General features: G+C 41.4%; 2 protein-coding genes and 1 pseudogene across 2 annotated transcripts; 1 reads left to right on the top strand and 2 right to left on the bottom strand.

The window, feature by feature from the left end:
- Positions 1 to 42,130: 42,130 nt before the first annotated feature.
- Positions 42,131 to 43,084, bottom strand: LOC147624056 (uncharacterized). The gene has a single exon (XM_086820935.1). The coding sequence runs from the start codon at positions 42,948 to 42,950 to the stop codon at positions 42,432 to 42,434; it is 519 nt and encodes a 172-aa protein (XP_086677061.1). The 5' UTR covers positions 42,951 to 43,084; the 3' UTR covers positions 42,131 to 42,431.
- Positions 43,085 to 58,707: 15,623 nt separating this feature from the next.
- On the top strand, positions 58,708 to 59,620 carry LOC147624055 (uncharacterized). Its single transcript, XM_086820934.1, has one exon. It carries the CDS (start codon positions 58,842 to 58,844, stop codon positions 59,358 to 59,360), a length of 519 nt encoding a protein of 172 aa, XP_086677060.1. The 5' UTR covers positions 58,708 to 58,841; the 3' UTR covers positions 59,361 to 59,620.
- Positions 59,621 to 60,851: 1,231 nt separating this feature from the next.
- On the bottom strand, positions 60,852 to 62,495 carry LOC147624054 (uncharacterized; annotated as a pseudogene).
- Between the last annotated feature and the right edge of the window lie 9,594 nt (positions 62,496 to 72,089).

Below are 72,089 nucleotides of genomic sequence, written 5' to 3'. Positions count from 1 at the left end.
GCAATATTAAAATGATTCCATTATGACACATATGTAAGGAAGGGGAGTTCTTTAAAGGAGGTGCATATTTCACATAAGATGAAGAGTTGAAAATGTACAAGGTTTATTAGTAAAAAACTATGAGCAATATTAAAATGATTCCATTATGACACATATGTAAGGAAGGGGAGTTCTTTAAAGGAGGTGCATATTTCACATAAGATGAAGAGTTGAAAATGTACAAGGTTTATTAGTAAAAAAACTATGAGCAATATTAAAATGATTTCATTATGACACATATATAAGGAAGGGGAGTTCTTTAAAGGAGGTGCATATTTCACATGCTTGAATGAGTTTTAAACTCATAAAAATTGAGATATTTCATCTCTCCTCTCTCCTCATTCAAGTCTAGTTCCAAAAAGTTAGCTTAACTGACCTAAAAATGGTCAAATATTGACCAAACTGATTTAGAAAATTCTAGAATCAGTTTGTTTGGTTAGGAGCTCAATTTTTCCTATAAATAGAAGCCTCCCCCTTGTTGAAAAATATATAGTGTTTATGCATCGTTACTCTACTCCACCTAAGCCAAGAACTGTGAATTCATTTAATAATTCACTAGTTTTTGGAGCTTCCCTCTTTCTTCAATCCCAATTAGTGGCTCCATCAACATACTTAACCAATTGATTGGTTGGGGGCCTCTACCGTGAACAAAGAATCAAGCAATTTGTAAGGTAATTAGTGAATATTGATCTTTTCTATAATTTCTCAATGTTTCTCTCTTCTCAACCCCTCTCAAGCTTGAGAAGCTTAATTGGTATGGTTTTTTAAATGCTATTGAAGTTAATTGGTGAATAGTAGTGAAGAGTTACATAATTTAATAAATGCTATTGAAGTTAATTTCCATTTATGTTTAAATTCTAATGGTTTTTATGTAATTTCTCTCTCTCATTCAAGAAATGGTCATACTCATGACCCATTCTCAATCCAAATCAAGCTTTTCATAAAGCTTTTCCTTAACCCCAGTTTAAGCTATGCTTGAGGCCAAATTAATGGCTTTTTTCTATACCTTTAGTTTATGTATATTGATGATTCAATCCATTATGGATTAATGATCCAATTAGAGATCATTTTAATTATTTCCTTAATGATAAGCTTTATCCCTTAGAAAATTTGAGATTTATCAGTCATAGCAGCGGAGCTATGGCAAAATTTTTATAAAAATTATGCATAAAATAATTTCATTCAAAGCATAAAAAGAGGACTTCCTACCATATTCTAGGAATTATCATCCTAGATTAATTGAAAGATATTCATTGTAATCATAGAGAAATTGATTTTTATATTATGCATCATTGATTTTCATGCATAGAGCTATGCATAAAAGATTATTATTTTAACATAAAAGTGTTACTTTTATCATATTTGGATTTCATGCATAGAGGTATGCATAAAAGATTATTATTTTAACATAAAAGTGTTACTTTTATCAAATTTTAATTTTCATGCATAGAAGTATGCATAAAGGATAATTTTTTTATATTAAAAGTGTTACTTTTATTATTTTTAATTTTCATGCATAGAAGTATGCATAAAGGAAAATTTTTTTATATCAAAAGTGTTACTTTTATCATTTTTAATTTTCATGCATAGAAGTATGCATAAAGGAAAATTTTTTTATATCAAAAGTGTTACTTTTATCATTTTTAATTTTCATGCATAGAAGTATGCATAAAGGAAAATTTTTATATCAAAAGTGTTACTTTTATTATTTTTAATTTTCATGCATAGAAGTATGCATAAAGGAAAAAAATTTTATATCAAAAGTGTTACTTTTATCATTTTTAATTTTCATGTATAGAAGTATGCATAAAGGAAAATTTTTTATATCAAAAGTGTTACTTTTATTATTTTTAATTTTCATGCATAGAAGTATGCATAAAGGAAAATTTTTTATATCAAAAGTGTTACTTTTATCATATTGGATTTCATGCATATAGGTATGCATAAAAGATATTCTTTTTATACTAAAAGTGTGATTTTCCTCATAAATGGATTTTATGCATAACTTAGATGCATAAGAGAAATTCTTTTATTCTAAAAGTGTAATTCCTATCAAATGGAATTTATGCATAGGAAGATGCATAAAAGATTGATTCAAAAGTGTCATTCTCATCTAAATTGAATTCATGCATAGGAAAATGCATGAAAGATTGAATTTTAATTCAAAAGTGTCATTTTCATTTAAAATGAATTTATGCATAGGAAGATGCATAAAAGATTGATTTTTACTTCGAAAGTATTAATCTCCTTAAATGGACTTTATGCATAAATAAATGTGTAAAGAAATGTTATATCAAATATAAGAATTCTCTTGTATTCTATAAATAGAAATGAGAGGTGATAGGATGTGATAAGAAGTGTATAAGATGTGATAAGAGGTGATAAGATGCTTATGAAATAAGTTAGGAGGTGATAAGATGAATTAAGATGTGTATGGGATGAGGTAAGAAGTGTATGTGATAGGATAAGGGTTGTGATAGGGCGAGAATGGATGTGGATGTATAGATGTGAATGTGAATGTGGATGTATGCATGAGGATGTATATGCATAGATGTGAATGTGGATGTATAGATGTGAATGGGAATGTGGATGTGGATGTATGTGAATGTGGATGTAGATGTGGATGTATAGATGTGAATGCGGAATGTGGATGTGGATGTATGTATGTATGTGGATGTAGATGTGGATGTATAGATGTGAATGGGAATGTGGATGTGGATGTGGATGTATGTATGTATGTGGATGTAGATGTGGATGTATAGATGTGAATGGGAATGTGGATGTGGATGTATAGATGTGAATGGGAATATGGATGTGGATGTATGTGAATGTGGATGTAGATGTATGGAAATGTGGATGTGGATGTGGATGTAGATGTGGATGTATAGATGTGAATATATGATATGTGATGTAAAGGAATCTGAAGTGAAGAGATGGAAAATGATGTGATTAGATGAGTACATATATAAATGAATGTGGATATGGATACGGATGTGGATGTGGATATGGATGTGAATATATAATATGTGATGTGAAGGAATCTGAAGTGAAGAGATGGAAAATGATGTGATTGGATGAGTACATATATAAATGGAATGTGGAATAAGTAATGTGGATTAATGAGGGATAATGTGAAAAAATGAGAGTTAATATAGAAACTGTATTTGTAAACTGTTGTAAATGCTGTTTGTAAATGGCTATTTTATGTCAAGAATGTTGGGAAAGCATTTTGACCGTCTTGTGATTAAGGTCGTGGAGCCTAACTGATAAAGTTGCAACTGCTGACGGAGAGTCAATGGAGGACGTCTCGCGTAGCAAGGTCGACCGAGGTCTTGACCAGCCTCGGTTCGATTAAAATGGTGAGCTTCCGGTACGGTGGATGAGGGACCAAGGAAGCGGCCTATGAGTGAAGCGCTAGGTCACCTGCGAAGGATCCTAGAGGGTGCTGACCATACGGTGCTCAGGCTCTGGGTCGCCCAGGATACCCACGCGTGCGTCGAGGAAGATATTGGAACAAGGAGTAAGAGTTGTTTTCTGAAACCGGGCATGGATCTGGTTGATTGACCTTGCTGGTCTTCAATGGATGAGTCCATGGCTCTTTTTTATGGATCTGTTGGTTGATCTTGCTGATCTTCAACGAGAGTCCATCTTGATTTTTATAAGTGATTATATTGCCGAGTATTATGGGCTAGGAACTATTGAAAAGGCCCCTGTGTGGACAAGTGGTGAGCGTTCTAGTTGCCAATGATGCCATAGATACTCTGATGAAGGAATGATGGGAAATTATGAATCAACCGAATAAATTGGAAGATTGTGATCAGTGGTACTATGGTTTCATTAAAGGATTGTTTTAAAGTTAGCCGATGCTAAGAAAAAGGCAATTTCATATTGGGTGTGTAAGTGGTGTGGCTAGTTTTATGTGTGCATGAACTTCCGGCTAGGGGGCCTTGGAACTCTTTTCTTTGGTACCCGGGACAAAACCTAACCAAATTCCAAATTGGATCCCATCACTACAGTGGTTGGGCGGTTGGCTAACCCATGGGATCGGATGGGGTTAGGCTGGACTGATGGATCCGTAAATCGAGACTCAAACTTTTGTTTTTACGATAGAAAAAATAAATCCTGGATAGTAACTGTTCTATGGATAGGAATTAACGGCTGTGCCTCTTGAATGGGGAAAAAAGCGTTGATCCCAATGATCCAAGTGCAAGTTTCTTCCTTGATTTGACCAAGTACCGTTAAAGGTGCAGTCAGATCAGTTGATCCGTAATGATCTTGACTACGTTAGAGTAAAGAGTTATCCTGGTGGAATCACCCATGCTTTCCGGGTAAAGGAAGTTTTTCCGATTTCGGTTTTGGACAAACCGACGGATTAGTCTCTTGTCCGGATATCCGTGGGCGAGGCCCCGACGAGTGTGAGACCCCTACCCCGCGCATGAAGTGCTACTTCCGCTGCTAGTACTCCGAATCCGTCGCATGGTGGGGACAGGGGGATCTCACAATATTGCCTTTGCCTCTTCCACCTGTGTGTTGTTGATGTTGTTGTTGTGTATTCTGGGACTGTTGTTGCTGCTGCTGCTGCTGGCCATAATTCTGATTACCTGTTCGGCCACCCCTTGACCGCATCCACGGCCTCCTCTACCTCGTCCTCTACCTGAACTTGTGTAGAAGGCCTATTGCTCTGAACTGTTTTTGTTTTGTGAAGACTGTTAGTCTTCACCCAAGCTCTTCTCTTCTATAATCAGCATAGACACCAAATCTATAAAGTTGGGAATGTTTTCCCGAGTCTGAATAGACATCTTGAACGCCTTGTATTGTGGCCCGAGACCACGTAGACAGACTTCCACCTTATCATCATCATCTAATGACACACCACCAATAGATGCAAGGGATTCCACAATACCCTTTATCTTCAATGCATAGTCATTCATAGACATGCTCTTTTTCTCCATAGTATGAAGTTCATTCTTCAACTGTATCTTACGTGCCTTGGTATTTGTTTCATAGAGTTTTACCAAGGTATCCCACGCCTCCTTGGGGGACTTGGCATCCTGAATGTGCCCAATCATGGTGTCCTGTATACTAATGGAGAGCCAATACATAACTTTCCTGGCTCCTTGGTTCCAGTCTTTAAACTCTTTCACATCTGCAGTAGTCGGATTTATGTCTGGTATCTCTGGTGCCTCTTCATGCTCACCTTCTATGTAGTCCCAATAGCCCTTTCCAATCAGGAAATTCGTCAACCTCAACCTCCAAGCATGGAAGTTATTCTTATCAAGCTTCTCAGCCACAATCTATGTTATGCCATCATTTGACATCTTGCCAGACACACACTGTTACCAGAAACAGCACTCTATTTTGTCCTGCACAAACTGCTGTATTTTCTACAGTGGTACTGTAGTACTCTCAAATGTCACAGCCAGTGACTTCAATATGCATACATACACCCAATGGCAACTGTTGACCTCTTTGCAGCACACACTGTGTCTGCACAGCCAATCTGTCTTCCTGCAGTTCTTAAAGCAGAGTTCTGCAGAGAATCGATGACTTACCCGCAGTGCTCAAAATCGCCTGCTTTTTGAAAACGGAGGTCAGACGCGCCCAAAACGCATTTTTGGCCCAAAAAATGTGGTCCAATAGGACAGTATAGTTGCCCTATAGCTTTACTCCCACGAAGAAAGCTCATCAATCAGAGATCGTTTGTCGGTGCCTCCCCTAGAGCTCCCGACAAGGGTGTAGTCACCAACACAAATAGGGAAGAGTAGTTGAAGCTCTTACCCTCGTACCACTTCCTGTGGTTCTCTTGCTTGTGCAGCTCAGCCCACCCTTGAGATTTTGCGATTTAACAGAAAAGATATAAAAGCACCACAAAACCAAGGGACTTCCACCCAATTATCCCCAACAAAAATCCTGTATTCTCAACTCCATAAAGAACCAAAAACAACCTGAGCTACATATACACTATGTAGAATTCTACCAACAAATATGATAGAGAACCATTGAATAAGACTTTGAGTTGGTCCAAGTTCCAACAGAATTGCAGCCTTAGAGGTCCTAGGGAACCAACCACCTACAAGACCCTTTCACCTTTGCAACCTCTCCTCTACGCAGACTCAAGTCTACTCAAATAGAACTTGTGTCATCTCCTTCTCAAACAAAAAGTCACAACAAACTTCCACAGAATGCCCTCACCCAACGTCTCTCGGTTTCTTCACGACTCACACCTCTCTTCCCCCACCCTTCAAAACTCCCCCCTCCCCGGATTCAACTTCTTCAACTCGTGCCGCCTTTGATTCTTTCAGCAAAAAGATTCGCCCCTCACCTTACTTGTTGACTCGTTTTCCCATGTGCTTTACTTTTTCATTCTCACACCTGTGCACAACTCCACTTGACCACACAACAATCATCTTTTTGCTAAGGTTTCTAACCATACTCAATGCGTTTTTTCTTATTCTTGGGTTTGGGGTGGACATATCAATTGGGCATGTTCTTTGAGCACAAAAAACCTATGAGCGTACGTGACACACTATTTAATTTTTAATGCACCATCATTACAGGATGCCCATATAGCAGGTGTTGTTTATGCCATGCTACAGGTGGCTCTTAAATGATGCCAAAACATAGTTTATGAGATGCATGATCGTTGTTATGGGTGTCACACACGCGATGCCTAGTAGTGACACATGTAGAGATGAAAACAGTGTTTTCTCTATGGGGGGTTTGTGTTGTAGTGATGGGTACTTCATTAAAAACAACACCCATAAATCTAGGTAATAGTGAATGGAATCTCTAGTTTAATAAACTATGAGTAAATTGTCACCTCCCAGTACTAAGCTAGATATTCCATTCACTATACTACCTAGATTTATGGCTATTCCTATAAATGGATCACCCATAAAGGCCTAGATTTTTGGGTAGAACCATGCTAATCCAAATCTCAAAGTTTCTAGTCATCACTCATCTAACTACCAGTCTTTATTTCTTGGATTCTTGTTTAAGATGTTGGATATGGAAAAATCTAGTCTATTTCCCATGACCCTCACCTGCTCATTGATGTGCCTTTCATTAGATTTTGATCCAGGCTTGATCATATTTGGTGTTAAATTCCTTAAGGTTCCTTTATAACATTTAGCTCAAATCCAACATACTTGTTTCCCATCCTCCATAGGCTCCTATGATCTCCATGTGCAATGCTTCTTGCCACATAAGCTAATACCTTTAGAATATTTGTTTGTCACCACATCCATATTCCAACAATGGTAGGTAGCATGATCACTAGCTTTTTTGCCATGGAAAAGGATCAACTTGGATCACGGGATTTATATAGGTTCATTAATAGGCTCGATTAGCTTGATCATTTAATCAAAACACCTAACATTTTTGTATCTCAATAATAGAATGCAAGTGAGACACTTGAGGAATTTAGCATGATTAAATGCAAGATACTTGGTACCTTGCATTTTTGTCTCTTAATAAAAGTATGCAAGTGAGGCATTTAGCATGATTAAATGAAAGAAAGACTAGGTTTTTCCATGTCCAACTTCTTGAACACCAATCCAAGAAATAAAGACTGCTAATGAGACGAGTGATGGGGAGGATCTTCATTAGCTTGTCCACCTCTAGTGCATAGGCGAGTAGAAAACCCTCAATGCTCCTGGATGATAGGAGGGCAGAAGTGAATGGAAAATCTTGAGAGAGAATATGTAGTAGAGAACAGAATGACTTCTTTAAAAAAATGTTGGAATGTCAACTAAGGCATAAATCACCACTCACATGTCCTCTGACCTTCCCCTGACTCTCAAGATGCTCCAATCTCAAAGAGATACCACACCAAAGACTCTCTATTAATTCCAAATGACTGTACTCTGATTGTTCTAACCATACTCACGTAGCCGACCCAACAGGATCAGATTATTCCTCTCCTCTGTGTCCACTGACCCTCTTAAGCTCTCAAAACACTCAAAACCCCACCAAGACTCACCTCACTACACTCGCAGCGCAGTAGCCCTACTATTTTCCTGATGGTTTCTAACTCAAGAATACTTTCCATCCATTCAATACTACCTCTGACTGGTACACCTGACTCAAGACTTTCCTCTTCAACACAGAGACCAAAACTACTCCTGAACACCCACGACTAACTCCTATTGGGCTTTAGCTGATCCTAGCCGACTCCCTTCTCACCAGACACCGTCTTAAGTTATTGACACTTAGAGCATTAGCAGTGCTAGATCTATCCTACTGAGTCCTGACTAGTTCGGATTATCAGCCCAAACCTCACAAATGTTAAACAAGACTAGGACAATACTTTAACAACCTCAGCTAATCTATCGTGACACACATCTGACCAAGCTGCCTCTGTCATAACTTGTTGACTCAAACACAAAATAACTGACACAGTTTTGATTCAACACAAGTCAGCTCTTCACTCATAGTTTTTCCTTTTCAAAAACCGCCATTAAAACATCACTGCTAAAACTAAAGAAAAATATTTCATCAATCCAACACAATCAGACTTCCATATGTATATATAAAACTAAGCCAATCTCAACACCCTTGAGATTTGGAGATTTAACACAAAAGAGATAAAAGCACCACAAAACCTAAAAAGATGCAGGGGGGAAGAGAGCTTGAGCTCTTTCAAGCACTCACACACTCACAAAACCCTAATAGAGAACACACAAGGTGAGAGGCTGAAAATCTTCTTCTTCTTCACTCACAACACTCAAGACACCATATACAAGATAAGAGTACACATAATATGAAAGGTACTCAACCAATACATACACGGGTTCTCTATAGTGTGAACCCAACTAAATGAGCTGGCGCTATAACTATGCCAGTCTCTAGAATGGCTGTCACACAGCCTGTCATCCCACTGGCCACATATCACCCATGATCTCACCAACCATGCCAGTGGTGTAAGTGTGGGGCCTATCCCCCAGGCGGGTCATCAGTGTGCACCGCCTCACTGGATGAGCTCGATATCTCAACACTCCCCCTCGAGCTCAACTCCATCTCATGTACACCAAGCAAAGCCCTAAATCTGCGGAGCTTCTCTGTACCCAATGCTTTGGTAAAGATGTCAGCTACCTGATCCTCTGTGCTAACATAAACAAGGTCAAGGTCTCCTGCCAAGACCTTCTCTCTGACGAAATGGTAGTGGACCTCTATATGCTTCGTATGAGCATGAAATACTAGGTTCCTGGCCAACTGTATACTACTAATGTTGTCACAAAAAATGACAACTTGTCTATCCACTGATAGACCCAAATCTGCAAGTAGCTTTCTCAACCAAGCTACCTCACATGCTATCATAGCAGCTCCTCTATACTCGGCCTCTCTGTACTGGATAGAGCAACTGTAGGCTGCTTCTTGCTGCTCCAAGTCACATCAGCACTCCCCAAAAAAAACATGAATCCACTAGTAGATCTCCTATCTGAGATACTACCAGCCCAATCAGCATCTGTGTACCCATGTACACATATCTCTGTCCCAGTCTCATAGAATAGTCCACAATGCAAAGTAGACCTCACATACCTCAGTATGCGTCTCAATGCATCCAAATGCGGTTTCCGTGGAACCTACATAAACTGACTCACCAACCCAACAGCATAGCTCAAATCTGGTCTGGTGATCATCATATAGATCAAGCTTCCCACTATGCGCCTATACATAGTAGGATCCTCCAAAATCTCTCCTGAATCTGCACTCAACTTGCCATTCTGATCCAATGGCACTGAGATAGACTTACAGCCTGTCATACCATAGGCTTAGACAACATGTCCAAGCCATACTGTCTATACAGTAATCCAATACCATGTGGTGACCTAACCACCTCAATGCCCAAGAAATATCTGAGCTCCCCCAGATCCTTCATCTCAAACTTCTATATAAGCAAGATCTTTACATCAAAGATCTCTGCATCATGGTCCCCTGTAATGATCACGTCATCTACATAGATGACAACAAGCACAACCCCTCTATCACCATGTCTCACATACAGCGAGAAATTTGCATTCGCTACATGAAAGCCAATAGTGATAAGATATTCAGAAATCTTGTCAAACCATGCTCTTGGTGCTTGCTTTAAGCCATACAAGGCTTTCTTCAACTTGCAAACATCCTCGGGGTGACTCACATCCTCATAACCAGGTGGCTGCAACATATACACCTCTTCTTGCAAATCTCCATGCAAGAATGCATTCTTTACATCCATCTGATGTAAAGACCATTGCTTTGACGCAGCCACTGCTATCACAACTCTCACTGTTGCCATCTTGGCAACTGGGCTGAAAGTTTCCTCATAATCAATGCCATATGTCTGCGCATATCCTTTGGCTACCAATCTAGCCTTGTACCTGTTTATGCTTCCATCACTGTTATGTTTTACTTTGTACACCCACTTGCATCCAATGGCTTTCTTGCCTTCAGGCAATTATACTAAATCCCAAGTCTCATTTCCATATAGTGCATTTATCTCTTCATCCATAGCTTTCTTCCAACACACATTTCCAACAGCCTCATCAATGCATGTGGGCTCTACAGCCTGCACAACCTTTGCCATATATGCATAGTGATGTGTCACATAACCATCATATGTAAACCTCTGCACAGGGTTTTTCACTCTCCCAGATCTTTGCAACTTTTCATTCATGGCTTCCATAGCCTTCTTTACACAAGTGTTCTCATAGCTGAGATCCCAAGCTCCTCATCAAGGCTCATATCTGAGCCACTAGACTCTCCATCAACATGAGAATGCCCTGCAGAAATGTCAGGCATACCAAGAGGTTCAAACACTTTCTCTTTTCCTTTACATGATGTACTAATCACATTTGCAAGACTGGTATTATGACGCAGCCTGCCACTCCATGGTCTATCAATAGACCCACTAGATGAGGACTCTCCTGGTCCACTCAAAGACTGTGATTGCTGCCCTGCATTCTATGCAACCACACTTCCACTCACATCAGCCCCAACAGCTTCTTTTTCAGCAGCATACCAGCTGCTCATCTCATCAAAGACAACATTCCTGCTTACCCTCAACTCACGTGTAGCAGGGTTATAACACCTGTATCCCTTTTGCTCAAGAGAATATCCAATAAACACAAATTTTTCAGCTTTCGGATCCAGCTTAGTTCTTAGCTCATCTGGCACATGCACATATGCAATGCATCCAAAGACTTTCAAATGAACTGACTTCTAACTACTTCTGATTGTCAGGCGGCCAGACCTCACGTGATAAACAAGACTAGGCAAATACCTTAACAGCCTCAATTGATCTATCCTCACACATAGCTAACCAAGCTGTCTCTGTTAGAACTTACTGACTCAAACATAAGCTAACTGACATAGTTGTGATTCAACACAAGTTAGCTCCACTCACAATTGTTCCTTTTCGACAAACTCCGTCAAAATAGTACAAAAAAAATTAAAGCATAAGATTTCATCAATCCAACACAATTAGACTTCCGTATGTATATATAAAATTGAGCCAATCTCAACACCCTTGAGATCAGGGGACTGAACGGGGAAAAGAGAGAAGCACCACAAAAGCAATGGACTTCCATACATTTATCCCCAACAAAAATCCTATATTCTCAATTCCACAAAGAATCCGAAACAACCTAAGCTGCAGCTACACTCTCCAAACTTCTACCAACAAATATCATGGAGAATCATTGAATAATACTTTGAGTTGGTCCAAGTTTCAATAGAATTGCAACCTTAGAGATCCTAGGGAACCAACCTCTTACAAGACCCTCTCGCCTTTGCAGCCTCTTCTTTGGGCAAACTCAAGTATAGTCCAACATACTTGTTTCCCATCCTCCATGGGCTCCTATGATCTCCATGTGCAATACTTCTTGCCACATAAGATGATACCTTTGGAACACTACAAGGAAAAGCGACCATAGGCACGTTTTTAGATGCATTTTGACAACGAGCTTTAAAATGTTACGGGCACGTTTATAATCACATCTAAAATCGCATCTATAGACACGCGTCTATGTGGCGTCTATTTTAGCATCTATATATGCATCTATATGCGCGTCTATAATAATATAAACGTGCATATAGATGCGTATATAGACTCCAAAATAGATGCATTTATAGCCTCTATTATAAATGCATATATAGACACAGATATAGACGCGCTTATAGATGCATAAATTGACTCGCTTATTATAGACGCGCTCTGGAATTTAAAAAAAATTCTAGAAAGCTGCCTGTGCAAATGTACAGCTGCATTTTCTACACATGCACCTGCATTTTTTACGCAGGCAGCTCTCTGGTTTAAGTTTTTGCTTACTTGTACATAGATAAATCAAGATCAGCAAAGATATCAACATAAAAACTTAAATTAAAGATAGATATGCATAAAAAGATTTGTGAACACACTTGATTAAATAAGACGAGAAATTACATTTTATATCCAAAACTTTCTCCATACATGATCGTAACCACGTAAGGCTTGAATAAAAACATAGATACATAAAGAAGATGAAAATTTTCATTTTATATCCAAGAAATTATCCATACATGATGGTATCCACATGAGGCTTGAAAAAGAAACATAGTTGCATAAACCAAAACTATACATGAAGAAAAACTACAAGGAAAACTACTCGGACGAGTCATCACTCTCCGGGTCATCTTGTCCTCCTTCTTGTCCACCTTGTGCCTACACAAAGTGAAGATATATATAAATAAAAATAGAAAGTATTATAAAGGTTGAAACATGTTTTGTAAATAAAAATAAAAAGTATTACGTGCATTGGTGTTCTCCTTGCTCGAATGTATTGTTCGTCGAGAAGATGATCCCTTCTTCGTGAAGGTAATCCCATGTATCTCTACTACTGACGACGATGGTAGCCAGTCTCTGCTGCTGGGGTAGGATCTCTACCCACCACAATGTCATGCTACATCACAAGACAAGCATTATAACACAACTCAAAAAGAGAGAATACAAAGAAAAGACATGAAGTTGCACTATACATACAAACTCGGCCTCCCATGATGCACGACCTCCAGATCCAAAGTGCGACGATCCATATGGCTCCATTTGTATTCGACGCGCTTCTCTTTGTTTCTGGTTCACTACTCCTTCTAGGACCTCCTTCTTGGCTTTCTTCCACTCGCCCTTATGAGCAGTAGATGGCTTGCCGTGTCCATTTTGACCGGCATCTATTCGGGCTTTCTCCTCCTTTGCATGTCTCCTTACTAGAGACCTCCTATTCTTAAATATGTCTTTAATTTTGTGTTGCGCCCATCTACTGTTAAAGCTTTGGTTTGTGAGGATTAGGATACTTCTTGTGGATAGCTTTAATGCAATCATCCACTAGGCTCTTCCTTTGCTGCTTAAAATGTATAAAGCAGTTTTGCCAATGAGCATAGTCAAAATGAAAAAGCCATGGAAAATGATCACGTTTATAACGCAGCTTCGACCCCACTTTTTAAGGGATGCACATATTCCATTCTACGCACTGCTCTCGAGTTTCTCAACTTGCAAACAATCTATGGATGGAGCAATGCAAGTTTGAATACACTTCTCAAGTGAGTTTTCTACTTTCATAAATTGTCTACTTCCATTATAGATATATAATAAGAAGCAATTATTTTTTATATTAATGTATTTGATTGTTTTGTTGATAGGCTTTTGTCGAAGATGCTTCCAAAGGAGAATAAATTGCCAACCTCAAGAGACCAAGCAAGGCGCTTTGTGACATCTCTTGGAGGCTTGGATTATACTCGCATTCATGCATGTGTCAATGATTGTGTTCTCTTCCGTGGGATACATGTTCTATTTGTGGGCAAGTCAAGATATCGAGAGGACCTTAAAGGTCTACATGTGCCCCGTAAGGTGTTGCGACATTTTTTCATCATTCCTCGCATCCAACACGTATTCAAGTGCAAATCTATTGCGGAGCTCATGTCATGGCATTTCTCTCATCGATCCAATGATGGAAAGATGAGAATTCCTGCAGACACTCCTGCATGGAAGCACATCGAGGAAATGTGGCCAAGCTTCAAGGAAGAGCCTAGACATTTGAGACTTGGATTGGGTATGCATGGTGTTAATCCTTTTGGAATCAAGAGCACCTCATATAGTATATGGCCAGTGGTATGGTGAACTACAACGTTCCTCCATCCATGGCAATAAAGAAAGGACATGTCATGTTATTCCTTCTCATTCCTGGGAAACATAAGGTAAAGAATATGGATATATATCTTGAGCCCTTGATTAATGAGCTTGAGATACTTTGGAGAGGTATCCATGTGCATGACATATATCGGCCTCCATCTTCATGAGACTTTCTCTTGAAGGCCATCTTGATGTGGATGATGCACGACTTTCCTGGTTATGGGCGAGTGTTTAGGTGAGTCAAATGGGTTTCTATTCATGATGATTCTTTTTTATCATTGTATTGTTTTTTGACATGCTTGAATGTCTATGTTGTTTAGGTCTCTCCACATCTGGATATGCATGCCCTATTTGTGGGCCATCATTGGTGGCATCTAGGCCAAGAGCTTGAAGAAAGTGATATATGAGAATCATCATCGATTTCTCCCTCATCATCATCCCAAATTTTTTCATTCTTGGATGGGAGTCTCTCCACATCCACTAAGCATGGGAGATTGGAAAGCATTATGGAATGGAGTGGAAAGTCCTCCTCCCCTCGGCATGAATAGGTAATATATCTTTGACATAGAATTCCAATACAAGCTTTGGATGAAAAGATAATCCTCTTAATATTTGTTGTTATTTGAGAAGGTACTCTATCTTCTTTCGCCTACCATATTGGACAAGCCTCAAAATCAACCATCTTCTTGATCCAATACACATCTTCAAGAATGTCGCCTCTAACATTTGGGAGCACTTCAGAGGAACACGGTGTGAGGTGAAAAAAAGAAAGAAAACCCTGCCTCTATAGCCCTTCACCTCGCAAACTTGGAATACACACACACCAACGGGGGCACCACCAGCCACCGACTGGAACACTCTCTCACCATGCACCACCCACCCACACCATACAGACAGCTCAAAACCCCAATCAACAGATGATTATACAGACAGCTCAAAACCCCAATCAACAGATGATTATCCAGAAAAAAACATACAAAGCACCAACCATGTACAACTCGGCAAATATACCAAAAACCAGGACTCTGGCCAGGATTTACTGCCAAGGGAATGCACCCTTGCGTCTGACGACCAAGCCTGTAAGATCCCTGTTCCCACCGAGCAACGAATTCAGGGTACTGGCAGCGGAAGTAGCGCTTCTCGCGCGGGACAGGGGTCCCACACTCGGGGCCTCGCCCACGGATATCCGGATAAGAGACTCATCCGTCGGTTATTCCAAAACCGAACCCGGAAAAACTTCCTTTACCGGAAAGCACGGGCGATTCCACCAGGATAACTTTTTACTCTAACGTAGTCAAGATCATTTCTGATCGAGATGATCCAATTACATCTATAAGATACTTAGTCAGTTCAAGGAAGAAACTTGCACTTGGATCATTGGGATCAACGCTTTTTTCCCCATTCAAGAGGCACAGCCGTTGATTCCTATCCATAGAACAGTTACTGTCCGAGATTTTTTTTTTTTTTTTCCTATCGTAAAAACAAAAGTTTGAGTCTCGATTTACAGATCCATCAGTCCAGCCTAACCCCATCCAATCCCATGGGTTAGCCAACCGCCCAACCACTGTAGTGATGGGATCCAATTAAAAATTTGGTTAGGTTTTGTCCCGGGTACCAAGGAAAAGAGTTCCAAGGCCCCCTAGCCGGATGTTCATGCAAAATAAAACTAGTCACACCACTCACACACCCAATATGAAATTGCCTTTTTCAACCAGATTCAACCAGTTTAAAACAATCCTTTAATAAAACCATAGTATCATTGATCACCATCTTCCAATTTATCCAATTGATTCTTAATTTCCCATCATTCCTTCATCAGAGTATCTATGGCATCATTGGCAACTAGAACGCTCAGGAGCTGTTTCGATAGTTCCTAGCCCATAATACTTGGCAATATAATCACTTAACATGATGGACTCTCGTTGAAGATCAGCAAGATCAACCAACAGATCCATATAAGGAGCCATGGACTCATCCATTGAAGACCAGCAAGGTCAATCAACCAGATCCATGCTCGATTTCAGAAAACAACTCCAACTCTGTTCCAATATCTTCCTCGACGCACGCATGGGTATCCTAGGCGACCCAGAGCCCGAGCACCGTATGGTCAGCACCCTCTAGGATCCTTCGCAGGTAACCTAGCGCTTCACGCATAGGCCGCTTCCTTGGCCCCTCATCCACCGTACCGGAAGCTCACTATTTTAATCGCACCGAGGCTGGTCAAGACCTCGGCCGACCTTGCTACGCGAGACGTCCTTCATTGACTCCCCGTCATCAGCAGTTGCAACTTTCTCATCACGACCTTAATCACAAGACGGTCAAAATGCTCCCCCCAGCATTCTTGACATAAAACAATCATTTACAGACAGCATTTACAAACAGCATTTACAAACAGTTTACAATACAATTTCTATTTTAACTTTCATTTTTCCACATATCCCTCCTCAATCTACATTACTTATTCCATATTCCATTTATATGTATACTCATCCCATCACATCATTTCCATCTCATCACTTCAGATTCCCTCACATCACAATCGTATTTTCACATCCATACATCCACAACTATATGCGTACATTCACATCTACATGCATACATCTACATCCCTATGCATACATCCACATCCACATTCACATTCACCTCCATACATCTACATCTACATGCATACATCCACTCCACATTCACATCCACATCTATACATCTACATCTACATGCATACATCCACCTCTACATCCACATCTACGTCTATACACCTACATCTACATGCATACATCTACATCCCTATGTATACATCCACATCCACATTCACATTCACCTCCATACATCTACATCTACATGCATACATCCACTCCACATTCACATCCACATCTATACATCTACATCTACATGCATACATCCACCTCTACATCCACATCTACGTCTATACACCTACATCTACATGCATACATCCCCATCCACATCCACATCTACATCTATACATCTACATCTACATGTATACATATACATCTCCATTCACAACTACATCTACATGCATACATCCATATCTCCATTCCCATCTACATCTATACATCTACATCTACATGCATCCATCCACCTCCACATCCACATCTACATCTATACATCTACATCTACATGTATACATCCACATCTCCATTCACATCTACATCTATACCTCTACATCTACATGCATCCATCCACATCTCCATTTACATCCTCATCTATACATCTATTTCTACATGCATACATCCACGTCCCATGCATACATCCACCTCCACATTCACACTCACATCCATACATCTACATCTACATGCAACATCCACATCTCCATGCATAATAAAATTCTTTTAATTAATCTAGGATGATAGTTCCTAGAATATGGTAGGAATTCCTCTTTTTATACTTTGAATGAATTTATTTTATGCGTAATTTCTATAAAAATTTTGCCATAGCTCCGCTACTATGACTGATAAATCTCAATTTTTTTTCTAAGGGATAAAGCTCATTATTAAAGAAATAATTAGAATGGTCTCTAATTGGATCATCAATCCATAATGGTCTCTAATTGGATCATTAAGAACAATTAGAATGGTCTCTAATTGGGTCATCAATCCATAATGGATTGAATCATCAATGTGCATAAACTAAAAGCATAGCAAAAAGCCATTAATTTGGCCTCAAGCATAGCTTAATCTTGGATTAAGAAAAGGCTTTATGAAAAGCTTCATTTGGATTGAGAATGGTTCATGAGTATGACCATTTCTTGAGTGAGAGAGAGAAATTACATAAAAACCATTAGAATTTAAACATAAATGGAAATTAACTTCTATAGCATTTATTAAATTATGTAACTCTTCACTACTATTCACCAATTAACTTCAATAGCATTTAAAAAAAACCATACCAATTAAACTTCTCAAGCTTGAGAGGGGTTGAGAAGAGAGAATCATTGAGAAATTATAGAAAGATCAAAATTCAATATACTTACCTTATAATTTGCTTGATTCTTTATTCACGGTAGAGGCCCCCAACCAATCAATTGGTTTAGTATGTTGATGGAGCCACCAACGGGGATTGAAGAAAGAGAGAAGTATCAAAAACTAGTGAATTATTAAAGAATTCACAACTCTTGGCTTAGGTAGAGTAGAGTAACAATGCATAAGACACTCTATATTTTGGCTTAGGTGGAGTAGAGTAACAAGCATAAGACTCTATCTAAGTTGGCTTAGGTGGAGTAGAGTAACAAAGCATAAGACTCTATCTAATTTGGCTTAGGTGGAGTAGAGTAACAAAGCATAAGACTCTATCTAATTTGGCTTAGGTGGAGTAGAGTAACAAAGCATATGACACTATATTTTTTTCAACAAGAGGAGGCTTCTATTTATAGGAAAATTTGAGCTCCTAACCAAACAAACTGATTCTAGAATTTTCCAAGTCAGTTTGGTTGAATTTGGACTAGATTTGGACCTAGTTTGGTTACTTTTTGATTCGGTTTGGTTCCATTTTGATTTGGTTTGGTTCAAGAGAGATGAGAGATAAAAATATCACATTATTTTTGAGTTTAAAACTCATTCAAGCATGTGAAATATGCACCTCCTTTAAAGAATTCCCCTTCCTTACATATGTGTCAAAATTTTATTGCTCATAGTTTTTTACTAATAAACCTTGTACATTTTCAACTCTTCATCTTATGTGAAATATGCACCTCCTTTAAAGAACTCCTCTTCCTTACATATGTGTCATAGTTTTTTTACTAATAAACCTTGTACATTTTCAACTCTTCATCTTATGTGAAATATGCACCTCCTTTAAAGAACTCCCCTTCCTTACATATGTGTTTATTTACTAATAAACCTTGTACATTTTCAACTCTTCATCTTATGTGAAATATGCACCTCCTTTAAAGAACTCCCCTTCCTTACATATGTGTTTATTTACTAATAAACCTTGTACATTTTCAACTCTTCATCTTATGTGAGCATTTACTCATTTTTGGATATCTTCTTTTACAAATTGGATTTATCTCCTCCCTACACATGGATTGATGCTATTGGCCCATAGGAACCTTAATTGGACCATAATCTAAAAATTTCTGAAAATCTAGACCCTTAGACTAAGGTTCTTTATACTTATTTCCAATTAATTCCAATTGCACATTGGAAAATTCTTTTTGAATTTCTATTTCAGGGGAACTTATTTTAATAAGATGAGTTAATTTTCTATCCAAAAATATTCATAATCTGAATATTCTCTCTCTAGCATATTTTTCTCTCTCTAGGCTAAAACAGTTAGAACAAGGCCTTTATATTTCTGAAGAGGGATTGATTACAGGGGAAGATACTAGACATCAAAAAGGGGTTGGGGGAGGAATCTTACATTCTACCCCACTTAAAAAATGCGAGATGTCCTCATCTCGCAAACTGGGATAATTTTACAAGATGCACGAATATGAGATTTAGAGAAAAATTTTAATCAAGATTAACCACCAAGAAAAGTCTTAAAGAGAGCAAGATTCAAAATAAGAACAAGATTTAAAATTTATTCATTCACGGAACTTATACAGCAAAGATAGAAGAACTCTTTACACTTCCATAAGCCCGTCCATCATATGGTCACAAAAGCAGTCCTCACAAGCTGCACAAGTATAGGGTAACTCATCTATGGGAATGATTCTGCTGGTTATTGCCGCACCTATCTCAGTGGTATGAGGTGATCTAACAAAAGGACCTCTGAGAGGCAAGCCAAAAACGGGATAAAGGCATATCTTCTCATGAGGAAGAAAACACGCCAGTAAGAAGACCCGCTCAGAAAACCGAAGATGCCTTGATCTCATGACGCAGTAGTATCGGGGACCCAAACCCAAAGCTTCAATAACCATGGCCAAGCGGACATTGTTACGAAAGTGCTGCTGACCCCAGGGTGTTACCCTAGTTATGTTTTGATAGGTCCGCCATTTGGTCTGCGCTACAGAAGTTCCTAGGTGAGGAAAAAGTGAGCGCTCATACTGTTCTATAAAGTCTTTCTTCACAGACTCTCTTGCATCTTGAAGGTGAGAAATCATCAGGGATAAAACTAATTCCTGTTGCCAAGCCATGAAGGAGATTAAGATAGAAAGGAGATTGATGGGAGTAAGATTACTGTGAGCGGCAAGTAAAAATTACGACTTATATAAAGGAAGGAGCTAGCGTAACCTAGAAGCCAACGGTAACTTGCCACTGAAGTTTTACCGTCTTTCCATGATTTGAGTTTGACACATTTTTCTATAGAAGGCATTAAGAATTTTGAGATGAGGGAATAAAAGAAACTTGTAGGCTAAGTCACCTACTTTCATTGAATTCAGATATAAGGGTCACAATATCTGGGGGATAACTTCTTATACTCCCCAAGAGATAAAGAACTTCTTTTGGGCCGTACTCGAATGAAAACCAAAACCTTGGTATCCAAAACACCGATTCTCACTTCTGGACTCATTGTTCTAAAGCCTTAAAACAGGTGGGACTCCTGAGAAGTATTCTAGGGAAAGGGTCTTCCTTTTTTAAACAGAAACTTTCTTTTATTTTAGAGAGGGAATAATTATAAGATCAGAAAGGAAGATTCTTACCCCTGTATGCTTCGAAGGTTGGGGAGGAATCTTACATTCTACCCCACTTAAAAAGTGCGAGATGTCCTCATCTCGCAAGGTAGAGGACAACTCTTTTTCTTAAGATCCAATTTTATTCTGGGGTTCCTTATATTCTAGTCAACCCAACAGAACACTGGGATAAATATCCCTTATATAGAACTCATCATTAAATAACAATTCATTCAGATTATATCATTCATATCTTTAACATGATAATGGTCCATTAGACCGAAAAGTTTCCTTCGGAACATTCCTCCACGGAAATTTCAGTCAAGTAAGTTCTCAATTTGACATCCCTTAACTCGATCTACCGGTCAAGTATTAACAGTAGCAATCTGACAGCACAACCCACTAATCTCATAGTGATTTGCTGAATTCGTTATCATCTTTCTAGTTATGAATATCATCACAGGGACTCGTCCCATTCCCCCTCATTGTGGTTTCATTATATTTCAACTAATTTTTAAAATCAACATTTTTCAATCAGCATTTTCAATCAGAATCCAAATCAATTCATCAATTCTCAAACAGAATTAAAAATCATATCAATCACATTCAAAATCATCATCTGGATAGCATTAACACTTATAATTTCAAGTCTTAGATTTACTCGTATATACTGTCAGTAAAGAGCTGTAGTATACTCTCGGTATATATGGGTAGTCACGGCCCTTGGAATTATAAGGTAAATACTATCATGTCTAGGCCTCAAGCATGTCAGGGATTCTATATAATTGCGGCACTTCCATCTGAAGACTCAATTACCAAATTATGAATTTCAGTTTGAATATCAAATTGTATGAATTATCTCACACAATTACAATCTTTTTGTGTCTCTTGATAAATTTTTGATATATTTGTCTTCTCAGTTGATCTTTATTAACCAAATGCTCTGATACCAACTGTAAGATCCCTGTTCCCACCGAGCAACGAATTCAGGGTACTGGCAGCGGAAGTAGCGCTTCTCGCGCGGGACAGGGGTCCCACACTCGGGGCCTCGCCCACGGATATCCGGATAAGAGACTCATCCGTCGGTTATTCCAAAACCGAACCCGGAAAAACTTCCTTTACCGGAAAGCACGGGCGATTCCACCAGGATAACTTTTTACTCTAACGTAGTCAAGATCATTTCTGATCGAGATGATCCAATTACATCTATAAGATACTTAGTCAGTTCAAGGAAGAAACTTGCACTTGGATCATTGGGATCAACGCTTTTTTCCCCATTCAAGAGGCACAGCCGTTGATTCCTATCCATAGAACAGTTACTGTCCGAGATTTTTTTTTTTTTTTTCTATCGTAAAAACAAAAGTTTGAGTCTCGATTTACAGATCCATCAGTCCAGCCTAACCCCATCCAATCCCATGGGTTAGCCAACCGCCCAACCACTGTAGTGATGGGATCCAATTAAAAATTTGGTTAGGTTTTGTCCCGGGTACCAAGGAAAAGAGTTCCAAGGCCCCCTAGCCGGATGTTCATGCAAAATAAAACTAGTCACACCACTCACACACCCAATATGAAATTGCCTTTTTCAACCAGATTCAACCAGTTTAAAACAATCCTTTAATAAAACCATAGTATCATTGATCACCATCTTCCAATTTATCCAATTGATTCTTAATTTCCCATCATTCCTTCATCAGAGTATCTATGGCATCATTGGCAACTAGAACGCTCAGGAGCTGTTTCGATAGTTCCTAGCCCATAATACTTGGCAATATAATCACTTAACATGATGGACTCTCGTTGAAGATCAGCAAGATCAACCAACAGATCCATATAAGGAGCCATGGACTCATCCATTGAAGACCAGCAAGGTCAATCAACCAGATCCATGCTCGATTTCAGAAAACAACTCCAACTCTGTTCCAATATCTTCCTCGACGCACGCATGGGTATCCTAGGCGACCCAGAGCCCGAGCACCGTATGGTGAGCACCCTCTAGGATCCTTCGCAGGTAACCTAGCGCTTCACGCATAGGCCGCTTCCTTGGCCCCTCATCCACCGTACCGGAAGCTCACCATTTTAATCGCACCGAGGCTGGTCAAGACCTCGGCCGACCTTGCTACGCGAGACGTCCTTCATTGACTCCCCGTCATCAGCAGTTGCAACTTTCTCATCACGACCTTAATCACAAGACGGTCAAAATGCTCCCCCCAGCATTCTTGACATAAAACAATCATTTACAGACAGCATTTACAAACAGCATTTACAAACAGATTACAATACAATTTCTATTTTAACTTTCATTTTTCCACATATCCCTCCTCAATCTACATTACTTATTCCATATTCCATTTATATGTATACTCATCCCATCACATCATTTCCATCTCATCACTTCAGATTCCCTCACATCACAATCGTATTTTCACATCCATACATCCACAACTATATGCGTACATTCACATCTACATGCATACATCTACATCCCTATGCATACATCCACATCCACATTCACATTCACCTCCATACATCTACATCTACATGCATACATCCACTCCACATTCACATCCACATCTATACATCTACATCTACATGCATACATCCACCTCTACATCCACATCTACGTCTATACACCTACATCTACATGCATACATCTACATCCCTATGTATACATCCACATCCACATTCACATTCACCTCCATACATCTACATCTACATGCATACATCCACTCCACATTCACATCCACATCTATACATCTACATCTACATGCATACATCCACCTCTACATCCACATCTACGTCTATACACCTACATCTACATGCATACATCCCCATCCACATCCACATCTACATCTATACATCTACATCTACATGTATACATATACATCTCCATTCACAACTACATCTACATGCATACATCCATATCTCCATTCCCATCTACATCTATACATCTACATCTACATGCATCCATCCACCTCCACATCCACATCTACATCTATACATCTACATCTACATGTATACATCCACATCTCCATTCACATCTACATCTATACCTCTACATCTACATGCATCCATCCACATCTCCATTTACATCCTCATCTATACATCTATTTCTACATGCATACATCCACGTCCCATGCATACATCCACCTCCACATTCACACTCACATCCATACATCTACATCTACATGCAACATCCACATCTCCATGCATAATAAAATTCTTTTAATTAATCTAGGATGATAGTTCCTAGAATATGGTAGGAATTCCTCTTTTTATACTTTGAATGAATTTATTTTATGCGTAATTTCTATAAAAATTTTGCCATAGCTCCGCTACTATGACTGATAAATCTCAATTTTTTTTCTAAGGGATAAAGCTCATTATTAAAGAAATAATTAGAATGGTCTCTAATTGGATCATCAATCCATAATGGTCTCTAATTGGATCATTAAGAACAATTAGAATGGTCTCTAATTGGGTCATCAATCCATAATGGATTGAATCATCAATGTGCATAAACTAAAAGCATAGCAAAAAGCCATTAATTTGGCCTCAAGCATAGCTTAATCTTGGATTAAGGAAAGGCTTTATGAAAAGCTTCATTTGGATTGAGAATGGTTCATGAGTATGACCATTTCTTGAGTGAGAGAGAGAAATTACATAAAAACCATTAGAATTTAAACATAAATGGAAATTAACTTCTATAGCATTTATTAAATTATGTAACTCTTCACTACTATTCACCAATTAACTTCAATAGCATTTAAAAAAAACCATACCAATTAAACTTCTCAAGCTTGAGAGGGGTTGAGAAGAGAGAATCATTGAGAAATTATAGAAAGATCAAAATTCAATATACTTACCTTATAATTTGCTTGATTCTTTATTCACGGTAGAGGCCCCCAACCAATCAATTGGTTTAGTATGTTGATGGAGCCACCAACGGGGATTGAAGAAAGAGAGAAGTATCAAAAACTAGTGAATTATTAAAGAATTCACAACTCTTGGCTTAGGTAGAGTAGAGTAACAATGCATAAGACACTCTATATTTTGGCTTAGGTGGAGTAGAGTAACAAGCATAAGACTCTATCTAAGTTGGCTTAGGTGGAGTAGAGTAACAAAGCATAAGACTCTATCTAATTTGGCTTAGGTGGAGTAGAGTAACAAAGCATAAGACTCTATCTAATTTGGCTTAGGTGGAGTAGAGTAACAAAGCATATGACACTATATTTTTTTCAACAAGAGGAGGCTTCTATTTATAGGAAAATTTGAGCTCCTAACCAAACAAACTGATTCTAGAATTTTCCAAGTCAGTTTGGTTGAATTTGGACTAGATTTGGACCTAGTTTGGTTACTTTTTGATTCGGTTTGGTTCCATTTTGATTTGGTTTGGTTCAAGAGAGATGAGAGATAAAAATATCACATTATTTTTGAGTTTAAAACTCATTCAAGCATGTGAAATATGCACCTCCTTTAAAGAATTCCCCTTCCTTACATATGTGTCAAAATTTTATTGCTCATAGTTTTTTACTAATAAACCTTGTACATTTTCAACTCTTCATCTTATGTGAAATATGCACCTCCTTTAAAGAACTCCTCTTCCTTACATATGTGTCATAGTTTTTTTACTAATAAACCTTGTACATTTTCAACTCTTCATCTTATGTGAAATATGCACCTCCTTTAAAGAACTCCCCTTCCTTACATATGTGTTTATTTACTAATAAACCTTGTACATTTTCAACTCTTCATCTTATGTGAAATATGCACCTCCTTTAAAGAACTCCCCTTCCTTACATATGTGTTTATTTACTAATAAACCTTGTACATTTTCAACTCTTCATCTTATGTGAGCATTTACTCATTTTTGGATATCTTCTTTTACAAATTGGATTTATCTCCTCCCTACACATGGATTGATGCTATTGGCCCATAGGAACCTTAATTGGACCATAATCTAAAAATTTCTGAAAATCTAGACCCTTAGACTAAGGTTCTTTATACTTATTTCCAATTAATTCCAATTGCACATTGGAAAATTCTTTTTGAATTTCTATTTCAGGGGAACTTATTTTAATAAGATGAGTTAATTTTCTATCCAAAAATATTCATAATCTGAATATTCTCTCTCTAGCATATTTTTCTCTCTCTAGGCTAAAACAGTTAGAACAAGGCCTTTATATTTCTGAAGAGGGATTGATTACAGGGGAAGATACTAGACATCAAAAAGGGGTTGGGGGAGGAATCTTACATTCTACCCCACTTAAAAAATGCGAGATGTCCTCATCTCGCAAACTGGGATAATTTTACAAGATGCACGAATATGAGATTTAGAGAAAAATTTTAATCAAGATTAACCACCAAGAAAAGTCTTAAAGAGAGCAAGATTCAAAATAAGAACAAGATTTAAACTTTATTCATTCACGGAACTTATACAGCAAAGATAGAAGAACTCTTTACACTTCCATAAGCCCGTCCATCATATGGTCACAAAAGCAGTCCTCACAAGCTGCACAAGTATAGGGTAACTCATCTATGGGAATGATTCTGCTGGTTATTGCCGCACCTATCTCAGTGGTATGAGGTGATCTAACAAAAGGACCTCTGAGAGGCAAGCCAAAAACGGGATAAAGGCATATCTTCTCATGAGGAAGAAAACACGCCAGTAAGAAGACCCGCTCAGAAAACCCAAGATGCCTTGATCTCATGACGCAGTAGTATCGGGGACCCAAACCCAAAGCTTCAATAACCATGGCCAAGCGGACATTGTTACGAAAGTGCTGCTGACCCCAGGGTGTTACCCTAGTTATGTTTTGATAGGTCCGCCATTTGGTCTGCGCTACAGAAGTTCCTAGGTGAGGAAAAAGTGAGCGCTCATACTGTTCTATAAAGTCTTTCTTCACAGACTCTCTTGCGTCTTGAAGGTGAGAAATCATCAGGGATAAAACTAATTCCTGTTGCCAAGCCATGAAGGAGATTAAGATAGAAAGGAGATTGATGGGAGTAAGATTACTGTGAGCGGCAAGTAAAAATTACGACTTATATAAAGGAAGGAGCTAGCGTAACCTAGAAGCCAACGGTAACTTGCCACTGAAGTTTTACCGTCTTTCCATGATTTGAGTTTGACACATTTTTCTATAGAAGGCATTAAGAATTTTGAGATGAGGGAATAAAAGAAACTTGTAGGCTAAGTCACCTACTTTCATTGAATTCAGATATAAGGGTCACAATATCTGGGGGATAACTTCTTATACTCCCCAAGAGATAAAGAACTTCTTTTGGGCCGTACTCGAATGAAAACCAAAACCTTGGTATCCAAAACACCGATTCTCACTTCTGGACTCATTGTTCTAAAGCCTTAAAACAGGTGGGACTCCTGAGAAGTATTCTAGGGAAAGGGTCTTCCTTTTTTAAACAGAAACTTTCTTTTATTTTAGAGAGGGAATAATTATAAGATCAGAAAGGAAGATTCTTACCCCTGTATGCTTCGAAGGTTGGGGAGGAATCTTACAAAGCCTCTGTCTGCCGGTCTCTGCAATCTCCAGAGGGCGCCCACACCAGCAACCCTTCTTCACTTCCTCTGTAGCCCGGCTACTCTCTGTCCCCAACTGCTACCTGCCAAGTGTCGTAGGCGAGCCCCACTGTCTCCAGCCCACACATCAGCACCTCTGCAACCAATGCACACAAAAAACCAAGGCTCTCTCTCTGGTCAGCATCCACTCTCTGCCTGCAATCATCGCCCACACAAGACCAGCTACTCTCTCTTCAGAAGGCGCCCACACAAGACCAGCTACTCTCTCTTCAGAAGGCGCCCACACCAGCTAACCTTCAACTCAGCAGCTCCCCTCGCCTCTGTGTGTCGTGACCAGCAGCTTCGCTAACCACCAAAACCTTGCACAATCTCTTCAGCACCACGAACCACTGCTCAACGCAGCATCACCTTCCCTTGCATTCAGCCCAAGCCACATCTTCAGTCCTTGCTAACAGCAGCCCTCTGCAGCTATGACCTTGTTAGCTTTCCACCATCACCCGATAGCGATCATGGTCCCTGGCTGCGCACCCTTCTCTTGCTGCAGCTCTCAAACCTGCATAGGCCACCCCAGCAGCCTTTGTTTCTGCTGCTCTATCACCAGGCTCCTTGCTAGGAGGTCTCCTTCTCCGTTGGCTCCCCACGATCACCAAGGCCTTCGAGCAGTAGACGGCTATCTCTTCACGCCCGTCTGCTCTGCTGCTTTATCACCACGCACCTACGGCTGCGCTCCACTCACAGCCTTTCACTCGCCTCTGGCTATCTGCAACGCCTCGCCAGGCGTCTTCTCTCTCTACCCGGTGGCCCTTATCTTTTCCAGTCGTCGTCTAGATCTGCACAACACCCCCGCCAAGCGGCCCTCTACACTTTACACCCCTTCGCTCCAGGCTGCTCGATGACTCAGGTGCTTCCCACGTGGCCACACAAAGCCAGCTTTCGTAGGCTACCCGCCAGCCTTTTTCACCATCGGCAACTTCTTCACGTGCGTCTGCAGCAGCTGCAACGCCTTGTCAGTACAGCCACTCGACCGTGACCTCCTCTGGACCCGGTCTCCTTTCCACGCAACTGTCCCATGCTTACCAGCTTCTATCCTTGACCTGCTGTCTACCCCTAGCCACCGCCGGCTCTGCCTCTCTCTTGCCAGCCTCACAACACACAAGTCGGCAACCTCCTCTTGTGTCTCCGCAGCGCTAGAGGGAGGGCGTCTACTTTCTGGACCCGGGCTCCTTTCCACGCAACTGTCCCACGCTTACCAGCTTCTATCCTTGACCTGCTGTCTGTCCCCAGCCACCGCCGGCTTTGCCTCTCTCTTGCCAGCCTCACAACACACAAGTCGGCAACCTCCTCTTGTGTCTCCGCAGCGCTAGAGGGAGGGCGTCTACTTTCTGGACCCGGGCTCCTTTTTCACGCAACTGTCCCACTCGAATCACCAGCCTATCTCTCTTTTTCGAACAAGGCGGCTATGCTCCTCCTCGAACTTTCACCAGCTTCTGGATGCTGCGCTGGCAGCCAACCAAGCCTTCACGTAGCTATTTTTAATTGGCCATGTTATATTATATTTTTATTTTTTTAAAAGCCTCAAAGCCACAAAATAATGGCCACACTAATGCTAAAAGACTCTCCTTCTCCTTTCTTCAGATCATCACGCTGCGCCCATAACTTTCCAATACCAGAGCTGCCCCCTCTTCACTTCCCGCTGTAGCTACTTACCAAATCCGACAATTGCCAGTCGGTGCCCTGCTTTTAGCAACTATCTGCACACCACACTATTGCAATAAAACTCCCAGATCACCAGCATCTGCTCCGAAAAAAACACGTGCATATACCAGCTTACTGCCAAACCACCCGGCCTGTACATTTTCCAGGGCATTCAAGGCAAAGTTTATTCACACACCACACGTTCCATATGTACACTGACCCAAAATACCTTTCAGATTTTAGCCTGACATACTTTGCCCAACCCCTAGCATGCTGAATCATTCATGATCAGTAGAAAACATATGACCACGTTTCCCTCCATCAATTCTCTGAGCATCATACAGTGTAATCAACACATCTCTATTCCAAATGATCCAAGAAACTCTGTCATCTTCCCCAGGCATAATTTTCCATCCCGCATCCCACAACGGTACATAAGAACTTTTGGAAACAAAGCTCCTGACATACACACCATCCTGTCTCATCTCAATCCCAAAATCACTGATACGATCATCACCAATATCAGTGAAGCAACTCCTATTGAGGGTAAAAACTGATAAAAGCTTCATCAAAAAAGACCTACTGTGCCATCATATTTTCCTGTCCATCCACATAAGAAGCATCACCATCAAAGCCAGCCACTATAGGCAAAACAAACTCCTCTTCAACAGGCACCATTGCCCAAGCATCCACGTCAGTTTCTATCTGTTCATCTTTATCAAGGCCAGTAAGAAATTCATCTATCACAGCATCCATAGTCTCATCCACAGCATCAGCATCATTCAAAATCTTTTGGTGTTTCTCTTCCTTCATAGCCTCAATTCTGGTCGTGGCTTTCTTAACATTAATGCACATTTGGTCATCCAGCTCCAACTCTGGTTCATCCTGCAGGCTTTCTATTTCCCACTCATCCCACACAGGTTCATTATCCAAAGACTCAAAAGTAGACTCTTTCACATCACATGCATACCTTTGCTCATGATTCACTTGTACCTCCTCACATTCTTCCTGTATGGCTTCTTCTTGTTGGGCAACCTCATCACCAAGCACTTCCTCATCAATAACCAGGGCATCCATCTCTGCATCCTCCCCACTGGGGATGAAGTATCATATGTTCCCCACTGGATGAAGTATCATATGTTCCCTCACTAGTAGTGGTGCTACTGGTCGTATCATCATCACTTAAATCAGCTTCACTTTCCTCTTCATCCTGAACAGGCTCCTGATTACCCATATTAAACTGCTTTTTATCCCCTCTCCTGTCATATAGAGTAATGACCCCTTTCCTCCAATCTTGAACAGCCTTCACCGCTCTCAGCCATGGTCTTCCCAGAATGATGGGGAATGCACCCATTCCTGCAGGCATAACATGACAATCCACCAGCACCTTTACATCAAAAGCTTGTAGCTCTAACTCCTTAATCATACCTAAGCATTTGACCTTCTGATGATTGGCCAGCAGAATACAAAATCCAAACGCTTCAGTAAAATTAAGACCAAGCCTCTCCACAGCTGCTAGTGTGATTACACAAATCTGTGCTCCACCATCTATGTATGCCTCTCCCAGATTCTTCCCTTTGTACCATACATTCACCACAGGACATATATCAGGCAACTCCTGAACAGATAAAACAGTCACTATCCCTTTGGCAGGCTCCTTCTCTCTCGGGTTCACAAGTCTTTTCCACTAACGCTTCAAATTAGGAGCTAACTCTATCAATTGCCCAAAAGTAATATTAGCTTTCCTTCCAGCCATGTCCTCCTATAAATTGTAACTATCCTGCCCAACCCCCAGTGGAAAATCAATTACCTGAAACTTCCTACGAGACTTCCTCTTCTGCTTGATCTTCACATCTCCTCCTTCTTTCACTTTACCTTTCTTCTTACTAGGGCCCTGCAGCATCCTTGCTTTCCCTTTCCTGTGGCATCCGTTTTCCCAAAGGCATCACATCAGCTTCTGCTTCCTTCGTCTTCTCAAGGGTGACCACATCTATCACTTTAGTTTTTCCTTTCTCTTCATTTGTCAACCCACTGGTACCTGCTTCACCTTTAATTTCAATCCCATAATTATTTGCCCTATTGAGAATCTGAGAGGGTAGGGGATACATATCACCTCCCATTCGCTGAGGCTTATCACAATCCATACTTAGATGACCAAGCTCACCACAATTCCAGCATGTAGGAATAAACCATCTACCCCTGCCAAAACCACGACCACTTCCATAGCCTGTCTGACCTTCAATCCCTTCCTGATTGTAGCCTCTGCCTCAGCCACGTCCACCACCTCTGTTCTCCATCATCTTCAAGCTCAGATTCTTCATACAATCCACCATTTGCCTCATGTCCTGTTTAAACCCTTCATCAGAAGCTGTAACAGCTGTAGGTGCTACCTTTGTCCCCTGTGATGCGGCATTATTCACCTGAACTTCAGTCGGTTGCACTCTTTCCAGCACGGTTCTCATCGGTACCGCTTCTACCCTTCTCATTCCAGGCCTCAGTGCCACTGGAACCATCCCCAGCTGGTTCATCCGTTGCAATTTCCAATCTTTTGATTTGGCAATCTCTACTGCATCCTCATAAGACCTGGGCTTCTTTAATTCCACCTTCCAACGAATGCCTCCCTTCAATCCTGCAATAAAACTGTTGAAAGGACGGTAGAGGAGGAGGAGACACACACACAGGAGCAAACCCTAATGTATATTGCAAACCCTAACCATAGAGGGAAGCCATGTCCACTCTCACACAAAGCATAATGCACTAATCCATAATCCACACAACACACAATGAGTTGTGTCCACACTCTACTAACCCTAGCTAATGTCCACACACTATGACCAGCTGGACACGCGGTCATTTATGTCTCACACATGTTCCTACCTAATTTGCCAGCACATAGCATAGCTGGCTCACACTGACATCGAGCTTGAATCTCAACAGCCCCTCTCAAGCTCATGATGTACTGCCGATGAAGATGTAGATGAGCTTGGGATATCAAGACTCTCAACACTCCCCCTCAAGCTCATCCCATGTACTCCCAACATAGTCCGGAAGTACTCAAACTTCTCCCTGCTAAGTGGCTTCATAAAGATGTCTGCCACGTGCTCATCAGTCTTCACATACTGAAGATCAACTGTACCATCCAGCACCTTCTCTCTGACAAAGTGATAATGGACCTCTATGTGTTTGGTCCTCGCATGAAACACTGGATTCTTTGCCAACTGTATACTGCTCATGTTGTCACAATGAATGACAACTTTGCCATCAAGAGGCTCACATAAATCTGCCAAGAGACTCTTTAACCATATAGCCTCACAAGTAGCAATGGCTGCACCTCTGTACTCAGCCTCTGTACTGGATAAAGCAACTGTGGGTTGCTTCTTGCTACTCCAACTCACCACGGCACTTCCAAGTGTAAAAGCATATCCACTAGTAGACCTCCTGTCATATGCGCTACCTACCCAATCAGCATCTGTGTAGCCATGTATGTCCAAGCTTTTACCACTCTCATAAAATAGACCATAATGTGCTGTGGTCTTCACATATCTCATGATGCGTCTCACTGCATCCAAATGTGGTTTCCTGGGGCTCTGCATAAACTGGCTGACTAGCCCCACAGCATAACTCAAATCCGGGCGTGTGATAGTCATGTATATGAGACTACCAACCATCTTCCTGTACATAGAAGGATCATCCAATTCCTCGTCATAATCAGCCCGCAACTTCACATTTTGCTCCAATGGTGTACTCATAGGCTTACACCCTGTCATGCCATACTTTGCCAACATATCCAATGCATATTGGCGCTGTACTAACCAAGTACCTACATGATCTTTCACCACTTCAATTCCAAGGAAGTATCTCAACTCACCAAGATCTTTCATGTCAAATTGCCCACTCAAAGCTTTCTTGACATGCATCACATCTGCACTATGATCACCTGTGATAATCAAGTCATCCACATAGATGACTAGTAAAACAATCCCATGCTGTGTCTTCTTCACATAGAGTGAAGAATCTGTTGTAGAAGTCTGAAAACCAAGTGAGATAAGATATCTGCTCATCTTATCACTCTAAGCACGAGGTGCTTGCTGTAGACCATACAATGCCTTTTTCAACTTGCATACGTGAGTGGGATATCTAGGGTGTACATACCCTTCTGGCTGTGCCATGTACACTTCCTCTTGTAGTTCTCCATTCAGAAATGCATTCTTGACATCCATCTGATGCATTTCCCAGCCATTAGCTGCAGCCATAGCAATGACTGCTCTCACTGTGCCCATCGTAGCCACTGGACTAAACGTCTCATCATAATCCAATCCTTGGGTCTGTGCATAATCCATAGCACTACTCCCACAGTGCTCACACTCTCATGCCTCAAAAGTCCTGACCATGGACGTACACTGCTACTCTCAACTTCTGCTGCTGGCCCAGACATAGTAGTAGAACTAGAACTTGCTTGTGGTGGCAAGTTCACATGCACATCAGCCTCAAGTGACTCAATAACACCCTCATCTTTTGCTTTGTACCAACTAGCAAGCTCATCAAACACCACATCACGTGAGATGACCACTTGTCTAGTTTGAGGGTTATAGCATTTGTATGCCTTTCGATCCTGTGCATATCCAACAAATACACATTTCTCTGCTTTAGGATCCAACTTCCTTCTTCTTTCATCAGGCACATGTACATAAGCTATGCATCCAAAAACTTTAAGATGTCCAATGTCTGGCCTGTAACCTGTGAGCCGCATCTTTGGCGTGCTTCCATGAATGGCTGATGTAGGTGTTTTGTTCAATATATACACTGCAGTAGCACATGCTTCTGCCCAATAGTAATTTGGCATGCTCTTTTCATTGAGCATCGCCCTTGCCACTTCACATATGACTCTATTCTTTCTCTCAGCCACACCATTCTGCTGAGGTGTATACCTGCAAGTCAACTGTCTTCTTATTCCATGCTTCCTCAAGAAGTGCTCAAAAGCCTTTGAGGTGTATTCACCACCTCCATCTGTCCTCAGACATTTAATCCAACAGCCATATTGCTTTTCTGCAAAAGCTTTGAAATCCCATGAACTTTTCCAATACTTCACTCCTCTCTCAGAAAGTATATCCATGTCATCCTGCTAAAATCATCTATGAATGTAACATAGAATAAACTGCCTTTGATAGATGGGTTTTGTGCAGGACCCCATACATCACTGTGTACTATCTCAAGTGGCCTGTTACTCATATTTCCTTCTCTAGGAAACCTCAACCTTGCCTGCTTTCCAAACTGACAGGTTTCACAAACATGCATATGTCCATCATATTTGAACCTAGGCAATCCATTGACAATGCCTCTTGTTCGCATGTTCTTTAATCTCTGTATATTGACATGTCCAATCCTCTTGTGCCACATATCAATGTCCTGTACCACATTCCTGCTCTTTGAGAACATGGCTGATTTTAGCTCAGGAATTCCAGCATCCAGCTTAAACAATCTTCCTTCTTTCTTGCCTTTAGCAATCACTCTACATCCATGTTTGAAATCTTCAACGAAGCATCCATGCTCGTTGAAACGAACTTGTAATCCTTGTTCTACCATTTGACCAACTGAGGCCAAGCTTTTAGTGATCGAAGGCACATACAGCACATCTGACATAGACTTTGTCTGACCATTGTGCATGACCAATGGTACACTTCCAACATGTGTAATGACATGGTGGGTATCATCACCTGTTTCCACATAGCCTTTTACATCCATAGGCTTCATGTGCTCAAACCATTTACCATGACATGTCATATGGTTTGATGCTCCTGAGTCCATATACCATGTATCATCATTCTCAGCATTTGTTGTCATAGAACCCACAACATGCTTCATGGCAAACAAATGATTTGCAGTTCCATCATTGCTACTTGATGCATAGTTACCACCATGTTGTGCATAGTTTCCACCATAATAACCACCACGTTGTGCTCTTCCCCCTCTCAAATCATTCTGTTTGCGGAAACAATCTCTCGCCATATGACCATATTTGCCACAATAATGGCATTCCACATCTTGCATAGAATTTTGTTGGCCTTGCCAACATGCTTGACCATGGGGGTTGCCTCTACCTCGCTAAGGTGCATATCCACGACCACCTCGAGCACCATATGAAGGCTGAAAATTCTGTTGTGGAGGCCTATCCTGCCATCCACGACCATTACCACCACGTCCACGTGATGTGAATCTCCCCCTGCCTCTAAAGCCTCTCTGCGAGTAGAAAGCCTGATTTCTGCCATCATCATGGCTAGAAGATGCATCCAGAAATGAATCACTGAGCTTGATTTCCTCAACCAGCAAGAGGGAAACCAACTCATCGAAGTCGGGTAGACCTGTACTCCTCACTGAGATAGATGTATCAAAGGATTTGTATTCCTTGCCAAGACCACGCAAGGTAATATCCACCAAATCATCATCAGGCATGGGGGCATTTATTGTGGCCAATGCATTTGCAAACTTTTTGATTTCTTGCACATAATCATGTATGCTCCTTTTATTCCTTTTCACATTGTGTATCTGCTGTCGCAATTGAGACTTGTGAACACTCGTATCTGTATCAAACATCTTGACCAAAGTATCCCATGCATCTTTGGGATTCTCAGCATCCTGAATATGTATGAGCATAGCATCAGAAATGCATATAGACAAATAATGCAGCACTTTGAATGCTCTCTCTGACCATTGCTTATGAGCAATAAGCTGCTCTGTGTAGGTTGCCGAGGTAGCTCAGGCTCAGGCTCAGCACCTGTAATGAGATTCCAAAATCCTTTCCCTTTCAAGAAACTCTTTATCCTGTACTTCCATGCCTGGAAGTTCTTCCTATCCAGCTTTTCACCAACAATCTGAAGTGGATTATCCGACATGTTACTTAATGCGTACACCTTCCGCACACTTCAAATCTGTAAATGAGCCTTCCTCAGCTCAACCACACTCCAATGAATGTTTCAGATACTCCAAGGTAGCCAACAAACTCCAAATTTGATGTAGAAAATCAACCTGTAATCATCCAAGATGAACTGACTCACTCAGTGCGGGATACCCTGAATTGAAAAGCCTTCCAAGGCTCCAAATCACAATGTAATGGTGTAATCAAGTATGGGCAACTTGCATTGACACCTAATGAACCTCAATGTTGAGTATCAACACCATCTGACATGTGTACATATCAATTTTTGAAAACCCCTTTCTCTGTTTTTGGAAAAACCAGAAAAACCAGTAGAAAATTTGCTCTAATTCCTTCAATATTTGTCCAAATTGGGCAACCAGGCATTCATTAGCTTAGCATTAGTGTCCATCAACTCCATGTAAGAGGAATTTGTCCAATTGTAAAACACCAAGGATTAATTGCTCGATTAAAAATGCTCTGTTTCTCTGCAACCAGTGGACAGCCTGTTTTAATCAGCTCATTCCCAGCTCAATTAAGCATCATTGACCAAACAAATCACATAGCCCTCTTCTCCAAAGTGTAAAGCATCCAATTGCTAAAGCAAACTTGAAATATGTCAAGCATCCAATGAGTAATTGACCTCCTCGTAGTCAAAAAACCAGAAATCTACCCTGTTTCCTCTGTATGGGCTGCGCCGCCTGCAATTAGGGGATTTGGGAGTGTTTATAATGTTGTTTGATGATGGGTATAGATGCCCAACACACCTAGGTACATGTGCAATCCACCAATGCTTGGATTTTTACAAAATACATGCTCCAAATGCTTCAATTTCGGGCTTCTTTTTCACTGTTTTGTAAGAGCTCAAAAAACCAGAATTTTCACACATTCAAATGCTTCCAAAATGCTCCAAAATCACAATAGGGCTTGCATAAGAGTTGCCATTACATCCCTCTTTGTCAAATACATATGTCTTTTGCCAGAATCACACGTATTTCCACCATACATCAATGTTGCCAAGCTTTAATGGAAAGCTTCAAAAACTAGAATTTTTCTTTGCTTTGATTTGCTTTGTTTTTGCCTGTATCACCTACAATCCGCTCAAGGATGTTTAGAGGACCTTACCCGGTAGGCCAAGCTCTTAGATCTGATAAGATTCGGTGTGCTCCAAGCTTCACAGCTCCAATGGCAAGCTTCACAGCTTCTTTTCACAGCTTCTTTTCCCTCTTCACTCACTCACTCATAAACCCTAATAAACAGCACAAGGCTCTGATACCATGCCATGAAAGGACGGTAGAGGAGGAGGAGACACACACACAGGAGCAAACCCTAATGTATATTGCAAACCCTAACCATAGAGGGAAGCCATGTCCACTCTCACACAAAGCATAATGCACTAATCCATAATCCACACAACACACAATGAGTTGTGTCCACACTCTACTAACCCTAGCTAATGTCCACACACTATGACCAGCTGGACACGCGGTCATTTATGTCTCACACATGTTCCTACCTAATCTGCCAGCACATAGCATAGCTGGCTCACACTGACATCGAGCTTGAATCTCAACAAAAACGATCCTTCTTCATCATGTCCAGAGGTACCTGATCATCTCCCAAAGCCCTGCATAAAGTCTCCCACAGCAAAGAGAATTTCTTCACATAATCCTCAATCGGCTCCAATTCACCCTGTATCAACCCCTGCACTTCATGCCAAACTTTATCTGGGTCCTCAATTTTCTTGAACCTGTTCAAAAGAGCAGTCTTCAATCCATCCTCAGTCATCTCAATGCGTGGCTCAGCATCCTTCAATGACTCTTCATAAGCTCTGCACCATACCCTTGCATCCCCTTTCAAGCATATATTCAGCAGCCGCAATACCTGTACCTGCTCATTGATGTGGTTGCTTATGCATGCAACCTCCATTCTTTCTAGAAAATCTGCCACATCTTCATTTGGACCACCAAAAAACTCTGGATACGACATCATCTTGACCCTCAAGCTTCACTTCAAATCCAAGAAAAACTAGAAACACCTTCCTTCAATCTCTCACTCTGGGGCATACACCCTCGTAAGACAAATCCTTGAGCTATCCTCAGTGGGGGCACCAGAAGGATGTGAGGTGAAAAAAAGAAAGAAAACCCTGCCTCTATAGCCCTTCACCTCGCAAACTTGGAATACACACACACACCAATGGGGGCACCACCAGCCACCGACTGGAACACTCTCTCACCATGCACCACCCACCCACACCATACAGACAGCTCAAAATCCCAATCAACAGATGATTATCCAGAAAAAACATACAAAGCACCAACCATGTACAACTCGGCAAATATACCAAAAACCAGGACTCTGGCCAGGATTTACTGCCAAGGGAATGCACCCTTGCGTCTGACGACCAAGCCTTTGTCTCCCGGTCTCTGCAATCTCCAGAGGGCACCCACACCAGCAACCCTTCTTCACTTCCTCTGTAGCCCGGCTACTCTCTGTCCCCAACTACTACCTGCCAAGTGTCGTAGGCGAGCCCTATCTCCAGCCCACACATCAGCACCTCTGCAACCAATGCACACAAAAAACCAAGGCTCTCTCTCTGGTCAGCATCCACTCTCTGCCCGCAATCATCGCCCACACAAGACCAGCTACTCTCTCTTCAGAAGGCGCCCACACCAGCTAACCTTCAACTCAGCAGCTCCCCTCGCCTCTGTGTGTCGTGACCAGTAGCTTCGCTAACCACCAGAACCTTGCACAATCTCTTCAGCACCACGAACCACTGCTCAACGCAGCATCACCTTCCCTTGCATTCAGCCCAAGCCACATCTTCAGTCCTTGCTAACAGCAGCCCTCTGCAGCTATGACCTTGTTAGCTTTCCACCATCACCCGATAGCGATCATGGTCCCTGGCTGCGCACCCTTCTCTTGCTGCAGCTCTCAAACCTGCATAGGCCACCCCAGCAGCCTCTGTTTCTGCTGCTCTATCACCAGGCTCCTTGCTAGGAGGTCTCCTTCTCCGTTGGCTCCCCACGATCACCAAGGCCTTCGAGCAGTAGACGGCTATCTCTTCACGCCCGTCTGCTTTGTTGCTTTATCACCACGCACCTACGGCTGCGCTCAACTCACAGCCTTTCACTCGCCTCTGGCTATCTGCAATGCCTCGCCAGGCGTCTTCTCTCTCTACCCAGCGGCCCTTATCTTTTCCAGCCGTCGTCTAGATCTGCACAACACCCCCGCCAAGCAGCCTTCTACACTTTACACCCCTTCGCTCCAACCTCGATGACTCAGGTGCTTCCCACGTGGCCACACAAAGCCAGCTTTCGTAGGCTACCCGCCAGCCTTTTTCACCATCGGCAACTTCTTCACGTGCGTCTGTAGCAGCTGCAACGCCTTGTCAGTACAGCCACTCGAGCACGACCTCCTCTGGACCTGGTCTCCTTTCCACGCAACTGTCCCACGCTTACCAGCTTCTATCCTTGACCTGCTGTCTGCCCCCAGCCACCGCCGGCTCTGCCTCTCTCTTGCCAGCCTCACAACACACAAGTCGGCAACCTCCTCTTATGTCTCCGCAGCGCTAGAGGGAGGGCGTCTACTTTCTGGACCCGGGCTCCTTTTTCATGCAACTGTCCCACTCGAATCACCAGCCTATCTCTCTTTTTCGAACAAGGCGGCTATGCTTCTCCTCGAACTTTCGCCAACTTCTGGATGCTGCGCTGGCAGCCAACCAAGCCTTCACGTAGCTATTTTTAATTGGCCATGTTATATTATATTTTTATTTTTTTAAAAGCCTCAAAGCCACAAAATAATGGCCACACTAATGCTAAAAGACTCTTCTTCTCCTTTCTTCAGATCATCACGCCGCGCCCATAACTTTCCAATACCAGAGCTGCCCCCTCTTCACTTCCCACTGTAGCTACTTACCAAATCCGACAATTGCCAGTCGTTGGTGCCCTGCTTTTAGCAACTGTCTGCACACCACACTATTGCAATAAAACTCCCAGATCACCAGCATCTGCTCCGAAAAAAACACGTGCATATACCAGCTTACTGCCAAACCACCCGGCCTGTACATTTTCCAGGGCATTCAAGGCAAAGTTTATTCACACACCACACGTTCCATATGTACACTGACCCAAAATACCTTTCAGATTTTAGCCTGACAACGGGACTCCTTGCTTGTACGAGAGGATCTACAAAGCATAGAGAGGATGCAAAGAGCTTGGCCACGAGAGGGACCAAATGGGAAGACAATTCTACCTCGAGCACTTTGGATATTAACAAAGAAGGAGGAGAAGTTGGTGAAAGATGCCATTACTATATTCCGTACTCCAACGAGGTGCATGAGGTGTTTAAAAGGTGCCTTCACAAAGACAAAGAAGAGAGGTGTTGAGCAATTATATGGCTTGAAGTCCCATGATTGGCACAAGATCAGGGATTTCACTGACGTAAACGAGAACATGTGAACATGTTAATAACACAAAAAATCTTGTGATCACATGTTATATTCACAAAGCCTTCACAAGGGCCTTAAAAATTTATCTTTGTCGGGCATAAAAAATCTTCTTAGGTGGCCACTGACCTGCTATTATGTGAAGATGGTAACATGAGAACATGTGAATAGCTTATTCCCATGTGTAGCCAAGCTTTTAATGGGTTCCCAAATGGCAAGTGACCTGTTATTTTGTGAACGGTAACATGAGAACATGTGAATAACTTGTTCACATGTGTTATTATCACAAAAAATCTTGTGATCACATGAATATTAAATCCCTGCACAAGATGCTTCAAGTAAGTGAAACATTGAAGTTGTTTGTATTTAACTTGTTCAATCATGATATATCTAATCATGGCGTATAAATGTTTATAGTTCATTCTTCCTACAAGCATTTCCAATTGTGCATCCCACGAAGTGCGAGAGACGATTTATAAGATGGGGGAGCTTGTGAGGTTTGTACCCCAAACCCTCATAGCCAATTTTCTACATGCCCCCGTAACTTGTGCATCTATGCTTGCTTTATGTTGTAGTGGAAGATTTGTTTTTCACCACATCCATATTCCTACAATGGGAGGGTATCACTAGCTTTGTTGCCATGGAACAGGATCAACTTGGATCATGGGATTTATACTAGGTTCATTAATAGGCTCAATTAGCTTGATCATTTTATAGTGCATACCCATACTTACCTTTCTTCTTGCACCACTCAAGAAATTTGTGGTGCATTCTTCATTTAGATAAAACCAAAACACCTAACATTTTTGTATCTCAATAATAGAATGCAAGTGAGACACTTGAGGAATTAAGCATGATTAAATGCAAGATACTTGGTACCTTGCATTTTTATCTCTTAATAAAAGAATGCAAGTGAGGCATTTAGCATGATTAAATGAAAGAAAGACTAGGTTTTTCCAACGAGGTGCATGAGGTGTTTAAAAGGTGCCTTCACAAAGACAAAAAAGAGAGGTGTTGAGCAATTATATGGCTTGAAGTCCCATGATTGGCACAAGATGCTTCAAGTAAGTGAAACATTGAAGTTGTTTGTATTTAACTTGTTCAATCATGGTTTTATAGTTCATTCCTCCTACAAGCATTTCCAATTGTGCATCCCACGAAGTGCGAGAGACGATTTATAAGATGGGGGAGCTTGTGAGGTTTGTACCCCAAACCCTCATAGCCAATTTTCTACACGCCCCCGTAACTTGCGCGTCTATGCAGCACGTCTATGCTTGCATTATGTTGTAGTGGAAGATTTATTTTTCACCACATCCATATTCCTACAATGGGAGGGTATCACTAGCTTTGTTGCCATGGAAAAGGATCAACTTGGATCATGGGATTTATACTAGGTTCATTAATAGGCTCAATTAGCTTGATCATTTTATAGTGCATACCCATACTTACCTTTCTTCTTACACCACTCAAGAAATTTGTGGTGCATTCTTCATTTAGATAAAACCAAAACACCTAACATTTTTGTATCTCAATAATATAATGCAAGTGAGACACTTGAGGAATTAAGCATGATTAAATGCAAGATACTTGGTACCTTGCATTTTTGTCTCTTAATAAAAGAATGCAAGTGAGGCATTTAGCATGATTAAATGAAAGAAAGACTAGGTTTTTCCATGTCTAACTTCTTGAACACCAATCCAAGAAACAAAGACTGCTAATGATGGCGTGAGGATTTTCCTTAGCTTGGCTACCTGTAGTGGCCAGGCGGGTAGAAAAGCCTCAATGCTCCTGGATGATAGGAGGGTGGAAGTGAATGGCAAAGCTTGAGAGAGAATATGTAGTAGAGAAGAGAGTGACTGCTTCACAAAAATGCTGGAAATATGATATCCATCACAAGATGTCTCTTAACAATGGGATAAGAATGGTGTTTTTATGAGGTGAAAAAGAAGAAGAGAGAAAGTGTAAATGCTTTACATTTTTATTTGTTTGGGGGGCTGTGTTTGTTCTCATGAGTTACATTTTAATGAGTGTAACTCTTTACATTTTTATTTGTTGGGGAGGGTGTGTGTTTGTTTTTGAAAAGCTTGCTAGCTCCTAGAGGAAGCGGAGGTCGTGATGGAAGAGGACAAGGGTAGCGGAGGACTTGAGCTGGGTGACGATTCCGTAGCCTCGCACACCTCGAAAGTCACCGGTGCCGCCCACTATGGCGATCTCGTTGGTTCCAGCGTTGATGAGGCCATGCAGGCTGATGGTGCCGTTGAGGGAGCCATCGTCGTAAGAGAGAACCTCGACCTCCACGCCGTGGGCAGCGGAGGTGTAGCTGGCCTGGACGTTGTAGCCCCGGATGAAGCCCAGCTGCTTGGAAGACGCGTCAGCGCCCTCTGTCACGTTGAAGGCAAAGAGCTCCGTGCGGCCAAAGCTATTGATGGTGGTGCTGTCAATGGCCGGGATGAGAACGCCCAGATCCTGCCCGCCCTGCTCCACCTGCACGTAGTACTCCAGAGACGGCATGAGGCTAAAAGGACGTGCGGCGGCTGCGCCTCTGAATATCAGCGCTACTACTAGAAACACGACGCTCGTGATCATGCACTTGTCTTGTGGCCTTGACGCCATCGGAAGGCTGCCTGTTGAGTGCAGCTGCTAGCGTGTCTGTAATGGGAGTATTGTGGCCTAAGAGTACTGCTAGCGTGTATGGAATCAGGCCCTGCAGATAGCGCACAGGAGAGGGAGACAGAGATTTCGAAAGTCGCTTGATTGTTGTGCACTGTCCGCATCATCATGCTGCCTTGTTATAAAACCAGGATCTGATTTGAATGTTGACCAATACAAAACAGGATCTGATTTGAATGTTGACCAATACAAACACGACCCGGGCGGCGGCTGTTTGCGGCGCTCGAGAGTCGACTCTACCAAAACGTGGTATTACTCTCTCTCTCTCTCTCTCTCTCTCTCTCTCTCTCTATATATATATACATATATATATACGTCAGCGATTATGCCCACACCAAAGTTCTAAGGGCTTGTTCCCACATTGTCTTTTATGTTTATCTGCGATACAAAAATCCAAGGTATTTTAACACGCCTAACTTTTCTTCGGTGCTTTTTGACCCGCATCTGGGGAATGTTGGTCGACAATGGTATTTTGTATCCTGCGATGTGGGAACAACCCTTCACTTGAGTGACGCTTAAATGTTAACGTAACTTGACGATATGGTCGTTGAACATCGCTCAATCCCCCATGTGTCAACAAAAGCAAAAGGAGAATCAAAGAGCTTCTCTACAATTAATGAGCGCTTCATCTTTAGCATTCCAAAGGGTCAGATTGTGCCAAATGACTCACACAACTTCTCTGGAATTAATGAGTGCTTGATCTTTTGCATTCCCAAGTTCACATTATGCCAAATGGCTCAATGGTGAGATTAAATGCCAAATACCTCAAGGGTGAGATTATACCAAATGGCTCAAGGATAGGGCAAAAGTTTTAAGGTAGATCAAAGAGCTTCTTTGAAATTAATGACCGTTTGATCTTTTGCATTCTAAAGGGCGAGATTGCACCAAGGAGAGGGAAAAACTTTCATGGTTGAATCTCTGCTACTTACCAGTGTGAGTAGGGGAGAGAAGCCTTTCCCCAAACAAGTTATAGAAGCATTGAAATGTTAACAATCCTAATATGGGATTGATCACAGACGTGGATAAACATATATTCAGCATAAAATTAAGGTGGATTAAACCACACAAGAAACTCCATGACTAGAGGAAGAGAGATTGCACACTCAACAATAACTGTTCTCTATTGCATATCACAATGAACCATACAAGGATATAGGCCTTCTTGCATTATCCCACTTTACACATCATCATGCCATGTGGCACTCCCTTTTCCACATTCTTGTATGTGGCTCTCACCTTTCACACATCTTATGTGGCATTCTTCTCCATCCACACACTCAAGATAATATCTAGCACCTCTAGGGTGCATTCACATATGCAACCCCAAGATTCACTCTCACATATTGCACATTGCACATTTCAACACCCCTCCCCAATGTAAACTTGGGTGTGTGCATACAATCTCTCTAATCACTTTGATCAACTTACCTCCTCTCACCCCCATCAATTTGGCATTGCCAATCTCAACACTCCCCCTCAATGCAAATTGGAGTGTTAAACAAGTGTGTGTGCTTGTGCCTAGCCAACCTCGACACAAAGTCTATTTTGAGCCCACTTGCTCACATCAGAACCACTGAGTCCAATTTGAACATAAATGTTCGGGTGGGAACCAACCCATGCGAATGCACCTTGCACGTGCATCGCCTATGCACACTACTACAAAACCATTTTGAGCTTCTTGGTGAGCTCGGGTATGGTTACCCTCATACCATGGGTGAAATCTTACAAAGCCATTTTGGGTAGGGAACCCATGTGTGTGTGAACATCCTCAATCTTCACATATTGTTAACTTTGTTTTTGAAACATGTGAATGAAACCTTTCAAATAAAAAAATGTGTGTGTGCGTGAATCTTCCTTTAAGCTTATAAAAGTATGGAGGTTTGGGTTTATTAAACAATTTAAGGATTGACACCATCTCCATGTACTTTTCTCATTGTCATCTTTAATGACTATTTTGTCGTTTGCACTTTCCTGCATGCTGAACTTTAGACCCACACACATGGTCTTCTTCTCAAAGCTTCCTCCATGGTTGCAAGCTTACGATGCTCTCTTCCTGCTGCTTCTACACTTTTCCATTGTACCTACTGCTCAGCATCTCTTGCCATATGCACAACAGCCTGCATTATCACTGACCACAGTTCATCCTCAACATGAACTTTCCTTTCCCTTACTATAGTAGCTCCTCTATTGTAACTCAGATTTCCATAGCTCTCTATCTATTGAACTTTCTCCTCCAAGAATCACTTTGTATACTTTACACGACTGCCTACTATCACATGACTCCATATCCATAATCTTTGAAACTCTCTTTGATGCGCCACAATAATGCTTCCTCCTTCACAATAAACACCACCGCTTCCTGCAATTTACTATAAGTACATGCTAATTTCTACGCCAAATCCATAAATGCCTTCTTCCTCACTACTCTTGCTCTCCGCAGGCCATGGCAGGTGTGAACCATGATTGTGAGCATCGACCTTCTTCTCCTTGACTACCATTGCTTCTTGAGCTTCAATGGTGAGAGGATCTCCTTATGCTATTAGTCTTCATGCCTCTTGCTTTAACAATATTTCACAAAATTCCAGGAATTATTCCTCCATAGTGCGAGCTCCCTGTAACTTTCAAGTTACCATAGCTCCAAATCTTTGCCTCTTTATAATGCACTTGGCGGTGTTGGCTCTTTGCTTCTCTATACCCAAGTCCTCCATATCTTTGTGAGCCTCCGTAGTGAGGTTCCGTATAGTGAGGTTACCATGGCCATTGACATGACCTTCATGAGCTCCATAATAAGCTTCAAAATATGCATACGCCATCCATGCATGGATCCATCTCCAAGGGTGCTTTAACACAGATTTCTCGCACAAGAAACCATAGGGGATATACCTTGTGAAAGCTTCCTCTTGCTTCCACCAAACATTGCACACACAAGGACTCCCGAACAAGCCCACAACCTCGCTTGCCATAATCTTGACAAGTACACACACCTTCAACATGCTCGTTGCCCAAATGCAGGAGCCATAGTGTGTGAGGATAGATCAATTGAGGCTGTTAAGGTATTCACCTAGTCTTGTTTATTATTTGTGAGGTTTGGGCTGACAAATCAGAACTAGTTAGAAGTTAGTTTGATAGATCATGCACTGCTAATGGTCTAGGTGTCAACTGAAGTCTGTGAGGTCTGGGCTAACAATCAAAAACCAGTTAAAAGTCAGTTTGATAGATCATGCATTACTAATGGTCTAGGTGTCAACTGAAGACTGTGTCTTGTCCGAAAACGAGTCGACTAGGATCAGTTGAAGCTATGCAATATTAAGCCACCATTGAAGAAGCATTAAGTTAAAATTCAAGAGATGGAGACCGATTTAGATTTATTGAGCTCTAGGTTTGCTTCCCCGAGAAGGACAAAGAGACACATAAAGATGAGTTCAAGCAATTACATGTGCAAAGGCAAGACCTATAGATGCAAAAACAATTATAGAAATTATGAGGGAAACCAAGTCTCAGGAAAGCTAAAGGAAGTAGAGCATGATATGTAAGAAAAACAAATTTGATTGTGTTGGATTGATGAAATCGTTTGCTTTAGTTTTAGCTGTCATGTTTTGATGGAGTTTGTTGAAAAGGAACTATGGGTGAAGAGCTAACTTGTGTTGAATCAGAACTGTGTCAATTAGCTTGTGTTTGATTTAACAAGTTCTGAGAGAGGTAGGTTGGTCAACTTTGTGTAAGGATAGATCAATTCAGGCTGTTAAAATATTTTCCTAGTCTTGTTTCACACTTGTGAGGTTTGGGCTGACAATCAACACTAGTCAGAACTCAGTAGGATAGATCTGGCTAGCACTACTAATCAGCACTAGTCAGAACTTAGTAGGATAGATCTGGCACTACTATTGGTCTAAGTGTCAACAACAACTCAAGACCGTGTCTAGTCCAAAAGGGAGCCGGCTAGGATAAGCTGAATCCTAGTAGGAGTTAGTCAGGGTGTTCAAGAGTAGTTTTGGTCTCTTTGTGTTGAAGCAAAATGTGCTAGTCAGCTACTAGTAGGACAGAGGTAGTACTGAATGGAAAGGTATTCCTCAGTCCAGAAGACTGTTAGCAGAGAGCAGAGATGCTGTCAGCTGTGAGTGTTGGAAGGTAAGTCCTGGTGGGGTTTTAAATGTTTTGAGGGGGTTGAAGAGGGTTAGTGGGAGATTGAGGAGAGGAATTCTGATCCTGTTGGGTCGACTCGGTGAGTTTGGTTAGAACAATCAGAATACAGTCAATTGAAATTAGTAGTGTATTTCATGTGGTATCTCTTTGAGATTGGAGCATCTTGAGAGTCAGGGAAAGGTTAGAGGACAGTTTAGTCAGTTGAGTTGAGACAGTTGAGTCAGTCGAATCTCGTTTAGTCACATAAGTGTTAACAGAAGGTCAATAAAGGGTCAGCAAAGCATCTAGTAAGCATCTGAGGTTCTAAGTTTTAGATTAGCTGATGTTTGAGGAATCCTAAGGGAGCCTAGAGGACTCATTTCTGACTGGAGCCTCAGCCAATGTATGATTATTCAAAAGACAGTCAACACCTGATTTGTTAATGTCAGCTAAAAGTATTTCTGGTCAGTTGGTAGTCAGTTGAGGTCAGTTGAAGGGTTCTAAAGGAACACCAAAGTTATTGGAGATGGGAGCTGGCTTGGGAGGATGTCTTGAAGGGGCAACTATATAGTTTTAGGAGTTTGGAGTGTGCTCAAGTGTCTGCCTTTGTCAGCTGAAGCTCAGGGGGACATGAGCTGAAGCCGGAGTGAACTGGTGCCTTCACTTCGTGTTTGTGCTAGGTAGCGGTGCTAGGTGGTAGTTCCCTCTTCATGGTGTTATAGAGGCAGGTCTCCCCACCGACACATCATTGTTTTGGTATCCCCACTGAGGAGGGCTTTGAAGCACACTTTTTATTTATTTTCAACTCTAAAAGTTTTGTGTAGAGAAGATGGCAGCAATCATGACATATTTGGTCTTCCATGGACATGCTCAAGAGGATCTATAGAAAGTTTTGGCAGGGATGGGGCTGGCAGCATTCACCCTTGGGAAGGATAGAGATGTAGATAAGTTGATCTTCGTGTCCTTGTTGAAGGGAGATGTCAAACCATGGATGTAGACATGGAGAGCTCAACTGAATCCAGGACAGGCATATGAAGACATCAAAATGGCCTTGGTGCAGCACTATAAATAGGGAAAATCTCTACATGCTTTGTGGCAGGAAATCTAGAGATTAAAGCATAATGTTACTGATGTGCTTGATAGATTTGTGGACCATTTTTGAGGACCTGTGGGGAAGATGGGACACCTCATTGAGAACAGAGCATCAACCTATTCTTTTGAAGAAAGATATGTTGATCTAGTCCCTTCATGCTGATCTGCAGGAGAAAGTGGAGATGAAGAGACTCAAAACCTTTGAAGAGACTCTAGGTAGTAGTGAATGGTGTTGAGATATCGAGCTCGTCTAGTGAGCCGGTGGACACTGATGACCCGCCTGGGGGATAGGCCCCACACTTACACCACTGGCATGGTTGGTGAGATCTTGGGTGATATGCAGCCAGTGGGATGACAGGCTGTGTGACAACCATTCTAGAGACTGGCATAGTTATAGCGCCAGCTCATTTAGTCAGGTTCACACTATAGAGAACCCGTGTATGTATTTAGTTGAGTACCTTTCATATTGTGTGTACTCTTATTCTTGTATATGGTGTGTTGAGTGTTGAGTAAAGAAGAAGAAGATTTTCAGCCTCTCACCTTGTGTGTTCTCTATTAGGGTTTTGTGAGTGTGTGTGTGTGTGCTTGCAAGAGCTCAAGCTCTCTTCCCCCCTGCATCTTTTCATGGTATCAGAGCCTGGTTCGTGCTAAGGGCTGAGCTACAAGCAAGAGAACCACAGGAAGTGGTACGAGGGTAAGAGCTTCAACTACTCTTCCCTATTTGTGTTGGTGACTACACCCTTGTCGGGAGCTCTACGGGAGGCACCGGCAAACGATCTCTGATTGAGAAGCTTTCTTCGCGGGAGCAAAGCTATAGGGCAACTATACTGTCCTACCAGACTATCGGATGACATTTTCTGGGCCAAAAACGCGTTTCGGGCGTGTCTGGACCTCCGTTTTTCAGAAAGCAGGCGATTTCGAGCACTGCGGGTAAGTCATCGATTCTCTGCAGAACTCTGTTTTAAGAACTGCAGGAAGACAGATTGACTGTGCAGACACTGTGGGTGCTGCAAAGAGGTCTACAGTTGCTATTGGGTGTATGTATGCACATTGAAGTCACTGGTTGTGACATTTGAGTGTACTACAGTACCGCTGCAGAAAATACAACAGTTTGTGTAGAAAAACCAGAGTGCTGTTTCTGGTAAAATTGTGTGTTTGACAAGATGTCAAATGATGGGATAACCCAGATTGTGGCTGAGAAGCTTGATAAGAATAACTTCCATGCTTGGAGGTTCAGGTTGACGAATTTCCTGATGGAAAAAGGCTATTGGGACTACATAGAAGGTGAGCATGAAGAGGCACCGGAGATACCGGATATAAATCCGACTGCTGCAGATGTGAAAGAGTTTAAAGACTAGAACCAAGGAGCCAGGAAGGTTATGTATTGGCTCTCCATTAGTATACAGGACACCATGATTAGGAACATTCAGGATGCCAAGTCCCCCAAGGAGGCGTGGGACACCTTGGTAAAGCTCTATGAAACAAATACCAAGGCACGTAAGATACAGTTGAAGAATGAACTTCATACTGTGGAGAAAAAGAGCATGTCTGTGAATGACTATGCGCTAAAGATAAAGGGTATTGTGGAATCCCTTGCATCTATTGGTGTGTCAGTAGATGATGATGACAAGGTGGAAGTCTGTCTACGTGGTCTTGGGCCACAATACAAGGCGTTCAAGATGTCCATTCAGACTCGAAAAAACATTCCCAACTTTACAAATTTGGTGTCTATGCTGATTATCGAAGAGAAGAGCTTGGGTGAAGACCAACAGTCTTCACAAAGCAAAAACAGTTCAGAGCAACAGGCCTTCTACACGAGTTCAGGAAGAGGACGAGGTAGAGAAGGCCGTGGACGCGGTCAAGGAGGTGGCCGAACAGGTAATCAGAATTATGGCCAGCAGCAGCAGCAACAACAACAGTCCCAGAATCAACAACAACAACAACACGTGGGTGGAAGAGGCAAATTCAGAGGCAGGGGGAGTCAAAGAGGCAGTGGAAATTGGCAAAGGCAATATAATGATGCACGTGAATGCTATTATTGTGGTAAGCCTGGACATATGCAAGCAGAATGTTATAAGAAGCAGGCTGACATGCAAAATGGGAAAGTGCAGCAAAACAACTATGTATCCTCAAGCAGAAATAATGAGGATAATGAAAGGTTGTTTGTTATGCAGCATGTCGTGAATGCCATGTCTGAAAATGTTGATGCAGCACAAAAAGATAATGTATGGTATGTGGATTCAGGCGCTTCGAACCACATGACGAGTCATGGGGAGTGGTTCAAGGAGATGAAAAACTCGGAAAGACCAGGTTTTGTAGAAACAGGGGATGACACTGCTCATCCAATTGCCCATGTTGGAGATGTGCCATTGTCTATGCAGGATGGCAAAGTGAAGTACCTTGCAGATGTACTTCATGTATCGAACATAACAAAGAATCTGGTTTGAGTTGGTCAGATGATTGAGCAAGGTTTGCAGGTTCGGTTCAACCCTGATGGTTATTATGTTGAAGACTTTAAAGACAAGTGCAGGTTGGTTGCAAAAGGTAACAGAGTGGGCAGAATGTTTACATTGAATGTAGACATGCCTGAAATGAGTGCTGCGATGTTTGCAAATGGTTTAGAAATTGTTGCAGACACAAACATTTGGCATTAAAGGATTGGACATGTAAATGTGCAGAGATTGAAGTTTATACAGACAAAAGGAATTGTGACAAGGCTGCCAAAATTTAAAGTGGAAGGTATGCAGAAAATATGTGAAGCATGCCAATTTGGGAAGCAAACAAAGCATGTGTTTTCACTAACAAATATGTGAGCAGAAATGCACTAGATGTTGTGCATTCAGATGGATGGGGTCCTACGAAGACCATATCTATGGGAGGCTGCAGGTATTATGTGACTTTCATTGATGACCACACAAGGAAAGTGTGGGTATATTTCATGAAGGAGAAGAGTGAGGTGTTCACTCACTTTCAGAATTTCAGAGTTTTGGTTGAAAAGCAAACAGGGAAATATGTAAAGTGCCTAAGGTCAGATGGAGGGGGAGAGTACTTCTCCAATGAGTTCTCTAAATTTTTGAAGAAGAATGGTATTCGGAGACAGTTTACATGCAGATACACTCCGCAGCAAAATGGAGTTGCTGAGCGAAAAAACAGGCACATTGCTGAGATTGCGCAAGCATTGATGGAAGAGAAGAATATGCCGCATAGCTATTGGGCTGAGGCTGTTTCTACAGCAGTATACATCATGAACAGGACTCCAACTGCAGCCATACATGATGTAACTCCAGAGGAGAGGTTTACTGGCAGAAAACCAGATTTGTCTCATTTGAAAGTCTTTGGATGCATTGCATATGTGCATGTGCCAGATGAGCTGAGAACTAAGCTGGATCCAAAAGCTGAAAAATGTGTGTTTATTGGATACTCGCTTGAGCAAAAGGGATACAGGTGTTATAAACCTGCTACACGTGAGTTGAGGGTAAGCAGGGATGTTGTCTTTGATGAGATGAGTAGCTGGTATGCTGCTGAAAAAGAAGCTGTTGGGGCTGATGTGAGTGGAAGTGTGGTTGCACAGAATGCAGGTCAGCAATCACAATCTTTGAGTGGACCAGGAGAGTCCTCATCTAGTGGGTCTATTGATAGACCATGGAGTGGCAGGCTGCATCATAATACCAGTCCTGCAAATGTGATTAGTACATCACGTAAAGGAAAAGAGAAAGTGGTTGAGCCCCTTGGTATGCCTGACATTTCTGCAGGGCATTCTCATGTTGATGGAGAGTCTATGGCTCAGATATGAGCCTTGATGATGAGGAGCTTGGGATCCCAACTATGAGAACACCTGGTGTAAAGAAGGCTATGGAAGCCATGAATGAAAAGCTGTGAAGATCAGGGAGAGTGAAGAACCCTGTGCAGAGATTTACATATGATGGTTATGTGGCACATCACTATGCATATATGGCAAAGGTTGTGCAGGTTGTAGAGCCCACATGCATTGATGAGGCTGTTGGAAATGTGTGTTAGGAGAAAGCTATGGATGAGGAGATGGATGCACTATATGGAAATGAAACTTGGGATTTAGTGCAATTGCCTGAAGGTAAGAAAGCCATTGGATACAAGTGGGTGTACAAAGTTAAACATAACAGTGATGGAAGCATAAACAGGTACAAGGCTAGATTGGTAGCCAAAGGATATGCGTAGACATATGGGATTGATTATGAGGAAACTTTTAGCCCAGTTGCCAAGATGGCAACGGTGAGAGTTGTGATAGCAGTGGCTGCGTCAAAGCAATGGTCTTTACATCAGATGGATGTAAAGAATGCATTCTTGCATGGGGATTTGCAAGAAGAGGTGTATATGTTGCAGCCACCTGGTTATGAGGATGTGGGTCACCCCGAGCATGTTTGCAGGTTGAAGAAAGCCTTGTATGGCTTAAAGCAAGCATCAAGAGCATGGTCTGACAAGATTTCTGAATATCTTATCACTATTGGCTTTCATGTAGCCAATGTAGATTTCTCGTTGTATGTGAGACATGGTGATAGAGGAGTTGTGCTTGTTGTCATCTATGTAGATGACTTGATCATTACGGGGGACCATGATGCAGAGATCTTTGATGTAAAGATCTTGCTTAGACAGAAGTTCGAGATGAAGGATCTAAGGGAGCTCAGATATTTCTTGGGCATTGAGGTGATTAGGTCACCACATGGTATTGGATTACTACAGAGACAGTATGGCTTGGACATGTTGTCCAAGTATGGTATGACAGGCTGTAAGCCTATTTCTGTGCCATTGGATCAGAATGGCAAGTTGAGTGCAGATTCAAGAGAGATCTTGGAGGATCCTACTATGTACAGGCGCATAGTAGGAAGTTTGATCTACATGACGATCACCAGACCAGATTTGAGCTATGCTGTTGGGTTGGTGAGTCAGTTTATGCAGGTTTCACGGAAACTGCATTTGGATGTGGTGAGACGCATACTGAGGTATGTGAAGTCTACTTTGCATTGTGGACTATTCTATGAGACTGGGACAGAGATATGTGTACATGGGTACACAGATGCTGATTGGGCTGGTAGTATCTCAGATAGAAGATCTACCAGCCCAATCAGCATCTGGGGGAGCTCAGATATTTCTTGGGCATTGAGGTGATTAGGTCACCACATGGTATTGGATTACTACAGAGACAGTATGGCTTGGACATGTTGTCCAAGTATGGTATGACAGGCTGTAAGCCTATTTCTGTGCCATTGGATCAGAATGGCAAGTTGAGTGCAGATTCAGGAGAGATCTTGGAGGATCCTACTATGTACAGGCGCATAGTAGGAAGTTTGATCTACATGACGATCACCAGACCAGATTTGAGCTATGCTGTTGGGTTGGTGAGTCAGTTTATGCAGGTTTCACGGAAACTGCATTTGGATGCGGTGAGACGCATACTGAGGTATGTGAAGTCTACTTTGCATTGTGGACTATTCTATGAGACTGGGACAGAGATATGTGTACATGGGTACACAGATGCTGATTGGGCTGGTAGTATCTCAGATAGAAGATCTACCAGTGGATTCATGTTTTCTCTGGGGAGTGCTGCTGTGACTTGGAGCAGCAAGAAGCAGCATACGTTTGCTCTATCCAGTACTACAGAGGCTGAGTACAGAGGAGCTGCTATGGCAGCATGTGAGGTAGCTTGGTTGAGAAAGCTACTTGCAGATTTGGGTCTATCAGTGGATAGACAAGTTGTCATTTTCTATGACAACATTAGCAGTATACAGTTGGCCAGGAACCCAGTCTTTCATGCTCGTACGAAGCACATAGAGGTCCACTACCACTTCGTCAGAGAGAAGGTCTTGGCAGGAGATCTTGACCTTGTTTATGTCAGCACAGAGGATCAGGTAGCTGATATCTTCACCAAAGCATTGGGTATAGAGAAGCTCCGCAGATTCAGGGCTTTTCTTGGTGTACATGAGATGGAGTTGAGCTCGAGGGGGAGTGTTGAGATATCGAGCTCGTCTAGTGAGGCGGTGGACACTGATGACTCGCCGCCTGGGGGATAGGCCCCACACTTACACCACTGGCATGGTTGGTGAGATCTTGGGTGATATGCGGCCAATGGTGGGATGACAGGCTGTGTGACAGCCATTCTAGAGACTGGCATAGTTATTGCGCCAGCTCATTTAGTCGGGTTCACACTATAGAGAACCCGTGTATGTATTTGGTTGAGTACCTTTCATATTGTGTGTACTCTTATTCTTGTATATGGTGTGTTGAGTGTTGAGTAAAGAAGAAGAAGATTTTCATCCTCTCACCTTGTGTATTCTCTATTAGGGTTTTGTGAGTGTGTGTGTGTGCTTGCAAGAGCTCAAGCTCTCTTCCCCCCTGCATCTTTTCAAATGGAATATCTAGCTTAGTACTACGAGGTGAGAGTTTACTCATAGTTTACTAAACTAGAGATTCCATTCACTATTACCTAGATTTATGGGTGTTGTTTTGAATGGAGCAACCATCACTACAACATAAACCCCTCATAGCAATCACCGTTTTCATTTCTACAGGTGTCAATACTAGGCATCGCGTGTGCGACACCCATAGCGCCGATCCGGCATCTCATAAACTATGTTTTTGCATCATTTACGAGACACCCACAGTATGGCATAAACAACACCTACTATATGGGCATCCTGTAATGACAGTGCATTAAAAATTAAATAGTGTGTCATGTACGCTAAAAGGTTTATTGTGCTCAAAGAACATGCCCAATTGATATGTCCACCCCAAACGCAAGAATAAGAAAAAAGGCATTGACTATGGTTAGAAACCTTATGAAATAGATGATTGCTGTGTGGTCAAGTGGATTTGTGCAGGTGCATGAATGAAAAAGGAAAGCACATGGGAAAACAAGTGAATGAGTAAGCCGAGGGTGTAACTTTTCAGAAGAATCAAAGGCGACAAATGAGTTGAAGAAGTTGAAAAGGGGGCAAAAGTTTTGAAGGGTGGGAGAAGAGAGGTGCGAGTCCTGTAGAAACCAAGAGATGTTGGGTGAGGGATTTCTGTGGAAGTTTGTTGTGACTTTTTGTTTGAGAAGGAGATGACACGGATTTTGTTTGAGTAGACTTGAGTTTTCACAGAGCAGAGGTTGAAAAGGTGAGAGGGTCTTGTAGGTGGTTGGTTCCCTAGGACCTCTAAGGCTATAATTCTTTTGGAACTTGGACCAGGTCTCAAAGTCTTATTCAATGGTTCTTTGTCATATTTGTTGGGTAGAAGTCTATAGAGTGTAGTTGCAGCTCAGTTTGTTTTTGGTTCTTTGTGGAGTTGAGAACACAGGATTTTTGTTGGGGATAATTGTGTGGAAGTCCCTTGGTTTTGTGGTGCTTTTATATGTTTTGTGTTAAATCTCCAAATCTCAAGGGTGTTTAGATTGGCTTAGTTTTATATATACATATGGAAGTCTGATTGTGTTGGATTGATGAAATATTCTGCTTTGGTTTTAGCTGTGATGTTTTAATGGAGGTTTTTGAAAAGGAACAATTGTGAGTGAAGAGCTGACTTGTGTTGAATCAGAACTGTGTCAGTTAGTTTGTATTTGAGTCAACAAGTTGTCATAGAGGTAGCTTGGTCAACTATGTGTCACGATAGATTAGTTGAGGCTATTAAAGTATTGTCCTAGTCTTGTTTAACACTTGTGAGGTTTGGGCTGATTATCCGAACTAGTCAGAACTCAATAGGATAGATCTGGCACACTGCTAATGGTCTAAGTGTCAATGACTTAAGACCGTGTTGTCTGGTGAGAAGGGAGTCAGCTAGGATCAGCTAAAGCCCAATAGGAGCCAGTCGTGGGTGTTCAGGAGTAGTTTTGGTCTCTTTATGTTGAAGAGGAAAGTCTTGAGTCAAGTCTACCAGTCAGAGGCAGTATTGAATGGAAAGGTATTCTTGAGTTAGAAGACTGTCAACAGATAGCAGCAGAGCTGTTGTAAGCTGTGAGTGTGGGGAGGTGAGTCTTGGTGGGGTTTTGAGTGTTTTGAGAGCTTAAGAGGATCAGTGGACACAGAGGAGAGGAAATGGTAGTCAAGGAGAAGAAGGTCGATGCTCACAATCATGGTTCACACCTGCCATGGCCTGCGGAGAGCAAGAGTAGTGAGGAAGAAGGCATTTATGGATGTGGCGCAGAAATTAGCATGTACCTATAGTAAATTGCAGGAAGCGGTGGTGTTTATTGTGAAGGAGGAAGCACTATTGTGGCGCATCAAAGAGAGTTTCAAAGATTATGGATATGGAGTCATGTGATAGGCAATCATGTAAAGTATACAAAGTGATTCTTGGAGGAGAAAGTTCAATGGATACAGAGCTATGGAAATCTGAGTTACAATAGAGGAGCTACTATAGTAAGGGAAAGGAAAGTTCACGTTGAGGGTGAACCGTGGTTAGTGATAATGCGGGCTGTTGTGCATATGGCAAGAGATGCTGAGCAGTAGGTACAATGGAAAAGTGTAGAAGCAGCAGGAAGAGAGCATCGTAAGCTTGCAACCTTGAAGGAAGCTTTGAGAAGAAGACCATGTGTGTGGGTCCAAAGTTCAGCATGCAGGAAAGTGCAAACGACAAAATAGTCATTAAAGATGACAATGACAAAAGTGCATGGAGATGGTGTCAATCCTTAAATTGTTTAATAAACCCAAACCTCCATACTTTTATAAGCTTAAAGGAAGATTCACACACACACACACATTTTTTTATTTGAAAGGTTTCATTCACATGTTTCAAAAACAAAGTTAACAATATGTGAAGATTGAGGATGTTCACACACACATGGGTCCCCTGCCCAAAATGGCTTTGTAAGATTTCACCCATGGTATGAGGGTAACCATACCCGAGCTCACCAAGAAGCTCAATGGTTTTGTAGTAGTGTGCATAGGCGATGCACGTGCAAGGTGCATTCGCATGGGTTGGTTCCCACCTGAACATTTATGTTCAAATTGGACTCAGTGGTGGGCTCAAAATAGACTTTGTGTCTAGGTTGGCTAGGCACAAGCACACACACTTGTTTAACACTCCAATTTGCATTGAGGGGGAGTGTTGAGATTGGTAATGCCAAATTGATGGGGGTGAGAGGAGGTAAGTTGATCAAAGTGATTAGAGAGATTGTATGCACACACCCAAGTTTACATTGAGGAGGGTGTTGAAATGTGCAATGTGCAATGTGTGAGAGTGAATCTTGGGCTTGCATATGTGAATGCACCCTAGAGGTGCTAGATATTATCTTGAGTGTGTGGATGGAGAAGAATGCCACATAAGATGTGTGAAAGGTGAGAGCCACATACAAGAATGTGTGAAAGGTGAGAGCCACATACAAGAATGTGGAAAAGGGAGTGCCACATGGCATGATAATGTGTAAAGTGGGATAATGCTAGAAGGCTTATATTCTTGTATGGTTCATTGTGATATGCAATAGAGAACAGTTATTGTTGAGTGTGCAATCTCTCTTCCTCTAGTCATGGAGTTTCTTGTGTGGTTTAATCCACCTTAATTTTATGCTTAATATATGTTTATCCACTGTGATCAATCCCATATTAGGATTGTTAACATTTCAATGCTTCTATAACTTGTTTGGGGAAAGGCTTCTCTCCCCTACTCACACTGGTAAGTAGCATAGATTCAATCATGAAAGTTTTTCCCTCTCCTTGAGGCCCATTTGGTGCAATCTCGCCCTTTAGAATGCAAAAGATCAAACGGTCATTAATTTCAAAGAAGCTCTTTGATCTACCTTAAAACTTTTGCCCTATCCTTGAGCCATTTGGTATAATCTCACCCTTGAGGTATTTGGCATTTAATCTCACCATTGAGCCATTTGGCATAATGTGAACTTGGGAATGCAAAAGATCAAGCACTCATTAATTGCAGAGAAGTTGTGTGAGTCATTTGGCACAATCTGACCCTTTGGAATGCTAAAGATGAAGCGCTCATTAATTGTAGAGAAGCTCTTTGATTCTCCTTTTGCTTTTGTTGACACATGGGGGATTGAGCGATGTTCAACGACCATATCGTCAAGTTACGTTAACATTTAAGCGTCACTCAAGTGAAGGGTTGTTCCCACATCGCAGGATACAAAATACCATTGTCGACCAACATTCCCCAGATGCGGGTCAAAAAGCACCGAAGAAAAGTTAGGCGTGTTAAAATACCTTGGATTTTTGTATCGCAGATAAACATAAAAGACAATGTGGGAACAAGCCCTTAGAACTTTGGTGTGGGCATAATCGCTGACGTATATATATATGTATATATATATATATAGAGAGAGAGAGAGAGAGAGAGAGAGAGAGAGAGTAATACCACGTTTTGGTAGAGTCGACTCTCGAGCGCCGCAAACAGCCGCCGCCCGGGTCGTGTTTGTATTGGTCAACATTCAAATCAGATCCTGTTTTGTATTGGTCAACATTCAAATCAGATCCTGGTTTTATAACAAGGCAGCATGATGATGCGGACAGTGCACAACAATCAAGCGACTTTCGAAATCTCTGTCTCCCTCTCCTGTGCGCTATCTGCAGGGCCTGATTCCATACACGCTAGCAGTACTCTTAGGCCACAATACTCCCATTACAGACACGCTAGCAGCTGCACTCAACAGGCAGCCTTCCGATGGCGTCAAGGCCACAAGACAAGTGCATGATCACGAGCGTCGTGTTTCTAGTAGTAGCGCTGATATTCAGAGGCGCAGCCGCCGCACGTCCTTTTAGCCTCATGCCGTCTCTGGAGTACTACGTGCAGGTGGAGCAGGGCGGGCAGGATCTGGGCGTTCTCATCCCGGCCATTGACAGCACCACCATCAATAGCTTTGGCCGCACGGAGCTCTTTGCCTTCAACGTGACAGAGGGCGCTGACGCGTCTTCCAAGCAGCTGGGCTTCATCCGGGGCTACAACGTCCAGGCCAGCTACACCTCCGCTGCCCACGGCGTGGAGGTCGAGGTTCTCTCTTACGACGATGGCTCCCTCAACGGCACCATCAGCCTGCAGGGCCTCATCAACGCTGGAACCAACGAGATCGCCATAGTGGGCGGCACCGGTGACTTTCGAGGTGTGCGAGGCTACGGAATCGTCACCCAGCTCAAGTCCTCCGCTACCCTTGTCCTCTTCCATCACGACCTCCGCTTCCTCTAGGAGCTAGCAAGCTTTTCAAAAACAAACACACACCCTCCCCAACAAATAAAAATGTAAAGAGTTACACTCATTAAAATGTAACTCATGAGAACAAACACAGCCCCCCAAACAAATAAAAATGTAAAGCATTTACACTTTCTCTCTTCTTCTTTTTCACCTCATAAAAACACCATTCTTATCCCATTGTTAAGAGACATCTTGTGATGGATATCATATTTCCAGCATTTTTGTGAAGCAGTCACTCTCTTCTCTACTACATATTCTCTCTCAAGCTTTGCCATTCACTTGAGCATTGAGGGTTTTCTACCCGCCTGGCCACTACAGGTAGCCAAGCTAAGGAAAATCCTCACGCCATCATTAGTAGTCTTTGTTTCTTGGATTGGTGTTCAAGAAGTTGGACATGGAAAAACCTAGTCTTTCTTTCATTTAATCATGCTAAATGCCTCACTTGCATTCTTTTATTAAGAGACAAAAATGCAAGGTACCAAGTATCTTGCATTTAATCATGCTTAATTCCTCAAGTGTCTCACTTGCATTCTATTATTGAGATACAAAAATGTTAGGTGTTTTGGTTTTATCTAAATGAAGAATGCACCACAAATTTCTTGAGTGGTGCAAGAAGAAAGGTAAGTATGGGTATGCACTATAAAATGATCAAGCTAATTGAGCCTATTAATGAACCTAGTATAAATCCCATGATCCAAGTTGATCCTGTTCCATGGCAACAAAGCTAGTGATACCCTCCCATTGTAGGAATATGGATGTGGTGAAAAACAAATCTTCCACTACAACATAAAGCAAGCATAGATGCACAAGTTACGGGGGCGTGTAGAAAATTGGCTATGAGGGTTTGGGGTACAAACCTCACAAGCTCCCCCATCTTATAAATCGTCTCTCGCACTTCGTGGGATGCACAATTGGAAATGCTTGTAGGAAGAATGAACTATAAACATTTATACGCCATGATTAGAAATATCATGATTGAACAAGTTAAATACAAACAACTTCAATGTTTCACTTACTTGAAGCATCTTGTGCCAATCATGGGACTTCAAGCCATATAATTGCTCAACACCTCTCTTCTTTGTCTTTGTGAAGGCACCTTTTAAACACCTCATGCACCTCGTTGGAGTACGGAATATAGTAATGGCATCTTTCACCAACTTCTCCTCCTTCTTTGTTAATATCCAAAGTGCTCGAGGTAGAATTGTCTTCCCATTTGGTCCCTCTCGTGGCCAAGCTCTTTGCATCCTCTCTATGCTTTGTAGATCCTCTCGTACAAGCAAGGAGTCCCGTGTTCCTCTGAACTGCTCCCAAACGTTAGAGGCGACATTCTTAAAGATGTGTATTGGATCAAGAAGATGGTTGATTTTGAGGCTCGTCCAATATGGTAGGCGAAAGAAGATAGAGTACCTTATCAAATAACAACAAATATTAAGAGGATTATCTTTTCATCCAAAGCTTGTATTGGAATTCTATGTCAAAGATATATTACCTATTCATGCCGAGGGGAGGAGGACTTTCCACTCCATTCCATAATGCTTTCCAATCTCCCATGCTTAGTGGATGTGGAGAGATTCCCATCCAAGAACGAAAAAATTTGGGATGATGATGAGGGATAAATCGATGATGATTCTCATATATCACTTTCTTCAAGCTCTTTGGCCTAGATGCCACCAATGATGGACCACAAATAGAGCATGCATGGTATCCAGATGTGGAGAGACCTAAACAACATAGACATTCAAGCATGTCAAAAAACAATACAATGATAATAAAGAATCATCATGAATAGAAACCCATTTGACTCACCTGAACACTCGCCCCATAACCAGGAAAGTCATGCATCCTCCACATTAAGATGGCCTTCAAGAGAAAGTCTCATGAAGATGGAGGCCGATATATGTCATGCACATGGATACCTCTCCAAAGTATCTCAAGCTCATTAATCAAGGGCTCAAGATATATATCCATATTCTTTACCTTATGTTTCCCAGGAATGAGAAGGAATAACATGACATGTCCTTTCTTTATTGCCATGGATGGAGGAATGTTGTAGTTCACCATACCACTGGCCATATACTATATGAGGTGCTCTTGATTCCAAAAGGATTAACACCATGCATACCCAATGCAAGTCTCAAATGTCTAGACTCTTCCTTGAAGCTTGGCCAGATTTACTCGATGTGCTTCCATGCAGGAGTGTCTGCAGGGATTCTCATCTTTCCATCATTGGATCGATGAGAGGAATGCCATGACATGAGCTCTGTAATAGATTTGCACTTGAACACATGTTGGATGCGAGGAATGATGGAAAAATGTCGCAACACCTTACGCGGCACATGTAGACCTTTAAGGTCCTCTCGATATCTTGACTCTCCCACAAATAGAACATGTATCCCACGGAAGAGAACACAATCATTGACACATGCATGAATGCGAGTATAATCCAAGCCTCCAAGAGATGTCACAAAGCGCCTTGCTTGGTCTCTTGAGGTTGGCAATTTATTCTCCTTTGGAAGCATCTTCGACAAAAGCCTATCAACAAAACAATCAAATACATTAATATAAAAAATAATTGCTTCTTATTATATATCTATAATGGAAGTAGACAATTTATGAAAGTAGAAAACTCACTTGAGAAGTGCATTCAAACTTGCATTGCTCCATCCATAGATTGTTTGCAAGTTGAGAAACTCGAGAGCAGTGCGTAGAATGGAATATGTGCATCCCTTAAATGGTGGGGTCCAAGCTGCGTTATAAAGGCGATCATATTCCATGGCTTTTTCATTTTGACTACGCTCATTGGTAAATAGAAAACGTACCATATCTTCTAAAACCTCTTCCTCCATCTCATGAGGAAAGGGTGGTGGGCTTATATCTCCATCATTCCAATCCTCCACCACTTCTAGGTTTTGTGAAGTCTCTGCCATTTCTCTATGACGCTTGGCCTCTTGTTGACGCCACCTATGAGTTAACATAGAAGGGTGCGGTGCATTATCCTGCACACGAGTATTTCAATGTGAGTCTCCACATTGAATACTAATTCTTAAATAAATTCTTACAATATAAGCAAAGTATACTTACCATTGACCCCGTCGGTTCCCATTTTTCATACATTGAAATGTGATTCATCGTCGTAATGCTACGTTGTCGACGCATACATCCTCGATAACGACGATCACACATACATTTTATTTTTGTTGCAACCAACGATCTCGATTTTGAACATGAAGGGACTCATCACTAGAAGAACTGATTGATGAAGACATCCTGCATATTCAAAAAAAGAATAAATTATTTTAATCTTTCTATATGTGTTTAAAAACTATTATGTTTCGCATCTATAAACACATCTACAAGCGCGTTTATAAATGCATCTACTCTACAGAATAGATGCATTTCTAGATGCATTTTTAGACGCGTGTACAGACGCGTTTATAGACGTAAAAATAGACGTACACTGTGGCAAGAAAGATCAAAAATTGAACCCGAGAGTGTTTTGCCAGTAGTTTGACAAAATGTAGTTCTTCCAAAAAGCATCCTGCCTTATTTCTAACCTCTCTCACCCTCTCAAGCTTCTAACCCTCTTTTGATTATATTATATTTTCTTCATATTTGATTACTAATCTTTTGTATGTATGCATTACTAATCTTCTTAATATTTTCTTGGTTTGTATGTATGCATTACTAATCGTTTCGTCACTCTTTTGTTGGTTTTGTATGTCCTCTAATCCTCTCTTTCAACATCACGAAAAAGAGGTAAGTGATTTCATATCTTTCCTCTCTTTCTTCTATTATTGTTTCACCCTTGGGTGCTGGGGTTTTTCTTTGTTGGTTTACCCATAAGCTTTATGCATAATGCTCGTGCATGCTTTATGCATAATGCCTCATGCTTAAGGCCTTATGCTTAAGTGTTATGCTTTATGCATAAGGCCTCATGCTTAAGCTTTATGCATATGCTTTAAGCCTTATGCTTTAAGCCCATGCATAAGCCTTATGATTTAAGCCTTATGCTTTAAGCCTTATGCTTCATGCTTAAGCCTTAAAGTCAATATTAGGTAATTTAAAAAAAATCTCACATTCTGGGAATCAATTACTCCATATAGTTTTGGACATATCTTAAACATACTAACTTCAAATTTGTCGGAGATCATAGATTTAGATTCTACTCTTCAAGATCTTTCCGATGATATGTCACATGAGGGGGTTTTGACAAACTTTTGGACAAGTTCACCATGTTTCCATTTTTCAAATGGGAATGGGATTTTTCCCAAATTATCTAATATGGTGTTCTTATGCTTTAAGCCTTATGCTTCATGCTTTAAGCCTTATGAATAAACCTTATGCTTTAAGCCCATGCATAAGACTTATGCTTTAAGCTTTATGCATAAGCTTTATGCCTTATGCTTTAATCTTTATGCATAAACCTGACGCATAAGTTTTATGCTTTATGCCTTATACATAAGCTTTATGCTTTATGCCTTATGGCCTTATGCATGCATAAGCTTTATGGAACCGGGAAGTCTTCATTTCATAATATTTTTTTAATAATTTCTTTATTTGTATAGATGTGTCCTAGGTCCTCATCCTCTTGTCCCATAGACCCACAAGTTGAGGCTCTCATCGAGTCTCAATGATGGTTTTCTAGGGAGGTAGAGGGCATCTTTGGCTATACTCCCACCCGCAAGCAGTTGGTAGCCTATACAGCAGGCACCCCTTTACCATCAGGTTTGCCAACAGAGTCCCTTGCCAGGAACTTTACCCTTGCTAGGCACTTCACCTTCCTTTACATTCACCCCTTATCCATCAGCCCCAGTTAGTGCTACAGCATCTCCTAGGCCTTCAGGAGATCTGACACCTCACAGTCATCATGGCTCTCATGAGAGGGGTAGCCGTCGTCGTAGTAGGGAGGGTAGTTGTGGAGATAGTGGTGGTCGTACTGCACGTCGCACTAGCACTGAGAGTGGAGGTAGAGGATGCCTAGGGCAGTGCTTTGGGGGTGGGGATAGTTCTTCAGAGTCACCACCACATCATGGTGATATATCATATTATGATTTCATAGATCTTGGTGGCATAGTTGATGACTCTCGTGTGGGAAGGAGGTGGTAAACTACTTGCACCAAGCAGTTTTTGCACACTATAAAGACTGCTTTATACATTTTAAGCAGCAAAGGAAGAGCCTAGTGGATGATTGCATTAAAACTATCCACAAGAAGTATCCTAATCCTCACAAACCAAAGCTTTAACAATAGATGGGCGCAACACAAAATTAAAGACATACTTAAGAATAGGAGGTCTCTAGTAAGGAGACATGCAAATGAGGAGAAAGCCCGAATAGATGCCGGTCAAAATGGACACGGCAAGCCATCTACTATTCATAAGGGCGAGTGGAAGAAAGCCAAGAAGGAGGTCTTAGAAGGAGTAGTGAACCAGAAACAAAGAGAAGCGCGGCGAATAAAAATGGAGCCATATCCAGATCGTCGCACTTTGGATCTGGAGGTCGTGCATCATGGGAGGCCGAGTTTGTATGTATAGTGCAACTTCATGTCTTTTCTTTGTATTCTCTCTTTTTGAGTTGTGTTATAATGCTTGTCTTGTGATATGACTAGAGATCCTACCCCAGCAGAAGCAGAGACTAGCTACCATCGTCGTCTCAGTAGTAGAGATACATGGGATTACCTTCACGAAGAAGGGATCATCTTCCCGATGAACAATACATTCGAGCAAGGAGAACACCAATGCACGTAATACTTTTTATTTTTATTTACAAAACATGTTTCAACCTTTATAATACTTTCTATTTTTATTTATATATATCTTCACTTTGTGTAGGCACAAGGTGGACAAGAAGGAGGACAAGATGACCCGGAGAGTGATGACTCGTCCGAGTAGTTTTCCTTGTAGTTTTTCTTCATGTATAGTTTTGGTTTATGCAACTATGTTTCTTTTTCAAGCCTCATGTGGATACCATCATGTATGGATAATTTCTTGGATATAAGATGAAATTTTTCATCTTCTTTATGTATCTATGTTTTTATTCAAGCCTTACGTGGCTACAATCATGTATGGAGAAAGTTTTGGATATAAAATGTAATTTCTCATCTTATTTAATCAAGTATGTTCACAAATCTTTTTGCGTATATCTATCTTTAATTTAAGTTTTTATGTTGATATCTTTGTTGATCTTGATTCATCTATGTACAAGTAAGCAAAAACTTAAACCAGAGAGCTGCCTGCGTAAAAAATGCAGGTGCATGTGTAAAAAATGTAGCTGTACATTTGCACAGGTAGCTCTCTAGAAAAAATTTTTAATTCCAGAGCGCGTCTATAATAAGCGAGTCAATTTATGCATCTATAAGCGCATCTATATCTGTGTCTATATATGCATTTATAATAGAGGCTATAAAGGCATCTATTTTGGAGTCTATATAAGCATCTATATGCACGTTTATATTATTATAGATGCGCATATAGATGCTAAAATAGACACGCACATAGACGCGTGTCTGTAGATACGATTTTAGATGTGATTATAAATGCGCCCGTAACATTTTAAAGCTCGTTGTCAAAACGTGTCTAAAAATGTGCCTATGGTAGCTTTTCCTTGTAGTGTTCCAAAGGTATTATCTTATGTGGCAAGAAGTATTGCACATGGAGATCATAGGAGCCCATGGAGGATGGGAAACAAGTATGTTGGACTATACTTGAGTTTGCCCAGAGAAGAGGCTGCAAAGGCGAGAGGGTCTTGTAAGAGGTTGGTTCCCTAAGATCTCTAAGGTTGCAAGTCTATTGGAGGACCAACTCAAAGTATTCTTCAATGATTCTCCATGATATTTGTTGGTAGAAGTCTGGAGAGGGTAGCTGCAGCTTAGGTTGTTTCAGATTCTTTGTGGAATTGAGAATATAGGATTTTTGTTGGGGATAAATGTATGGAAGTCCATTGCTTTTGTGGTGCTTCTCTCTTTTCCCCGTTCAGTCCCCTGATCTCAAGGGTGTTGAGATTGGTTCAATTTTATATATACATATGGAAGTCTAATTATGTTGGATTGATGAAATATTATGCTTTAATTTTTTTTGTGCTGTTTTGATGGAGTTTGTCGAAAAGGAACAATTGTGAGTGGAGCTAACTTGTGTCGAATCACAACTATGTCAGTTAGCTTATGTTTGAGTTAGCAAGTTCTGACAGAGACAGCTTGGTTAGCTATGTGTGAGGATAGATCAATTGAGGCTGTTAAGGTATTTGCCTAGTTTTGTTTATCACTTGTGAGGTCTGGCCCCACTGACAATCAGAAGTAGTTAGAAGTCAGTCTGATAGATCATGCATTGCTAATGGTCTAGCTATCAGCTAAAGACTGTGTCTTGTCAGAAAGGAGTCTACTAGGATCAGCTCAAGCTATGCAATATTTAGCCATCGTTGAAGGAGCATTAAGCTAAAATTCAAGAGATGGAGGCCAATTTAGATTAATTGAGCTCTAGGTTTGCTTCCTGGAGAGGGACATAGAGACACATAAAGATGAGTTCAAGCAACTACATGCAAAGGCAAGACCTAAAGATGGCACAGCCATGATGACATATCTGGTCTTCCATGGGCATGCTGGAGATGATCAAGAGGAATTTTTGATGGGGATGGAGCTAGCCGCATTCACCTTTGGGAAGGATAGAGATGTAGATAAGTTGATCTTCTTGTTCGTGTTGTTGAAGGGAGATGCCAAACCGTGGATGTAGACATGGAGAGCTCAGCTAAATCAAGGATAGGCATATGAAGACATCAAAATGGCCTTGGTGCAGCACTATAAATAGGAAAAATCTCTAGATTCTTTGTGGCAAGAAATCTAGAGGTTAAACAATAATCTGACTGATGTGTTTGATAGATTTGTGGACCCTTTTGAGGATCTGTGGGGGGAAGATGGAACACTTCATTTTTGGGAATAGAGCATCAGCCTCTTCTTCTAAAGAAAGATATGTTTATCCAGTCCCTTCATGCTAACCTGAAGGAGAAAGTGGAGTTGAAGAGACTTGAAACCTTTGAGGAGACTCTAGGTAGTAATGAAGGGAATATCTAGCTTAGTACTAAGAGGTGACAGGTTACTCATAGTTTACTAAACTAGAGATTCCATTCACTACTATTACCTAGATTTATGGGTGTTGTTTGTAAATGGAGCACCCATCACTACAACAAAAACCCCCCGTAACAATCACCATTTTCATCTCTACAGGTGTCGCTACTAGGCATCGCGTGTGTGACACCCACAACGATAATCAAGCATCTTATAAACTATGTTTTTGCATCACTTATTAAGAGACACATACAACATGGCATAAATAACACCTGCTATATGGGCATCTTGTAATGACAGTGCATTCAAAATTAAATAGTGTGTCACGTACGCTAATAGGTTTTTTGTGCTCAAAGAACATGCCCAATTGATATGTCCACCCCAAACCCAAGAATAAGAAAAAAGGCATTGAGTATGGTTAGAAACCTTAGGAAATAGATGATTGCTGTGTGGTCAAGTGGATTTGTGCAAGTGCATGAATGAAAAAGGAAAGCACATGGGAAAATGAGTGAATGAGTAAGCCCAGGGCTCAACTTTTCGAGGAATCAAAGGCGACGATGAGTTGAAGAAGTTGAAAAGGGCAGAGAAGTTTTGAAGGGTGGGAGAAGAGAGGTGTGAGTGTCCTGAAGAAAATAGAGATGTTGGGTGAGGGAGTTATGTGGAAGTTTGTTGTGACTTTTGTTTGAGACGGAGATGACATGGGTTTTGTTTGAGTAGACTTGAGTCTTCCCGGAGCAGAGGTTGCAAAGGTGAGAGGGTCTAGTAGGTGGTTGGTTCCCTAGGACCTATAAGCGAGCTTTTGACAAAATAGAGGCATGGATTCAGAGGAGAGGTTGTATAAGAGCTCATGTAGAAGTTACATATCACTCATACGTTCTCTACTCCTTTCTATCCAAAATGAAATGGGTGGGTAGAAAGATTCAATGGTGAGTTGTGCACCATGCTGACTAAGTGTGTAGAGGAGCATCCCAAGCAATGTGACTTGCATGTTTCCTTAGCACTGTGGGCTTACAAGACAACTCTCAAATCAGCTACTACTGAGTTTTCACCTTATCATTTTGTTTTTGGGAAAGAGGCTATGATGCCCATTGAAGTTGAGATTCCCAATTCACAATTTCTTGAAGCATCAAGATAGTGGTTTGGATGTTTATAAAGATAGGTTGCTAGATCTGTAAGAGTTGCAATTAGCTAGAGAGAGGAAGCCTTGGACCATTACATTCAGTTAAGCAATCGGAGAGCTGAGCATTTTAATGATACTGTCAAGAACAAGGTATCAAAGAGAAAGGGAGGGTCGCTTCAACAACAGGTCAGGCAACACCTTTCAGACCAAGTTACATATTAAGTGGGAGGGTCGCTTCAAGGTTGTTCATATATATAAGAATGGTACTTATCAGCTACCTGACTTGAATGATCAGTTACATTAAAAGAGAGTCAATGGTTATAGGTTAAAGACATATTGGTGCAAAATTAATGCAATTCAGAAAGATTTAGAGATGTTGGATGCAAATATTCCAATTGATGCAGTAGATTTGTGTTGGGATTTGGGTGTACTTTTCTTTGAGGATTGTCTTCGTGATCTAGCAACATATGGTTGAGCATGAATGCTCTAACCATGGGGGTTTGGCAGACTATGATAGGTTTTTCTATGCTTAAAGAACATTCCCAATGGATATGTCCACCCCAAAGCTAGGAAAAAGAAAAAATGCATTGATTATGGTTAGAAACCATAGGAAATAGACGACTCTTGCGTTGTCAAGTGGATTTGTGCGGGTGCGTGGATAAAAAGGAAAGCACATGGGCAAACGAGTGAACAAGTAAGCCGAGGGTGCAACTTTCTAGAAGAATCAAAGGCAGCGTGACAAGTTGAAGAAGGTGAATTGGGGGGAAGTTTTGAAGGGTGGGGGAAGAGACTTGTCAGTCTCGTGAAGAAACCAAGAGACGTTGGGTGAGGGAGTTCTGTAGAATTTTGTTGTGAGTTTTTGTTTGCGAAGGAGACGACCTGGGTTTTGTTTGAGTATACTTGAGTCTGCCCAGAGGAGAGGTTGCAAAGGTGAGAGGGTCATGTAAGAGGTTGGTTCCCTAGGACCTTTGAGGCTGCAATTCTATTGGAACTTGGACGAACTCAAAGTATTACTCAATGATTATCCATGATATTTGGTAGAATTCTAAAGAGTGTAAAGGTTCTTTCTGATTCTTTGTGGAATTGAGAATACATGATTTTTGTTGGGTATAATTGTGTGGAAGTCCCTTGATTTTGTAGTGCTTATCGCTTTTGTGTTCAATCTCCAAATCTCAAAGGTGTTGAGATTGGCTCAATTTTATATATACATATGGAAGTCTGATTGTGTTGTGGATTGACGAAAACTTATGCTTTAGTTTTAGCTGTGATGTTTTGATGGAGTTTGTTGAAAAGGAATGACTGTGAGTGAGGAGCTGACTTGTCTTGAATGAAAAATGTGTCAGTTAGCTTGTGTTTGAGTCAGCAAGTTCTGATAGATCAGCTCTGTGTGGTGTGAAGATAGATCAGTGGAGGCTATTTAAGTATTGGCCTAGTCTTGTATAACACTTGTGAGGTCTGGGCTGACAATAAAAAGTAGTCAGAACTCAATATGATAGATCTGGCACTGCTAATGGTCTAAGTGTCAACAACTAAAGTCTTTGTCTAGCTAGAAGGGAGTCGTCTAGGATCAGCTATAGCCCAGTAGGAGTCAGCCAGGTGTTCAGGAGTAGTTTTTCTCTCTTTGTGTTAAAGAGGAAAGTTTTGAGTCATGTATGATAGTCAGCCTATCAGGAGTTAGAGGCAGTATGATAGTAGGAGTCAGTCGGGTGTTTAGGAGTAGTTTTTCTCTCTTTGTGTTAAAGAGGAAAGTTTTGAGTCATGTATGATAGTCAGCCTATCAAGAGTTAGAGGCAGTATGATAGTAGGAGTCAGTCGGGTGTTCAAGAGTAGTTTTTCTCTCTTTGTGTTAAAGAGGAAAGTTTTGAGTCATGTATGACAGTTAGCCTATTAGGAGTTAGAGGTAGTATTGAATGGAAAGGTATTCCTGAGTTAGAAGTCCGTGAGAAGAAGAGATGTTGTCAGCCATGTGTATGGAGGTGAGTCCCAGGGGGTTTGAGTGTTTTGAGGGCTTAAGAGGGTTAGTGGAGAGAGGAGAGGAATTCTGATCCTATTGGGTCGACTGGGTCAGTTTGGTTAGACTAATCAGAATACAGTAAATTAGAGTTAGCAGAGAGTCTTTGGTGTGGTATCTCTTTGAGATTGGAGCAGCTTGAGAGTCAGGGGGAGGTCAGAGGACACGTGAGTGGTGATTTCTGCTTCAGTTCATACAATTGAGTAAGCCGAGTCAGGTTCAGTCAAATAAATGTTAATAGAAGGTCCGCAAAGGGTCACAAAGCATCCAGTAAGGATATGGGGTTGTGAGTTTTAGATTAGCTGATATTGGATGAATTCTAAGGAAGCTTGGATGACTCATTTCTGATTGGAGTCATCAGTTAGGGTCTGATTTGAAAGATAGTCAACATCTGATCTATTTGTGTCAGTGTTTCTGGTCAATTATTAGTCAACTGGTTATTCAAGATCAAAGATAACCTGGAAGGATGTCTGGAAGAGGCAGCTATACAGTTTGAGGAGTTTGGAGTGTGCTGAAGTGTTCGCCTATGTCAGCTGAAGCTCAAGGGACATCAGGTAAGTGAACTGGTCCTTCCATCCATTATTTGTGCTGGGTTGTGGTGCTAGGTGTTAGTTCCCTCCTCAAAGTGGTGTGTTTCGAATGGGCTATAGAGGCAGGTCTCCCCACCGACACATCATTGTTTTGGTCCCTTTATATTTGTTTGTAGGTTTGAAAGTTTTCAGTAGAGTAAATGGCAGCCATGATGACATATCCGATCTTACATGGGCATGCTGGTGGAGAGGATCCAGAGGAATTTTTGGTGGGCATAGAGTTGTGAGCATTCACCTTTGGGCTCGGGGGGGGGGGGGTCACTAGTACAAATATGTAAGTATCACGTGGGTTCAACAGAAGGACATTTTAAATATTTAAAACTTACAAAAATATATTTACAGAGGGGATTTATTTATTGTATTTTTAAAAAAAAATTACAGATTTGAATAAGAAAGGAAACATTATATTCACTAAAAAATTCACAGATAAGGGACTTTTTAAATAGGCCTTGAATGCACGTGATATAGAGGATTTACATATAGTGACCCCCCTGAGCCTTTGGGAAGGACATAGATGAGAAGAAGTTGTACTTATTGTCCGTGTCATCGAAGGGAGATGCCAAACGGTGACTACAGTTATAGAGAGCTCTAAGGTGAATCAAGGAGGATAGGCATATGAAGACATCAAAGTGGCCTTGGTGCAGCACTATAGATAGGGCAATCCCTAGATGCTCTGTGGCAGGAAATCTAGAAGTTAAAGCATAATCTGTATGATGTGTTTGATAGATTTGTGGACCATTTTGAGGACCTATGGGGAAGATGGGACACTTCTTTGGGAACAAAGAATTGGCATCATGTTCTTCTTAAGAAAGATATGTTTATCTAGTCCCTTTGTGCTGATCTGAAGGAGAAACTGGAGTCGCAGAGACCCAGAACCTCTAAAGAGGCCTTGAGGATAGCCAAAGAGAAGGAGAGGAAGGTACATAGGTTGGCTCAACAACAAAAGGA

Source organism: Cibotium barometz, chromosome 26 (genome assembly GCF_041138505.1).
Source record: "Cibotium barometz isolate CiBa-2024 chromosome 26, ASM4113850v1, whole genome shotgun sequence".
NCBI lineage: Eukaryota > Viridiplantae > Streptophyta > Polypodiopsida > Cyatheales > Cibotiaceae > Cibotium > Cibotium barometz.
Note: the sequence above shows the minus strand (reverse complement) of the source record. Positions and strands in the feature narration are given on the sequence as shown.

What these genes read in the sequence shown, in the direction of transcription:
- LOC147624055 (XM_086820934.1), top strand. Translation starts at nt 58,842, where the DNA reads ATGGCGTCAAGGCCACAAGACAAGTGCATGATCACGAGCGTCGTGTTT.
- LOC147624056 (XM_086820935.1), bottom strand. Translation starts at nt 42,950, where the DNA reads ATGGCGTCAAGGCCACAAGACAAGTGCATGATCACGAGCGTCGTGTTT.